Here is a 72,089-nt window from a genome sequence, read left to right as displayed (position 1 = left end):
TAACAGTATTTATAGCAAACCTTAATTCCAATAAGTCATCATAACAAATATATATACACATGCCCAGGTGCTATTTAGTTTACCAAAACTTAATGACTGCATACAGTAAAAGCTTTGGAAAACGAAGCCCACGATAGGCAGCCAATAAATTCTATTTATCTGTAACATTTAGGATACTTCATCTCCCTTTATAGGATCTGATAAGATAAAGTCCAGCTTTGCCCACATCACTCCTCTGCTCAAATAATTTCAATATTTCCCCACAGCACACAAGATAAAGCAATAAATGCCCAGCTGGCCCACAATTCAAGAACTTCTACTGTCTGCAATATAACTAATATTCCAACCCTATCTTTCAAGATTTATTTACATGAATCCTCTGCTCCAATTCACTGGTCCCTCCACATTATTCACATGTTTCTGCCTTTTCACCTTCGATCAAATCATTCCCTTTATCAAATTGTTCCTCTTCTCCTATTTCCACATCCTCCAATATTCATACCTAAATATACCGCAGTGCCCTTCACTGGAATTTGTCATCCAGTGTGAGTGTATGTGTATGTGTGTTTTGGAAAATGTTCAATTGAATTTAAGAGCACCGTTTACCAAAATTCAAATTCAAGTCAACGTAAAAAAAACAATACAGACTCACACAAGAGATGACAAATGCATGAAGCCATGAAGGCAATTAGAGCATATATTTTACTCACAAGCACTTATTACATAGTTTAGTACTCAGTATTTGAATTAATAACACGAAAAAAATTCATTGACTTCCAGACAGTCTAAAATTTGTAACTCGTAATTTCGATACATAGATGGGGCTCTCCCTCACCACGGACGGACATCAAAAACGAATCAAAGTACTTTTTTTTTCTTACTGAACTCAGGATTACTTTCAAAATCCTTCTCCACACAGCACTGCAAGCAGCCGTTATTCATCATTAGAATGGGATAGGAGATAATTATTTGGTATCTATTGACACTAAATTGGTCTTTAGAATACAGCAATTAGTGTTTTCATTTAATATTTAATGTTAATTTAACATTTGCCCGCCAACTGGACTATAATTCCTGTGACGACAGGGACAAAACGTGTCTCCCCAGCCTATGCAGGGCCCTACACAAACTAGATGATAAATAAATATTTGTTTAAAATGATGAAATCCATGCAGAAGCAGAAAGCTGTAGTTCCAGGGTATTCTGATTCATTTCTACAATGCAACCCCACCAATGAGTGTGCTCAGGGGAGGATACAAAATTACAATCCCGTTACTGAATGTCTGGCCTCTATAGAGCATGCTCAGGAGAAATTCCTGACACAAATTTCCTGAGGATCACAGTCAGATACAACCCCACTCGAAATGGTGGTGAGCTCTCCTGCTGCCCCTCCTTCTTCACCTCTGAGTTATTCAGCAATTTAAGATTCTTTCCATTTGCCAAATACAACAGAGAAAAGACGTTCCAGCATTCTTTGTGTGAAAGGCTCACACACACACTGCAGTCTTGCAAATGATGATGTGATCTGCTTTTCTTTTAACGCCGTATAAAAATAAGCGTCCATCAAATGAAGCTATAACTAAATATTAATAAAATCAGCGAGGTGAGGGAGAGTGATATGAACTTTTACTGCCTTTTACTCACAAAAGTCAGAGGTAGGATTGAGTCTGAATGATACAAACCCAGTTATATTATCACCAAACAAAACACTATCATTTCGCTTTGCAGCTAGGACTTCCCCATTTTTCCAGGAGCCACAAGACAACAGCAGCTGCGCTGTGATTGAAGCACTCTCTTCCATGTGGACTGAAAATGGCATAACTCTTTTCAAAAAGAAAAATCCTTCTTTTTAATCATCTTTCCAGTCTGCTTCTAAAAAAAAAAAAATACCTGGAGGAAAGGGGCTGACTTACAAAGTGTGGAACAGCCCCTTTCGCCCATATCCTTTCCTTCATAAAAATAATGAGTTTGAGAGCAGTTAAAGTAGCAAGATGAATCCAGCCAAGATCCTTCCAGAAAACTCTCATTCATCATGGTTGGCTTCTTTGTCATATCTCCGTGTAGCTAGATAATTCCCTTCTCATTTGATTCAGAGAGCTTTATACATACTACCTCATTAATTTCACAAAGTTGTGTGAGCTGGATGAAGGTACAGAGACCTATACAAGACCTGGGAACAGGTTGCCAAGGGTCAAGTGATGCACCAAACACCCAGGTACCGCTTACACAACTGAGTTCATAAACCAGGAATTCTGTTTCTTTTTCTCTGTTAATGAGTCTGTGGGTCCTCATAACAATGTGATGTAGACAGTCAAAATTAGGAAGAAAATGGACTAATTATCTAGGAATGATCTTAGTATGTGTACCATCCCTCTGGATAATTAATTCCAGCAAAAATAATTTGAATTAAAATTAAACAGTTACTCTGGATGAGCTCTGTACCAAAAAAAGTGAGATTATCCAAACTGGCTGTTTACCTACATAAATTTACCAGGTAACTGCTCAGTCCTCAGGCTTACTTCTGTTGGATGAACATAGACTTTCAAGGTGTACTTTCATTTGTAATTAATTTCTACACTTGATAAAGACTCTTTGCTTCAAAAATCGGACCCACAGAATGTGAGCAGGAATAATATGTCTCTTCTGAGTCAGACTGGTTAAGACATGGGTACGTCTTTCTGCATCTGCCTGCTAAAGAGAGAGGACTTTGAGGAAGATTGCCCCCCACATAAGGAACCCTGGGGGTGGATTAGAATTTGTGGTTTATCTCTAATAGCAGTTAGCATCCCCTTAGTTTCTACGTGATCCTGCAGCCCGACCCCAGCTGCCTCCTTCTCCTGGAATGTTTCAAGTGTTTACTCAGTTCTGGGTTTGGTACTTGCTGTTAAAAGTCTAGAATTCTCTGTCTTCCCTGTTCTTATCATTTCTCACTGCGGATCACCTGTCAGATTATGCTCCACTTCTTCTGAAAGCCGCCCTTCCCCAAAGCCAAATCTGTCTAGGTTTCAGAACACCTTGTGCCGACCTCATTTCAGCACGTACTACGCACATTGTTACAACTGCCTGTTTATCTCTCTATCCCGCTAGACCTACCTTCTCCAAAACCGGGCCTGTGACTTGTGACACACGGAATGGCACAGAGTAAGCATTATCTTGGACTCAATGAATAATTATACTGCTTGTATTCAGTTAGTTCTCAATTATTTATTGATCCCGTATATGCCAGTCCCTGATGGTTTTGCATTTTCCCCTTTTCTCCATAACACAGACACCTCCACCTTTTGATAAAATTCTTCTGTAAACCTACCTTCTCCTATTTTTTTAAAGAGGGAAAATTTCCTGCCTTTACTCTAGTAATCCTTCATATATAAGGAGTTTAATATATCATTTAAACTGTGTTAGTATTTTTGTTAGGATCATTAGTGGTTTTTGTTAATGCATTCATTACGCGCTTTCAAAGTTTCATTGTTTCACGAAACTATAAAAGTTTCAAGTGGTCTACCCCAAGCCAATGCTCTTCTTCTGTAAATGTTACAGGACACGAGAGTTTTCAAAACCTATATGTTATGTTATAGAAGGAACTCCTCTACCTCCTTAAGCAATCTTCCTCCTCCTTCTGAAACTGCATCTATGGAGTTTCTTCTGGAAATTAACAGATGCCTCTTCTCACCATACCCCAAACCTTGGGCACGTCATCTAGTTCCATCTGTGTACAGAAAACCTGTCCAAATCTACTTGTCTAACTGTGAGCTTGGCCTCTCCACCCAACTTGGCGAGAGTTTTCTGTATAAGGCATTTCAAACTGCATGTCCTGTCATGAATGGAAATGAAATGTGGAGAAGACAATTCAGCTTATCATCTTGCAGTGACAGAGCTCTGAGCCTGGTTTCTTTGTCACATTGGGTAATGTCACTATATCAGCAGCCAGCCACGCAGGAAATCTTGGAGTAATTGTCAACTCATCACTGTCCTTTGTTCCATACATCCATTTACTTCAACTCTGGCTGTAATTACACTTATACTTTCCAAGCATGGTCCTTCTTCTTGATGTTTTCACTTCATCCCCTTCTTAAAATGTTTCCTATTAAAATGCTCTCATCATCAGACTTTGTCTCCAGTTACAGTGTAACACAGAAAATTAAATGAGTTCTGGGCCAGGCAAACCGGCATCAAAACTTCACTTTGTGGGAGGGACCTGTGGCAGATTATCCAACCTGTCTGAACCACCATGTGTTCATGTGCAAAATGAGAATAATCATGCTTATTGTGCACAATTGTTATGAGATTTGAATAACTACATATAAAATGCATGTCAAAAATTCTGAATAAACAGATTAACAACAAATTATTAGACAAGTATTTACCCCCAGATTTAAGGGATTAATAGTATGTTTAAAAATATTTTACAAGCTGTTAAGAAATAAATTGAAAGTTTAGGAGAAAAATAGACAAAAGATATGAATTGATACCTAACAAACTAAACATGAGACTAAAATTAGGGAAAGACTTTAATTATACTAGTAACCAGACAAATGCCAGTGGAAATATCTATGAGTTATTATTTTATCGTAAAATTAGTGGATAATTCAATAATAAAACCTAATACTGGATGAAGATGTATTAGACAGAGACACTAACTGTAGGTGGTTTAATTGGTAGACACCATCTTGAAATCAGTTTTGCAAATTTATCAGATCCTTTGCTTTCTTAGAATTTTGACTTAGTAAATACCTTTCCAGAAAGCTCATACCATTGGCATTCTCAGAATTCTCCTTTCCTAGGAGCAAACATATATCTTATAAAATATAGGATAATCTTGTCCCCCAAGAAATTATGATATATGAGATCACATAGCTAAAGTAATTCCTTAGCTAGAGCCCTTTGGAAATGAGAGCGTTTTAAATAGACACTTAGCATACCTTGGTCCCACTTTCTGTGATAGGTTTACTATACACAAATCAATTAGAATCTAACTGTGAGATATTCATGCATTTATATGCATGAAACAAATTCACTTTGTTTAGCAGATAATCAAGAGGATACTGTACAAATATGTACTTTAAGCTAGGTAACCAGATGTCTAGCAAAAGGAAAAAAAATGTCCCTTATGTCTGTACTCATACCTTTTTGCTGCAATATTCTCAAATTTTTAACATCTAGAGTATTTACTGTTCTTTTGCTTTTAAAAAAAATGTTCTTGTTCAGTAATTTTTAAAATTTAAGGTAATTATTTTTGAACCTATCTCTTTCCCTGAGGTAGCCCCATCCCAACAAGTCTTTGAGTCCACCACCAATGTAATCCATCGAATGTCCTCATTTTTACTACTCGTGACCCTGTCCTATTCTCTTTTCCCTTAACTATCTGAGACTCCAGGTTACATCACTAGAATCACTACATCACTTAAACAGAGCTCCCTTGCCCCTTTTGTCTCCTCACAGTCTTTCTTCAGTCTCTCTTGCTAAGTCTAACTCTGTTTTCCTTCACCTCCATTTCCAGTAGATGGACACATTTTATCAGTTTTAACTTTTAACATCTCTGGATATTATTATTGCTTTAATCAGTCTCTTGCCTCTTCCCCTGCTTCTTTGTTCTTCTTCATGTCTCCAGTCTTATTCGCCTTCAAATGAGTTTCACTGTCACCAAAGTGCTCTGTTTAAAGACAAACCTTATTTTTCCACTTGTTTAGGATACAAACATCTGTGGCTCCCCATGACCTATGGAATGAAGTCCAAATACTTCAATGTGGTATATTCGACCCTCTAGGTCTTCAGGCTTGACTGGACTTACATGCTCCTTCTCCCTATAAGTTCTGGCTTATGTGAGTTTGAAGTGGTCTACACACACAGTAACGTTCCAGGCTTTCTTGCTTCACCAGTTCTGGCCTTTCACCGAAGATGGCCTTTCTGCCCCAGTCCTAGCCCAATCCTTTCATCAAACCGTTGATAACTGGTCCGTCATTCCAAGCATGACCCCAAGAAGCCCTCTCTGATACCCTCTTCTGAGCTGGAACAAGGCACTTTCTCTGGTGTGACTCCTCTGTACCTTATGTCTGCTGCTATCACGTGTCCTATAACCCATTTCATTTACTGGTTTACATGATTGACTCCTTTTCTATACTTAAGGGCAACGAGTATATCTAGTTTCTCGTGGTGCACTCCAGGTCTGTATCAGTCAGTTCAGAAGGCAGATGCCACACTCAGAGTTTGTAATTTGAGGAGTGTTCAGTAATGAGACTTATTTCAAGGAGTGTGGCAGAAACTGGGGAGACCAATAATGGATGTCAGAACTTGAAAGTTAACACAGTGGAAAGCCTTACTGAAGGAGAAGAGGACGGAGTAATTACAGAACCCAGAGAGGGTAGTTAATATGGAGAGAGCTTCCGGTGACCCAAAAGCTATGGCCTTTTCTACAGGGAGCCCATCAGCCTGAAGCAAACCCCACAGGGAGAGAACCAAGGCCATAAACCCTCCCACTTCAATGTCCTCCTTCCCTGCTAGTGTCTCCCGTACTCTGCACACAACACACAAGCCAGAGGGAAATGAACCCCACTGATGTAATCCATCTGGTTAGCTTTTGGGGGTGGCAGGTGGGGACAGAGCCCACTGGAAAAATGAACGGAAATATATAGTGCAAGGTCTAAAGGGGCTGACAGATCCTCATTGCTTAAAAGGTGTATATTGAGTGAAAATTCATCAACTGATTTTTCATGTGCCTTTGCAACGTGTACAACCTGGACAGTAAAGAGTTAAACACGAATGCTCTGAAATAGCATTTCTGCCAGCTTTATACAGGATTATGTTGTGCAGCCACTTAGCTGCTTCAGCAGAGAAATGCTTTAAAGGGAAAGAACAGGAAGCATTGGAGAGAAAGGGTTTGTCAGATTTCCTGGGGGAGGAACGTATTCCTGGTGGTGTTACCCAGAAGGTGGTCCTTTCTGACAAAATGGTGATGTTTATGGAGGATAGATGCGAAAAAATGAGGAAGGCCTGCATACCACCACAAATAAACTAGTAGGCAGACAGGACTGATGTCTAAATGAGAACACCAACAGCACAGGACACAGAGAAGTGAGTGGAGAGAAGCAGCAGCAGAGTGGCTAGAAAGGGAGGGGAAAATGGAGAAATAAAGTGAGATAATAAGGATTTACTGCCAGGAAAGCAAGCAGTAGTATCAGCAGGAAAATGAGAAATCTGCGGAAGGAATCTGTAAATCTCCCACGAAATCCAGAACCACTGTGGGAGCCTGGGAATAGCACGTCTGCCCGCTTGGAAAGATTGTCCAAGAAATGACAGCCTGCTCAGCCAGCAGGACCTGCAAGGCCAATGTAGGCTCTGAAGGAAGACAAGGAAATAAGACCAAAAGATGAGAATATCTGGACCCAGGCCATCCAGATAGAAATGAATGCACTCCCATCAGTTATTTAGAGATATCTTTCATTAACTGCACATGCACATATTAATTCTTTGCTAAACTGATGGTCATTTTTACACTCTGTGTCTATAAGGAACCAGTTGCAAATGAATCATTATAGTTGATTACGGTTCTAATGATTTGTTATCAAAATATCCTAACCAGGTATTGTTTTTGAAAGAAATGCATGACTTCATCGATGACAGTAAGGAAAAATTGTATGAGGTAATGTGACACAGCGCTTAAGAATGTGGGCTTCACATCGGGCGTATCTTTATGTCAATTCTTGCTTCTTCAGTAAAATGAGGATAATGTTAGTCCCTCCCTCAGAGGTTTCTTACGAGGATTAGAAGAACTGAGACACTTTTAATTATATAGAGTTAACACATGTTAACACAATGCCTGACACACATTACGTGTTCAAATCCTAAACTATTATTACCTCCAATGGAGGCTACTTTTCTACTTGATTTGCAAGAGGCTGAAAGGAAACTTACAAAAACTGTTGTATTTTAAAGATTGCAAAATATTGCACAAATTTAGATATAATCATTATTACATATAATTATTTATGATATATTTATATAGGGGAATTGATCTAAAAAGTAATTTGAAAGTAGTAATTTGTAGCACATCAAAATGCCACAGCTATATTGTATTGTTGGATCATCATATTGTGTCATGCAGTTGTCCCTTGGTATCCACAGGGTGTTTGGTTCCAGGACCTGCTGCAGATACCAAAATCCAAGGATGCTCAAGTCCCATAGTCCTTCCTCCTTTTCCACAGTTCATCATCCAGAGATCCAACCAATCACAGACCGTGTACTACTGTAGTATTTATTGAGAAAACCCATAAATAAGTACACCTGCGAAGTTCAAACTTGTGTTGTTCAAGGGTCAACTGTTTATGTTACAGTGATAGAGAAATGCAAAATATTATTTTGTGAATTAACTGTATGTTAGTCACTAACTACAATGGCATAAAGTGTCCCAGTTTTTTAAATTATGTTTTTATTGAGTTACATGTTTTTAACAAATAAAATAGGGCAGAACACACTATATTTGTATCATCTAAGTCCTAATTTCAAGAGTTATTTCACTTTACAAATAAAGCTAACTACTTGTGTTTTAACACATGGTGGGTGCTTAATCTTGAAATGTTCTGACCAAATAGGTAAGACTTGTTTTGATTAAAATCATGGTAAAAGTCAGGAATGAAACACATAGAAATATAATCTTAATGATTAATCACTTTTAGGTAAATGAAAGTCTTTGTAAGTATAACCGATGTATCTAGCTAAAAAATGAACAGGTTTTAAATACGAATTAATAAGTTTGAGCCAAGAAAAACATTGAAACACACTCTACATTCCCACACCACACTTCCCAACTACTTCTTCCAACAAATGAAAATTACAGGTAAGCCAAATGCATTCCTGCTTAAAGTAATATTTATCATGTGGAATTTCTTTGCCATAATTTTTAAACTATGATTTTTTTGAGTCAAAACATTGGAATTTTTTCTGTTCATTTCTCTTTTCTCTTATTGTAGAAAAATGTTCAAAAAATAGCTTTTCATCAGAAGACAGCAAAGAAATGGGTTGCTTATGGCGTGCTTACTGGAAGTCATGGAGGCCGCAGGGTGCTCAGAAGAGCGTGCCTCCTGGTGTTTCCCTAGTCCAGGCAACAACACAAACTGGTAAAACATGAAGAGACCTGCGGTCAGATACTTGAGCTATTTTAATCTAGAACTGACTGTCTCAATTCTGTCTCTCGAAGGCCTGTAAAACTGAATTCAAAGCCTTTCTTCTGTCATAACATCCCTGAATAAAGTGACATGGTGCACTCACCCCCACTAACGGTGATTCACTAAAGCAGTGACAGTACTTCTGAAATTGGGGTGTGGGAGAGAAGCCAAGTGGACGTGATTTTCAAAGACCCTCAAGTGATTCTACTGAGCTTCCTAAGGGAGTGGACCCTTCTTCCCACTGTCTCCCTACTGACAATCTCTGGGTGGAAGACAAGGACCTCAATGCTAAATGGGAATTTCCATTCCGAAAGTTGTAAAAAAAAGAAAAAGATATTTAACCTTCATAAGCTAAAATTTATTGAGTATTTTTTAGACGCTTTTGAAGATTTTAAATATATTGCTTCATTTGAAGTTCATAACAACATTAAGAGGTGTGATTTCCAACCTTACAGCTGGAGTGTCTAAGCACAGAGAGGGAAAAACACTTAACTAAGATTGCAGGGCAAGTTAATAAGTGATGGACCCAAGATTTCCACCTAGGCTAGGCTGTCTGGCTCCAGAGTCCACACTCCAAATCATAATCCTATGTTGCACAGAAAATGTATCTTTTGCTAAAATACAAACAAATCTGAAAAATTTTTACATAAAGTACGTAATTTTGTTGCTTTGCACCACCATGTTCCTGCTTGCACTGCCGAGTCTGTCTCGCTGCTTTTTCTTTCTTTGCCTGACTGGACTTGTTCATCCTCTGTGACTCAGCCTGGTCATAGCTGCCTTCAAGACTTGTTGGGAAAAACTAAAGTTATCTGCTCTGTGCTACCAAGTAAACCCATGCATAATTCCATCAGTTCTTTTTTTTATTATTATTATTAATTCCATGTCCAGTAAAGTTCTCATGGCTACCACATGTCAGGTTCTGTGCTAGGTATATGTGTCATTTAAATGGCTTATTTTAAGAATTTCTATCCTTGATGCTCAGCCTTAGTCAATTTTGCATCTCCCGAGTCTGATAAAATGGCTGGCACATCGTGTGCTTAATATTTTTTAACCGAAATAAAGATGAGTAAGTTGTATCTAGTTACAGAAATATTAATGACTCACAGCAACACCCAAGCCTGTTCAGAAAAACCAAGAAAAGGTACATAAAGATTCATGTAGAGCTGGAAACCTGTAAATGCTATACAGTAATATAGCCAGCTTCTTTTAATTTGCATAATTATGTTCAACAATTTTAAGTACTTCTATATGTCAGGCCCTATGTTGGGTCCTGAAGAGAACAGAGATATAAAAAATGAATAGGGCTTATTCCCAGCTCACAAGGGGCATGGAGTCTAGAGAGGAAAGTAGAGTGTGTACCAGGCCATTGAAAATGCCTACGGTAATGACGGCATTAATACAGTTGGAAGGAGATGCTCTTTAGACTGGGGCGACTGAACGGTGCTTCCAGGAGGGGGGCATCCAAACTGCAACTCAAAGACGCACCTTTTTAACTGGTAGCAAAAAGGAATTTCAGGAACAAAGAAGAGCCTGAACAGAAACATTGCAGAGGAATAATATTTTGAGATATTAACTAAGATTTGCCTCTTGTAATGTATTTCCTTTTACTCTTTGCCCTGTATTCTTCCCCTCATCTTAGGGGAAAGATAGGATATCACAATATAGAAAGGAAAACCTTTTGATTTTCAAAAACTAAAGCTCTTAAATCTCCAAAGGCAAGGCTTTTGCAGTGAAAGAAACCAAGTCCTGAACCATTCAAGGGATAAAGTTTATGCCGTAAACAAGGAATAAAGAACCAGACCTCCCCACTCAGACTACATAAAGATTCCACAGACTGAGGAAAATGGAAGATAACCCAGGAGGAAGCCAGAGCTTAGACGTTGTCAGATTCCTGAAAAGGACCCTGTACTCTGCCCTACCTTAACTTTGGAAGGTATAATTAAACCCTTAGAATTGAGATACCCAAAACAGGATGGGACAGATTCGAACCCCAAAATAAGAACAATAGGAACCAGCCTTGAGCAAGCACTTAGTAGGGCCAGGCATGAAGGATTCTTACCAAATTTCGAGTCACAACCAGATTCTGAGGGATTGACCACTACAGTATCCCCACTGTATAGACGGAACAGCCAGGTCACAGAGAGGTTAAATAACTTACCCAGAGGCATGCCATTAGAAATGGTAGAGTTGGTATTTGAATCCCAGTAGATGGATTCCAAGTAGTGCCCATAAACATTTCATGTTGTCTAAGGAAGGCATACTGTGCTACCGAAGATTTAGTTTCTAACACCACCTAGACTTAGGGATCAACAAGAAAACAAGTTCAGTTGTAGAAAAAGAAAGTTACGTTCTTTTGCATGGCTGAACTGTGGACGTCATCACCATGGTAATGATAGCTTTTACCTGAATGATCCTGTTTAATTCTCCCAGTGGCTCTATGAGTGCAACTATTATTATCAATTTAAATATGAAAAAGTGGGAAATCATATATATTAACTTGGCCAAGGTGCCATAGTTAGGAGGTGGCCCAGTAGTACTTGAACTCAGGCAACCTGACTCCCAAATCCATGTTCCCACCTTCTAGGCCAGCCTTTCTTAACAAATGGCAACTGTGGTGTCCATGCAAATGCACTGCTTACATGTACCACGGGGAACGTGACTGACTGATGCCCCAACATGACTACTGTTCCTTTAGGTCCACCTGTGCATTCGTTCTAATGCTACACTTTTTACCAGTTGCTCCATCCACTGACTGAACATGCCAAGGCCACTTATGGGACTCCTTCAATGGGGATTTTGGCTCAAGGACTCCTGCTGGCCTAACCAGATCTCCACGGGAACTATGCAGCAGTTCGAGCCTCTACCTGATTCCCCTTCCTTGCCTCTCTCCTGCCACAGCTGTCAAACCTGTATCATGCTCTGAATCTTGCCCTCAGCTTCTGCTGCTTCTTCCCCCAGTCAGTCTTTTGCACGTTGAACCCACTTTGGGCATCTGCTTCTCTGTGAACCCACAACTCATGCACGTGGTCCTAAGAGTGGTCTGAGAAAACAAGCGGGCAGATGGGGATTTGGTTATGTCTCACTGACCACCCATTCCAGGTGGGAGGGGGGTGACAGTAAACCCCCAGCACAAGGCCCAATTGCTAAAGATTTCACTGTGGGTGATGATTTGCCAATCAGGTATAATCATTCAGACATTTTAAATAGGGTGGAGTTGGCTGGTTACTGCTAAACTGTATTGATATTGACCCCCTACAGGACTGAGACACCGAGGGCCACTGTAAGTGGTTAATAAATATCAGAGTGAGAGGGACTCTGTGTAGCCCTCCAAAGAGCCCTCGTCCCCTAGAGCGGGCGAGCAGCACCGCTGAGCAGCCCAGCCAAAGACCTGAGAAATCAGAGGCCTCAGAATGCTCAGAGGAGGGAGACCTGTCACTCTACACTTAAGGCCCTGTTTGGGAAAACCTGGGATCTTGAAATATCGGATGGGGACATGTGGACAGATGCCCCCGAGGCAGTTGGCTCTGCACGAAGCCTGCAGAACTGGCAGAGGTGGCCTACAGCTTCATGCCATGTTAGAAGATGCTGCAGAGGCCACTACTCCGATTGGTACAGGTGTCCCCTAAAGGGCCTATTGCATCTCCTCTCCTGGCTTTCAGGATCATCACTAAAGTTAAATCTCAGGATTACCCAGCTGGGTGTTGCTGGGCTTGACAAGGAAGAACGAAGACTATATTTGAATGTTCTTGTAAGAATTAGCTAGTTCGTATTCAATAAGAGCCTGGAAAGTAACCCTGATAAGCATTTAGAAATTAGTTAATCCAGAGGGCCAGGAGGTAAGAATGGATAAGGAAGAATTCACTGACTTGGAGGGAAAGGCACTTTCTCCAGATTTCACATCCTGACAGAGGCCCTCAGGGAGTGGGCAGATACGCTGCTCACGTGCATCAGCCTAAGCAGATCTTTCTTGAAACTGTGCTACAGGCCAGCAATCATCCTACCCAACTTCAGTCCTGCACTCTCTTTACACAGGAGTCACGCAACCTTTGCATTTTAAAGGGTCTCCCTGTCTTCTCCTGATCCTTCCTATAATCAATTTCTTGCACCTCAAATCCTGCCTTATTGTCTGCTTCTAGATGAACCTATACTAATGCAGAAAGTAAACAAAGCAAGCCAGCCAGAGGTTCTATAGGAGCAAAACTAGGGAATGAGGCTGAAAATTAAGGTCTGGAGCTGATTATGTACCTAAAAGCCAGGCAGAGAAATCATGTCTTTACCCCTCAGTGAGGTATTTTGGTGAGAAAACTGGTGATTTACAGCAAGTATTCAACATAAACAAAGGTTGTCATGAGTATAATAACTGGAGAGTCAGGATGAGGGAAAAAAGGGATTAGGAATCAAACATCTGAAAGTCATTTAAATTTTTAAAAAACTTGAGGTGATGCACATACCATTTGTGTGGATATGTGATAGAGTTATAGTAAAATGATTGACTAACTAACGGCAAATAATAGGAGGTCAGTAAGTCCAATTTGCATTTTGCCTTGGAGCAGTTCCAGAAACCCCAAGGCCCAGTGGGAGGCTCTTTCATTCACCCTTAGCAATGCTGGGGTGAAGTAAGAGATGGGACAAGCATCCATTTAAGAAAGTGTTACCTGATTATATATGAAAAGTGAATACATTTACAAACGAATTATTTCATTTCCAAATGAATCGTCACCCTTGTTGATTTCTGATGAAAAATCATTAAGTAATAATTATGAAGGAATTGTTTGTCACTGGATGAAAGAGTGATTCCAGTGAAGGCAGGGTAGGAGGAAGACCTCAAAAGAGTAGGCTTCTTTCAAAGTTGCTACTTTTTTTAAGTTCTTATTTTTTCCAGTACTTTCCATTTTTTGAAATGTGTTCTTGCATAGAAAACAGAAAATAATGCACAGGGATATCGATCATTCCTTTAAAAACACAAAGTGAACTAAAATTAATGTCAGTCTGATACTGACATCATATGTAAAATGAGGCTTATTAAACTGTATGTTTGGTGTCCACTTTAACTGTAGACTTGTTTTAGTGGAAGCCTTTGACAAATTCAATATTTTATGTAACCACAAAAGTTTGTGAGCTATTTGTGACATTGATGCTAAGTAGCTACCTTTTCAGGAGTGAACAGAGCACTGGGTCCCCTTAGTTGACTTCCTTACCCTAAAGGAGAGAGCTGCAAATAAGTAATTGGATAATCACATGCAAAATATTGTAGAAAAATAAAAGTAGCGGGAACTATATTTGAATTACTCAATATCAAACTACATAAGAATGCTTTATGTCAGCTATCAGTTAGGCTTTTACACATGTGAATTCATCAATGTTACCAATGTCGTAAACACAAATGTCTTGCTTCTAGGATGAGTACCATGTCTTTTTAAAAAATCAGTGTTAATATGCATGGGTGTATATTCTCCTAATGTCTCAGGAATGATAAATAATTTAAAAATTCATAAATATGGATATAGATTCATTATTAAGTCTAACCATTTATTTTAAACAAGATATTCCCATAAGATTAAAAACATTGATTGTCATAAATTAAAGTTCCTATAAGCATATTTAAACGTCACACTTCTTAGATTTCACAGCAGTGTCCCTGGATCAGAATTTTCATGTTGATATCTGTAATAGAGATCTATTTTAATCCGAAAAAATTGTCTCTTACTATTCAAAAATAAAGAGAATCCTAATTCAGGATTTTTCAAATTTTTTTCTGTCTCAGAATTGCCTATTTTAGGTGTTTTATTTTTATACATAGATAATTTAATCTGGTTTGGCTTGGCATGGATCCTGTACTCATCCCTGAATCACTGGGCCGTACATTTATTAATCAAAATGGGCGTGTGTGCCTGCCCTGCTCAACACTAGGGGTGTGAAGTCAGTCCACCTGCACCACAGGGACCGACAGGCGAGGAGGATCTCTCTCTTGTCGGCAACAAATAGAGCGTGGGTTTTAACCCTCAGGATACTGCCTTGTTTCTCTAACAGCATCACAGTCCCCGGGTACTTACTTCTTCCTTCTCCAGCTAAGTGAGTTCAGTTCGGGCAATGATGGGCGTTTCCACTTCCCTGCGCAGCGGACAGTTACCGCGTTGCCCACACGACATCTACGCCCCCTTATTGTGCTTTCTGACTCCACTTTTCCTCATACAAGGATCCTCCTCTCCTCTCCGTAGCATTGAGAGCGGTGTAATTTCTAGCTCTGTATTCCCAAGTGGAAACTGGAAGTCCTGTATACGGGGCTCAGGCTTTCCATTTCAATAGGGAACAAATATATTAAGCGGTCACTACCGCCCATGGTTCAGCTTAAATTGTGCCCACTTTGTCTTCGTAGCAATGTTGTTATAATCATTTAAGTATTTTATTACAGATAGTTTGTTTGATAAAATAAAAGCATCAAATGGGAAATACGACTTTGCTTTTCCTAAGAATAACAAATAAGAATTTTCTCATGAGCAGAAAGTAACTGAGTCCAAGATGAAAAAGGTTAAGTGTGCTGAAACTAGTAAGCCTTTGGCTTCAGTCATACTCATTGGGCCGAATCCAGAGAAATGTAGGTTCAACGATGAGGCAGCGAACACAACTGAAGAATCTGTGTGAAATGCACGTTAAAGTTGGTGGTCAAAGTCTTGTTTGTATTTCAAGATTTTGTGATTGTGTCTTAGTTCTCTGAAACAAATTCCTCTCATGTAAAATCCTATGGCTAATCTACTACACAATCAACCTTTGTACACATTTCTATAGAGTAATGGGGTAACTATAAGGAATGGAATTTTGCTGGTAAGTCTATCAAACTCACTGTAAATTATCTTCTTTATCCCAGAAGCACTGATGTGCTCCTGGAGATCCAATCAGAGACATAATGGTATTGTGTGCACCTGTGTGTTGTGTGTGTGTTTACGCATATACAGGACTAATTAATAGAAATGGATCCTTCAAGTTAACCAAATAGAGTTATCATACAATTATACAGAAATTAATTATCCTATTAGAATTCCAGTGAAGATGTTTCTCTGCCTTCTCCCTCCTGCTGCTTCCTTGCCCATTAACCCTTTAATAAAACATAACGTGGTAGATATTTATCATCATTTCCTTGTCCTCCATTCTTCCCTCCTCTCTCCCTCCCTTCCTTCCGTCCTTTATCCCTCCATTTCTCTTTCTTATGCTCTCTCTTTCTTTCCTATCACCCTCTTCAGTCCTTCCTTGCTTCTTTTCCTTCCTTTCATTTTTCTTCCTGCCCAGTATCAATTTTCTTTTTGCTTCTGTCATACCCCAGGTCTCCCCGGAGCCTACTCTTCTTTCATTCTCAGTAAATGTGGGAGGGAGAGGCTTATGTTCCCCCAGATCTTAAGGAAAGGCTAAGATTAAAGAAAATTTTGCATATTGTATTTGCATGAGATAAATGAAAACTTCCCTCTTTACAGTGACAAGCTAAGTGTTGGGCACATCATCACATTTAGGCCAACTGGATCCACCAAGAACTAATTCTGGGAGTTTTGCTGAACTTGTCAGGAAAGAACATTTTTCCCTGTACAAGAATTCCTAGCAATGGAAAATAAATGTTTAAAGGTGCTTGTGGCCACAACATGAACAAATAAGGCCGCAGAATAAAGCCAACTGAGAGTACTACAGAGGCAGAGAGAAACATAAAATAGTGTTAGCCTTGCTTTCGTCTTTCCTCAGGACTCAGTTATCTGAAATAACAAATTCGTTTTGTTGTTTAAGCCATTGTGAAGAGTTACACCTGTTACCTTCTTTAAGGTGTGAATGACTAACTGAAAGTAAAAAATTTTGAACAGACCGATTTTCATCAAAACCAATTCTTCATTTACTCTTCCAGAAAACAAGAAGGCTAATTCTGCTGAATTTAATCATCTGATTTGTGGTTCCAGCTTAGCAACTCAAGAAAAGCCTGAGGAAGTTGGGAATACAGTTATGAAGATATGAGTACATTAGATTTTTTTTTTCAATGTTATTTATTTTTTCATCCTTTCCCTCTACAACTTTGCAGTAAATTGTAATTTGACTGTGAACATAAAGTAAGGAGTGACACACTTGACTTCCTTTTAAATGCTTTAGGGCTTCTAGTGAAATGCCATTTTCAAACTATAACCCATCATTTAAAAACCTATTTACTCACTAGTCTCTGTATAAAGCAGTAAGTAGCCTATTAAATTAAGCTCACCTAGAAGTCATTTTTTACTTACTTCTCGTTTTAAAAGTAAGTAGATGAGACAGTCACTTGCAATACAAGTATCAAAATGATCAAAAAGGGCTATTCAGAGTTACTCCAATGGCAGTGAATAGCCTCACCGTGTTAAAGTTCACAAAGTAAGACATGTCAACTTTGTGTCGTGAACAAAATGCAAATTTATTGTCCAATTACAATTGATATTTTAGAGTTTACTATTGGTGGCAGCTGTAGGGACAATTAAAGAATTCTAATTAAAGCTACTTGAAGCAAACACAGTCTATGCCAGATTCCTCCATTTAATGCAGTTTCTATCTTTTAAAGACGGAAAAGGATCAACACTCATTTTTAATCTGAATCAGGAACAGGTTTATTTACCTATTACATGCTACTTCCACTAATGGCAGAAGGAATGCATACATAGATTATGTAATGGGGGATATAAATGTACAACATTGGCAGCGTGTGTGATGATTACCGACAAGAATTAATCAGCATTCCTCATGCCATACACAATGCAGTTAGAATAGAAACAGCAAATCTGTTCAAGTAATGCAAACAAGCTGCATGAAAGGCTAAACAAGTAAAAGTGTATCATCAGCCATGACTCAAATTACATCTTTAAACTGTGTGCCAGCTTCCTTTAAATTAGCCATCTAAGAACTCGGTCTCTGACAGACGTTATAAACTGGAAAGTACTATATCTTCTCAGGGTTGCAATTTTGCTATGGTGGGGAATGCATTTAATAATCCAGAGTGTAAATTACCCCTTACTTGTTGCAACAGAGTGCAGTGGACTCTTACGTGGGGTTTCTTTTCAGTGATGAATCTATTGATGAACCCCAGTTCTATGGCCATCCATGGGGAAAAGTTCCCAAAAAATGTGTATATGATAGTTTTATTGCAAAATTCTTTTCAACTCTTTTTTTTTTTTTCATTCTCATACATTGCATAAGATTCTCAATGTTGTCTACCAACTGTGAAATCAAGTATTTCAGCTTTTGTTGTAGTCATTGCTTGCTTGTTTTCTTATTCTGGGTATATTGAGGGTCCTCTAGACTTTAATGAGCTGAAATAATTACCATTCAGTTCTTTCAGATTTGGAACCGCTCGTAGGTTAGTCCTCAGAATTCTGGTGGTAAGTATTCAATGGGGAATGTGTGGTATGTAGAGGTTTCTGCCAAATGGTAGGTTTGAAGCTGAAACTGTGGTCTAAAGAAATTCTGGTACAAAATCCTTTCTCTTGCATACAAATATAAAGCAACGCTTCTCTCAGTTAATAATGCATTTTGGTTATTAATGAAAATGGGCATAACTAACTCTGTAAAGAATCAAGGATAAGGAACAAAAACAATAAATATTAAGAAATTTACCCTCTCGTATTTTTATAGTCTCGAGCCAACTTCTTCCTTGTGAAGTTGTCCTTGTGAAGGACAGTTTAGGCAAATCTGAAAACCTTATTATTCCTTTCTCATGCCTGGGAGTCAACCAAACTTAATCTCAATTCTTAACTTGTAGTTTTGACATCTATCCACATTCTGATCAAACATTTTGGTTCCCGGAGATGTTAAATAAGAGAGAATGATTTTATCTCCTTTGATGGAATTGCCAACGAAGAATACAAAAACAGACAGATAAATTATATTATACCAAATACAGAATTATGCTTAACTTTTTTAGTGCACTAATTCTGGTTTGCATCAAACTTTGAACTTAATGTGTTTAAATTTGTGTTAGGAGAAAAGATTGTCACATGCAATTATTGCATTGGAATATATGTGTATAAATGTGAACTTTTGCATGCAGTGGAGAGGGTCAGTCACTTGTGGATGAAGGGTAAAGATTGGAGTATCTAAAGGTCAAAAGAACCTGGGTCACAGAAGAGAGGGGAAAAATGGTAGAATTCACCTGTAGAATTTCTGCATGGGTTTCAATTTTCTCTCTACCTTGCCAGTATGAGAGATGGGTGCTAATCAAATAATAATTTCACCTCTGCTAGATGAAAGTACAACTGTTGTAGGTGATCCCAGATCTCAGTCCTTGCCCTTGCCCTCCTTTATCTATCTACACTCACTCCTTTGATAATCTCATCCAGGCTCATTATTTTAAACACCATCTATACCTCCAGCCTATAAATCTACCTTAAACTCCAAGCCCACATATTCAACTGCATGCTTGACATCTTTACTTGATGGTCTGAGAAGCAGCTCAAACTTAGTACCTCTAAACCCAAAATTCAGTCTTCCCTTTCTCAGTTAAGGGAAGGGCAACTTCACTTTTCCAGTTATTCACATCAAAAACGCTGGAGTCATTATTAATTCTTCTCTTTCTTACATACCTAAAGCCCGACCTGTCCACAAATTCTATTTCCTTTATTTCCAACTATATGGTTAATTCAGCCCCTTTTTTACAACGTGCACTGAACTCTGATTCCACCATCTCCTCTCACTTGGATTATGTCAATGGTCTCTCCCCAGATTGGTATCCCTTCCTCCAATCTTGACCTTCAGTCATCTATTCTCAACATGGTAGCCAAAGTCACCTTTTTATAATATAAGCTGGATCATGTCTCCCTCTAATCAAACCCTCCACATATTTCCTTTCTCACTCTGAATAAAGTCAGAGTCCCAAATATGGCACTACACAACCTTGTCCCTCTTTCTTCTCTAGCCACACTGCCCACTATCCTCTCTTACCCATTGCATTGCAGACACATTGGGTTCCTTGCTGGTCCTTGAAAACTCCAGATCCATTCTTGTCACAAGGTCTTTGTACTTGCTATTCCCTTTGTCATATAGGCTCTTCCCAAGATCTCCACAGGACCTACTTACTTACTTACTTAATTGCTTGCTTCCTTCAGGCCATACCTCAAACATACCTTCTCTGTTAGCCTTACCCAATTACCCATTTAAAATTCCAACTCTCTTCCTCATCCTGTCACCCCACTTGGCATTTCTAATCTCATTTTCCCTCCTTAATTAGACCCACAATATATATTATCAAGTGACATTTCTATTTACTTACTTCTCTATTTGTTTGTGATCTTTTTCTTTCCACCAGAATGTGAACTCCATGAGAGCAGGGATTTTTGTCTTATTTGCTTACAAATAAATTCTGGATGAGTGAAGTGCACAGGGTAAATGTGTAATATCTATTTATTGAATGAGTTAATTCATTGATAATTGCTATGCAGAGGTACAAGTTACTTTGAGAGCCTGTAATAGGTGAATTTGACATAATCTTAAAAGTTGGGTAGAAGTTCCCTTAAAAAATGAAGCATCATCTAGGTTCTAAAGAACAAAGAGGCATTACCCAGGAAAACAGAGAAGGAAAGAAGATTCTAGGTATTAAGAACAAAATGAACAAAATGTCCTGAGGTGAGAGGCAAAACGCAGCTAGCAAGTGGAAGGATTGGAAGAAAGTCTGAGTGGCTGGAGCACAGAGAAAGGGATGACATGATACATGATGAGACTGTAGGGCTGGACAACAAGATCCTCGCAGACCACATGTAGGATTTTATTCTAAGAGCAATGGGACATCACTGACAATACGCATGGGGTCACATGAACTCGTGTGTGTGTGTGTGTGTGTGTGTGTGTGTGCGCGCGCGCGTGCATGCGTGCGTGTGTTTTAGAAGAACTGCTCCAGCTGCAGCACCGAGAATGTCTCAAGACAGAGAAGAATGAATGGAAGGAGAATACGGTGGCAGCTACTACAGTAGCCCCCATGAGAAACGACAGCAGCTTGGACGTGGGTTGGGGCATGTCTCAGGTCTTCTGAACCTGCCTCTTTCCCTTATCCCCCTTTCCAGTCGCTTCGGTTCACTACTTTACCCTCAGGTGTTACATCTCAGGAGTGCGCTTTCTCCTCTCAGCTGGGGGGAATTTGAAATCAAAGAGCTTTACTTAGCCCTCTCCCACACTCCCTCCATGACGCCTGCTCCATTCTCCACAAACATTTCCTGCTGTTTTTATTTATTTGTGTATTTATTTCAACCACTTGGTTGAGCTCCATGGGGATGGTAAATGTGTCAGGAACAATGTTTTATTCATCTTGATACCCCCAGTAGCTGGCACATTGAAGATACACAAAAATACATGTTGAATAAATGAGAAATTAAATCAATTGCTGGTTTGCCAACACAAAACATTATTTACAATGTTCTTCTTGCTGCTGCTCTGTAGACACTGTGAATTTGGGTGGGAGGATAAAGGCCTTTTCCATATGATCAAAGTATATAAGCTACAGATGAAGTCACCTATTAGTATTTGGATGTGCCCTTGAAACTCAGATACACATACATGTCACTAGACAGCTCAATAAGATATAAATGCACCTAAAATGCTCAAATTATATGAAGATAAATAATGCACTTGGGGAGCAAACTGTATGCATGATTTTCAAGAGTCCCTTAAATGACTGCAGGTAAGACACAGGAAACTGAAGTGTTAACTCTTTAAACAGCCCCTAGAAGCCCAAAAGATTCCATGTAGCTTCCCCAAATTCTCAGCTTCCCAGAGAATAGGCTAAGTATTATAAGATGCTGAGTCATCAAATTCAGTTGCAACTGTACCGTGGTGGCAGGATCTTTTCCACCAAAGATCTTTAATAACCTACACTGACCCTTAGCTATTGGGGGCATGAGATCAACTGTCGACTAAAAACAATACACACATACACACGCAGATTCATCTATATCTCTCCACCCATACACACGTTAATGCAATATTAATACACTTATAAATACCTATAAACATAAAAATTTTGAAGAAAATTACATGGCAATTGATGGAAAGGTGAGAAAAGTTCTTGAAGGCTATAATAAATGAGAATTTTCAGCTACATATGTTCTATGATGGTATCAAAGGTTAAATAGTATCATTTAAATGTTCTCTTCCCACCTCCTTTCCAACTGTGCAGTTTTCCTGAAGCCATATAATTTTAAATAGATCACTTTTCAGAAAAGTCATAAGCAGAAGGTCGTAATTCAAACCAGGCAACCAGATTCTCCTAACATCTAACTATTAAAGAAGTCAAGTAACTCAGTCCTGTATTAAAAATGCTTTACATGTAGTTTACACATGATTAGACCTAGCTTTTAAAAGTGCTGTTCTTGGAAAGAGATCTGTATACGGCTTCCAATTTGTGAAGTTACAACACCTGTTAAAAGGAATGATTTTTGTCGTAAGTAATATATTGTAAACAAAGCACAGACTTAGACTAAAAAGATAGTTTGGTTGACATTTCATTTTATATAAATACATTGAAAATAAGAAATATTGACTTAAAAATTAGCCAAAAAAATCTGGATTGCAAGGGACACAAAGATTGATCCTAAGCCAAGATATGTAGAATAAAAGATTAGAAGCAAAATTTCCAAATAAGCATAATGTTCCTATAGAACTCTAACACTCATGTAGTGTATTCAAATAAAACCCTAAACTTGTTTTCACTGTATTTCCTTCAAATAACATTTTTTCTCTATTAAAAAAAAAGACAAAACAAAGAGTGGAAATAAAATGGGGGATGGCTTCTGCATAAATCATGTGAACTAAAACAACTATTACCAATAAACACACTTGAAAAAAAACATGATTTTTCAAAAACCATATGAAATTATTATCTGGTTCAATGTCTAAATTGTTATCTGGTTCAATGTCTAAAATTCACTTCTCTTCCCTTTTTGATTAATTCAAACTATTTTGATGAATTATCTTCTTATCATCATTTATAAACCTCCAAGGATCTGCATCCTTGAAGACATCAAGGAAGCAAAATATCTGTGAAAATTCAGTTTTATATTTTTGCCATATTGTTGCTTACACCAAAATATAATAAACATAGCAACTCACCTGCAAAACTGCTGCATATCCAGGAACTCTTTAATACAAGTTACCTAATTCTTCTTTCTCACCCTATGTAATCCAACTCTCTTGCCATGGCCAAGATACTTTACATGAGTGATATTATGCTAACAGAACACATCCTAGAATTTGTAAAATTTACAAAAACTCTTCTAATGTACTTTTTCTGTGGACATGAACTCTTTCAAATCATTTAAAGTTCCACGCTTGCAACCACATTCATGATTTCCACGATATAATACTGTGTTCTACATTTCCTGTAGTTTATGAAGCATCCAAAAAATTGGACCTTTGCTCTGAGAAGCAGTGAAACAAGAGTTAAGCATATTCACCACCAAGTCATAAGCAGCATGGGTGAACCACATATTCCACAATAAAAAGGTAATCTCAGAGTATTGCTGGGTGTGGCTGGAGACAGAATTCCTGTGTTGCACATTTCTTCATGGCCCTGAATGCTTTCAAGCATTATCACCAGGACTTTTTATTTATGGCACAAGGAATTCATGGGCTGCTCTCTCCTGGCACACTTACGACAGAGAAGGAAGGGAAAAACTTTGGATGCATTCCTTTCTTTCTTTATTTCAGGGACCTTTTAAAGCTTTCAACAAAAATATCTCCTTTGGAAATGTAAAAAGAATCGTGTTTGTCTCTTTTCCTTTTCTAAAAATATAAGAAAGACAAAACATCTGAGGAAAAACAAGATGAGCAAAACTGGAATATTTTATGGAAGATTTATATCCAGTACTCATTCTGCTGACATAAGGGTGAGTGGAGAATGAAAAACGATGTTTTATCACAAACAAAATGAGATTTTTAGGATCATATGCTGATTACTTCAAATCCCACAAATAGAAATTTGTTCATGGAAAAATAGAGATATTTTGAATACTAAAGTCCTTTATTCAACAACACAGAAATTTCACAAAAACAACTTTACTGGGCAAATTGAATGTGTTTTTTTTTTTAAGGTTTTTTTTTTTTTTTTTTTACAGTTTTGTACATGCCCCATAAGTAATTTTCTTTAATAAATACACTGTTTTCCAAAACTGCTTTTTTAATAATTGCACAAGCATACATACACCTTACACAAATATCTATTAGAAAATTTAATAGATAACTGCACAGTTCAGAATAGGAGAACACTGTGAAAGGAGTACATTTTGTGGCCCATGTTCCTGAAATATCTCTAACTTCCTTGCAATTGTGAAAATGGAATCCTGCCTAACATAGTAGCTGTCTTTTATTCACTAGGAATACAGATCTCAGTGTGAAACTGCCAAATTTAATAAAAACAAAATCTGAAACATTTAGCTGTTACATGAGAACCAACTGTTTGATATCACTGTGAATCTAGCCATGATCAAAGACCCACTAGGGCTTTTTGCTGAACATATTTGACCCTGAATAGTGTGTGCATTGAACTGCTTTCCTCTTTTTATTATGTGATTACAGATACTATCAGCTTAAAGACTTTCTGTGCTTTAGTATTAATTGTACGACCTTCATGCCAGGGGTTCTAAATGAAAGGAAGGGAATATTCCTTTCTTTTAGTGATTGCTTAATATGAATTCATAGGAAGCCTCCCATCTCTTGCTCCTGATAAACGTGTTCAGAAGAAGAAAGTTGGATGTTAGGAATTAAGCAGCCAGGAGACACTTTTATATGTTCTTACACCGGTGGAAGACTATTACTGCTTTCTCTCCCAAGGATGGACAGATTTCTAATTTGGAAATAAATGTCTACTTGTGCATAGACAGGCAGACTCCATCAGAAAGCCACTCCGGTCTGAAGGCCTGGAAAGAGCCAGCTCTGCACTATGACGTTAGGGTGATGTCAGGGTGCTGAGGGACAGCTGGCAAAGAACAGATTCACTGCACTATGTGCCAGCACCCTAAGTACTTTCCAAGCTCTCCCCAAATCCTGACAGAATATGGTATCTCCTCATGCACACCTAGAGAAGGCAAGACTCCTGTGTGTGTAGACCCCTCTTACAAAGTTGTTTATTTGTCTTATCTGACATGTAATTTTTAAGTTGTACAGGTGGTCCACATGGTCTATATTTGGATTGCTCTATTTTGAATTTTCCTGATACTGACTATGAAACATACAGTGAGGAATTTTTTAAAGTTACATTTCATTGGTATTTTAGGATCCTGAAAAGTGTAAATCTTGAAGTCATCCTACCAGGGCTAGAATGATACGCTCTACAAGTTCTCAGTATATGGACTTACAGGAAAGAGAAGTTGGGGGGGAGGCCGGAAGAGCAGTATCTTTCTCGAACATCACCAACGAGAACTTTATGTGCACCCTACATTACATAAATAGAATTTTACCAAAAACATAAAAAATGGGCAGTGTGAAAGAACCATACCAAGAATAAAGACACGTAAGAAAATTAAAGAGAAGCTGCACTTTCCCATTTCAATCATCAACAGATTTTCTTTCATGGAAAAAAAATTGAATTGACATGTAAAACATCACATTTTACAATATACAGATTCATCGATTCTTTAAGAAAACAAACAAAAACACATCAAGACATGCAATACTAGCATGTATTTTAGACTCTCAGTCCATTGCTATGAGATCTTTATACGTCACCGTATGCCTAATGCAGCCCGAATAAAAGTTTGTTTCAATTCTGTAATAACAATCATCATTTTCCAAAAAGCAAGGCAAGCTTACCATTCAAGTGTAAAGTAAGTTTTCACTTACTTGTAAATAATTAGCAAGTTGGTTAAAGAAATTAAGTAAAATAAGAAAAAATGGAACAAGAAAGAACTCATATAGCTCTCATTGGTCCCACAGCAGAAATAGAAATTCTAACTAGAAACCCTCAAAGGAATATACATCAAGTAGAAAGCTACCTCAAAATTAATATACAGCACGTTTTAATGTGTGATCACATAATTCTCTCCTCTAAACATGGATAAGTGTAATACATTATGAAATTTCCTCAAAAAGGCTATTTGACAGTAACTGTAGACCGTGCATTCAACCTCTAGGCAAGTTAAGTCACAACTGTTTCCCACGTTGGCATTTGTGAGTATCTTTTCCACCCCTCCCGCCAGCACTCGAATGCAGTGCTCGCTCCTTCTGCGATGAACAAAATCTCCTGTCATATTATTTTCCATTCAAAACTACAACTAGCCTTTTAAAAGTATTCATCTGCTAGTCTTCCTAAAACTTTACAGTCCTTCTTATCACCCTTTCTCTCCTCAAGTTATTTTTCTTCCAATGATCCATTTTGCTAACACTTTTCAGCAGGCTAACGGATGTCTCAGGCTAAAAGAGCTGGCTAGCGGATCAAGAACAAAAAGTTACAGTCACATGGCAACTTCGATACTCTCTGTGTTTTTGCTCAACTCTGTTTTATTCCTGAAGCTGAAAATCTCCTTTATACATCTGGCCAAAAGAAAAAAACAAAGAAAGAAAGAAAGAAAATTCTTAGGTGTCGTGTCATCACAAATATTTGTCCTAATGGCACAGCCTGAAGAACCCTGACTGCCAGGGGAAAACCAAACACCACATGAAAAGGTAGCACAGGTCCCATGAAGCATTAGCTCCTTTTGTCTGGGAGCTGTGTGCGTTTATGGAATCCGCAGACTGTGGCCCTGCCCGCCTTCTCAGGAATGAAAGCGTCCAGTGACAAGTATGGGAATCAGAGCAATGGAACATTCCACCGAGGGCCTAGAGGAAAGCCACTGTTCCAACTGGGAGGCTCTGAGGAAGGAAAATAAAAAAAGAGATTTAAAAGCCTCACTTTCATGAATGCCTTGAATTCTTTTTGACTTAAAAATGTACCTAGCCTCGTCTCAATGCTGGAGGCCTTTAGGTATTCAAAGTTGAAAACCAAACTACCCATTTAATATCATACATGGAATTAAAAGGCATTTGGAGACATTTTAGTAAGTTTTTACTTTTTTCTTCCAAAACACAAAAAAGCAAAAAATAAACAAACAAGAAATACATATAACCCATGATGGGCTGGGAAAAAAAAAATCAGTCATGAATTTCTCTCCTAAGATATGATACTTTATTCTGTATCCTAGAAAACACTGCTTAAAAGAAAAAAAAATTATACAACTGTTCTGCATGTTCCAACTACTCCGAGTACTCCGCCTTAACAGTGCAACCCAAGACAAGTCAACTACACTAAGGATTTGGGAGGTACACCCTTCTGTACAGCTCGTTTGTAAGCAATGCAAGTGCATAACCACTACTCTAATATAGTGCTCAAAAGATTAATTGAAACTTTCATAACATCTTCCCCTCTTTGCACAATACAACTGAAGGTAACCGCTGGATGCATCCTCATCTTTTAGTCTTGTAAAACTCGGCGTCAAGTCTCTACGGAAAGATGCGTGGCGACACGTGCCACTGCTGTTGCTGCTTCTAGAAACAACTGTCAAAAAAATATTTAAAGCTAAAATTTATTGCTCCAGATTTAACTCGCAGAACCATAGTGTTGTGTACAAACTGTTAATCTCCATAGATGCTCAGACGTGATTGTCTCCTTGTGTCTAAACACACAAAATACAAGCTGCTATCTGTACAGTTTACAGTACTGAAACACATATATTTGAAAATGAAGTATAGATATGTACTTTGCAAAGATACATGATTTTACAGCAGGGGTTTACCCAAACTTATTTTTTTACAGCCACCTTCAAAATAGACAACAACTTCACTAGGATAGCTAAATTACATCAAAGAAAGAATCAGTGTATTGAAAGTAAATAGACTGGCCGATTCCCCGAGCTCCCGGATTATTTTTATATGTCTTTTTTCTTTTCTTTTCTTTTCTTTTCCTTTATTATTATTTTTTTTGAAGAAACCCCTATACATAAAATGAAAATAATATCTGGATATTTTCTTCAGTGGTGGACTAAGCAGTTTCTTAAAACAAGACATTAGTTTGCCCTTCACTTCCAAATGCCTTGAAAATAAGAGATACTACTGCCTTAAAAGAACCATCGGAAAGCTTCAGCGCTGGGAACAGGTGTTCTCTATAAAAAAAGAGCAAGAAAATAAGTTAAGCTTTCTTTCTATGCCAATATAAAATTAGATTTTTCTCCTTTACATTTCAGCAATATTTTTAGTCCCAAAAGACACAACAAAATGACTTGTATATTTCAACATTTAATAAAAATCAAACGTTTAATCTTAGAACATCACAAAAATTAGAGTATTAAATTTCATGCTCATTTACTAAATATAATGATTAAAACACATTTGTCTAAAAAAAATATAGGAAATACAGCCTAGAATGTGGATGGCAATCAGAAGAAAGGGGAAGGTTCAAACTATTAACCAACAGTAGGAAGACCAGCCAGTAAGTGCACTTAAAACCTCTATCTGTGTATGTTCATGTATAACTGAAAAAGTGTGCTCTACACTGGGAATTTGACACAACATTGTAAAATGACTATAACTCAAAAAAAGTTAAAAAAAAAAAACCTCTATCTGCTACAGACATATGCAGCCTCTCTAAGCCTGATGTTTAGAATTCAGTGAAATAATTTCTTTATTCTGGAGAATTTCTCTTTATGACAGGACAACAACAAATATTACATCAATACTACCTCTATCATTTAGCAACTCCTAATGCTAAACGTTCCTACATATAACCTAATGAGAACTATACTGACAAAACATACCGATATTTTAAAATAAGTCTGCATTTTCAACAAATTAATGTCATATACATGAGACAAACTTGTAAGTAACCAATGATACTCAATGGAGCATATTGTGCCTTTTGCACAATAAAACTACTACAGTTTTCGAAAGGAGTAATAAGCTAGCACTAAATGTATGAGCGAACCTTTTAACCAAAAGCTTAAAGTTACTATGGGATTTTTGGGTTAGATAAACAGTAGTTAAGCTATGGAATTTCCTTTATATATTAACATTACAGTAATTCATCATGCCATACTCTTCTTTATAAAACAGAATCACATGCATGTATATTGAAGATACGTAAGAAACAACAAGCTAAGAGTAAATTTTTCCTCAGGCAAGTGGAGAAGTAGGTTTTCTTCCTTAGGCCTGTCCAACAAGCCTGTGTAGACTATAAGATTGCTACTAGACATTCATAAGTATGTAAATTGGTGTGTTGAATATCACCAAAATATTGAGTAGGTATAGACACACACACATACACACACACACACACACACACATTCGCCTTGTAAACACATCTTAAGACAGTGCTAACAACACTTGAATTTTCAGAAAAGCCATAAAAAATTCTACTACAAACACTCGTTAATAATTGAGGTTAGCTTTTATTTACTTTCTCAAATATGACTTATTTGGTAGCCACCGCCCTGCTACAGTAATGTCATCTAAAAATAAAGGTGTATTAATTGATTAAGATGTTTAAATGAATTTTAACTGAAATTTAAATGAATAAAATAACCATTTTGGCTCTCTGCACTAAAAAGAAGTTTTTAAAAACTGTCCTCATAGTCAACATAATACGTTTCAAAATGAATGCGTTGAGAACAAACTAATGTTATCGAATTCAAGTTTGCATATATGTATAAAAAAATTTAACTCATGAAGTATTTTCTAAAAACACAAAAAGGTCCACTATTCCCATAAAAATAGTACTTATTGATATTTGACTCCTTACTCCTCCTGGTTTAATCTGTCTTCTCTCCAGTTCACTATGCATTCCTGGATCCCCAACATTTGATTGGGTTGGTGTGAAAAACTACTTTACCACTTTTAAAATTAACTTTTAAATGATAAATGAAATTATATATGCTCATTACACTTATTTAATCATTAATAAAGGTACTATAGGAAGTAATAAAGGACACACCATATTCATTCATCCTAATATTCATACATTATACACACACATACATATATAAGCAGTAAATGAAAACTTAGAAGTTTACACCAGATGCTAACTTGCTGCCTGATGCCAACTAAGAATAAATTTTATATAAGTATGCATACTTATATAAATGTAGTCATTTTTAACAAGATCTGTTAGATCCAAGCATATCCATGCATTACAGAATCACATATGAAAAATAAACATGTGCATATATATTCATATATACTCACATTTATGTGTACAGTATATGACATGTGTACAGAGATGCCAACTTACTCTCAGATGCCAACTGGAAACAAGACTGTAAGTATATACTCATATATCCTGTATCTTGATAAACATATATGTTTATGAAGATAAACAGAAAAAATATATGGAGCACATTTTTTCAAATGAGACGCATTCCTTATGTCTCAATTTCATTTTCAGATCTCTTTTCTAACTCTTTGCTCTTCTGGTGCCCCTCTCCACCACTCAATTTTTTTATCTGCAATCTTTAGAAAAAGTAAACTTTATAAAATGCCACCTGCGACCAAAGATCATTGTAAGGAAAAAGATAATCACTTCTTTATGCTTGTGAGAACTAAAAAATAATTAGATCATGCAAATATAAGAAAAGCTAAGAGCTAGTTTTCTGGACTATCACAACCTGTCACAAAACAGCACTCTGATGTGTACATATCAGTTTGCATACGTTGAGTCGAGTACGGATCTCCATAAATAAGGATGCAGATAATCCACTGCTGCAGGGGAACAGGGGAAGGGAGAAGATAAGCAGCGATTCACCTTTTAAAAAATATTTCTCTTTTACATTAAGATCTTTGGGATTGAATCCTAAAAATGATTTGTTGGAAAATCCCCAAAAATGTGCGAGAAAATTTAGGAAAACCACTGTGCGTTAACTGGAACAAACTAGCAAGGCATTCACGAGAAACTCAAAGTGAGGTTTCTCTAAGTTTTAGTTCAGGGTTAAAAAAGCAACAAAATGCTCCAGTGTCCCAGAGGCCACACAGAACGGAAGGGGCATATCCAACCTCTGGCCCAATTTCCACTGGGTTCACTGGAAAGTTACTTTAGGCCTAGACTGAGTTCTTTTCAGCCAAGATGAAGGTAGCAACACTGTTTTCCTATGTAAAATACTGGGTAAAATCAGGGGTCTTGATTAAGTCTGTCCTACTTTGGGGACACATCTTCTCTAATTCGGTTAAGTAATGAGGTCATCTTTGTAAGAGGACTTCTATTTTCAACGGTTTGGGGGTGCTCAGCACCCCAATATTGGGGGTTAAACACCCTGACCAGCTACCTTCTTTATAGATTCATGAGTCACAGCTGGGGAATCACACTCTTGATGAGATTACAATGACTTTTGGGATCTCAGTGATGCTTGCAGAAATCGTTATCCTGAATGACAGGGAAGCCAGATTCCCCAGGAAGAGAAGGCAGACGGGGGTAAATACTAGAAGGGAGTTGATCAGCATTGTTTAAGGCAGCCTTCACTGCTCAGACAGGTGCAAACGCTGGCAAACAGCAGCCTTGCTCCCAGGAGGCCCGGGCAGGAACCTGCAGCCCCAGCTCTCCTTCCGGTCCTGCTGTAAAGCATGGCGTTCCAGGGAATTCATCCCTACAGGAGCCAGACCCAGAACAACCTTCAAGTTTAAAGGAATGCCTTCTGTTTTCCTCCGAAATAACTTTAAAAAGCAAATTATTGCATAAAATAATTATATAATCCAAGCCTAAGTATATTTCACAATTACCTTTTTAAAAAAATGAATACAAAAATTATCCATATGTCTCTGGCAGAAATCTATTTCAGTCTGATTTTCATTAAATCAGCAATGAAGAAATAATTAAATGACCTAAAACTAGTAAGAATCCCCAAAGCTGCTACCTTAAGAATTTGAGCGTAACTTTCTCTTTAGGGACTTGCTAAGCAGTCACGTGAACTGTGGTAGCTCACGCACACAGCTACATACTCTTGTTTAAGATATGTCAAGTCTAGTAAACCTCACCTCCTCAAAGCTAGACTGCATATCTAGACTTCGATACATATGAAGATATATAGGATTAGCCATTCATGTGTAGCTAAAATGTTGCATATGATAAATCGTTCTAGTAAAATGTTGCAGTATTCAAGACTTCAAACAAAACTAATCATTTTGAATAAAGCTAGACATGAGTTTTCAAAGAGCAAATATGACAACTTGATGTTGAAATTTACTTCAGAATGCATAAAAGTTATAAACTGAGATAATACTTATGACATTAGCAAATTCTGTAACTTAAGTTAATTATAGCTTTCCAATATTTATTCATGTAGTTTCTAACCCAAAAATCTCAGTGGTTCACCTAGGCCTTCAGAATTCTGCTGTGAAACAGGATGGCTCTGATACAGTACATCCCAAGTGGAGGTCAGTATTTTGGAGCACCATTATCCTTACACTCATCAAAAAATAATGTCCTGTTTCCCCGTGTACTATTAATTACAGAAACAAATATAACCCAATCATTTTCTGATTCCCATATAATGATGGGAAGTGTGCTTTTTCCAACCAAAAGCAAAGCAATATCGAACTGTAGGTAGACAATGCAGCCTCTTATAAACTCTTTTGAATTTTGTTCTCACTATAAGAAGCCCCACTACAAGTTTCTGAGCATCTAAGTCCTTGAAACTGGAACCTCTCACTGTATTCGATTTACCTTTTTGCACCAGAACTTGAAAACCTTAATGATGAATCTCTGAAATTCTGTAATAGGAAGCACATGAATAAATGCAACAACAAAATAGTAGGGCTCATTGTTTGCCTTTAGCTATTTCGTTCTCTTTTGTTTTGGCTTCCTATGAAACGTTCAAACTTTGGAATATTGTGGATGAACAAAAGGAAAAGGTTCCTGGTGATGAAAAAAAATAATTATTTTTCAGATTTGACTCACAAAGAACACTAAAATATCAAGCTAAATAGGTTCTTAATTCTTGTACTGACAAAATTTCAAAAATTGTATCAAATATACTGTATATTACTGTGAATGTGAATACAAACAGATTCACATTATTACAAATCTTTGGATGACTAGTAATTATGGTCTAAAATGATACCTAGCAAATGTTAGAGACTCCCCAAAATGCTTTAGCAAAAGTATTTCTCTATATCCTATTTATAAATAATATATTTAAAAAATCATAATCTAATAACTAGAGTAGAATTATCAGCAAGCCCAAGTACAGTATAGGTCAATAAGTTTGAGAGAACAATTAACTTATGATAAATGATAAGCTCATAGTCCAATAATTTACTATTACAATAACAAACTTTATACTTTAATAATAATACCTCAATTAAAAATATATGAATTAAAATAAGTATACAGTGCTTCCACTTTTTAAAGCACACTTAACTTACTTTCTCTTTCTGTCCTGTTGTCATACATACGTATTATAGATGGGATAGATTAATTTGTCTCATAATTCAGATTCATTCATCATGTAACTGTGTAAGTCTCTGGTACACTCATATCTTATTTGGCCATGATCCAGATATAAACTAAAAACGTTATCAATTACCTCTAACTAGAATATTAGACCCTTTTTTAAAAGGGAGAAAGCACCAAATAAGTAACTGGATAACTTTTATGATGCAATTATTTGGAGGTCTTAAATATGATTAGAAGGAGCATTCTACTTTTTCAGTTTCCAAACTGACATCTGTGGCCAGGACTTTGCCGATTAATGCTGGGACTAGCGATGGCTTTTCATTAGTGTTGATTCTCCGTGGATGGTTGCTCCCGCTACTCCTTTGGCCTTGCAAACTCAGGGCTCTTCCCCTTCCTCCCCATCCTAAGAGAACACCACCACCCTCCCCATCACCACTGCGAAGGAAAACCCAGCTAACTTTTGTAAATGGAAAGATAAGATCATATATTACATTGTAAAGGTGCTAAGTGAAGTCAATATGGTGGTAGAGCCAGTTAGGACAACAAAGGGGGGTGGATGTAGGAGGAAGGAGTGGGTTGGCAGGAAGGAAGGTAAGAGTTTGACACCAAGATTCAGACTGGCCCAGAAATGGCCAAAATAGGCACTCACTGTTGGCCCTAGCATCTAATCTAACTACTTTATTTAGGCAAGTGTCTTGACAAACTCTGTAACTAAAGGTAAAGATATCTTTCCAGTATTTATTCATGTAGTTTCTAACCCAGTGCTATATAGGCTTGTATTTCAATTACTTTTGGTAAAAACACTTCAAACTACATCCTTCCAACAAAAAAGTAAATTTGTTCTATTATACATGGGTAGCTTAGAGATTAAAATGTTCTTTGACATATAAAAATAAACTATATAGGAATGATACCAAGGTGAGCAGAAAGAGGAAAAATTTTCAACAATCCACAAATTTAAAAAGTATTTTTAAACACTTATTTTATATAGTATTTTAGCAGATGTATAACAGGGAGTGTGAAAGGAAATTAAAAGTAAAATTGAGATTAAAAATGCAAAAATTAGGTTTATAAAATCAATACTGTCAAGAAGGATTAAAATATTTAGAGTTCATTTTATCTATATATGTTCATCTGTCTAAATTTTTATGAAAATACATACAAGCATATATGGTTATATGATAAGTGAATCTGAATATATACATGCATACGTGAATTCATATATACATATATATATGGCAGAGACATAAGCTAAATAATTCTGTTTCCCCTCAAATTCACTCCACTAATCCCTGTTGACTGCAACAATACCTTTAGGTGAGACCTTTGCTAATTAGCTATTGAAAAACCATCAGCATTCCTTTCATGAACAAGTTGTTGGGCAATTTTTAAATTTTTGATTATTTTTTAAAGCAGATCTGTCTCCTTCTATTATTGAAGAGAAGAAGAAATATGCAAAATGTGAAGAAATGAGAGGTCACTTAAAAAAACATTTAGAGGTGACTTTTTAAAAACTATCAAAGCTATGATTTGGACAGCTTCTATCTCATATTCAAATAAAATACAGTAGCTACAACTCATCTGTATAAGAAAGTCAAGTTATGGTGCTTTTCTTTGATTATTATAGATCTGAGAACTTGAGAAACATCCATTTTTTTCTCTATTATGTAAAAAGTGAAAATAAGTTTAATTGATATATTCTCTTGGACTAAGTTCTGCAGCATTTTGAATGTAGTCATTGAACTTCAGTTGCTTCAGAATCTCCTATGACAAAAATGTAACCACTGAGACAGACCCAGCTTAGAAACCAAAGCATGTTTTATGCCCATGAATTACTTAAAGGAATTTAGAGAAAATTCCAAACATTTCACGGTCATGAGATGTTATCGTCAAAATAATGTACTTGGTTTAAACTATACTTCTGAGAATCACGTGTTGCTTTTGATGTTTCTTTCAAAAAATGTTTTTAATAACTGCAATGGCCATTACATCAAATCTTTAAATTCACAATCACTCTTTTTGGTCTCTAACCTTAATTTTCTTTTTAAATAATAAAGTTCAAATGTATACAGACAACAGCTACAATTTAATCCAGTTACTACATGTTACTTAGCTTTTTAGAAATGTCTTTTAATCTCCCTCATTAAGAGGACATACACTCGTAAGCTGTCTCCACTACCATGGTGGCAGAACAGCTGGTTGGTGCTAGACCAAGTCCTCAGGATGCAAATGTCTCCTCGGAAAATGTCTATGTACTCTTTTTCTATATATATCATATGCTCTACCTTCATGCAAACACAGTCACAATCACACAGTTAACTAACTAGCAGAGAAAATTAGTAAGCCTAACTTTTTTCAGGCATGAGATTTATAGGATGCAGTGAGTAATACTTTTTATCATTTTTCTGGAGTCTTTAATATGCACAATTCTGCATTTTGCAGGAAGTTCTCTGTATAACCACTTAAATATCACACTGATATTTTTGAACAATTAGTTGCTTAGAGATGGTGGATGGTCTCTACCTCTCTAGACATCATCATCAATTTTGAGATTAGTTTTCCCATCTTGGCATTTCTATGTTTCTAAATGCAGACCTGAGCAAATTACCCTTAAAGAGAAATTAGGAGAAAAAAAATTAGTTCGTTTGCATGAAACTATTTTTCCCCCATGGTAAATGAAAAGAAACAATGCTGAGTGGTTCTGGTGAATCTAAACCCAGACCCATGGCATCTTTAAAAAAAAAAAAGATTTGAGGTGGAGAGGGGATAGTTCAGTGGTAGAGCACTTGCTCAGCATGCATGAAGTCCTGGGTTCAATTCCCAGTACCCCCTCTAAAATAAATGAATAGATAAATAAAAACCTAATTACCTTCCCCCACAAATTTTTTTAAAAAAGAAAAAAATTCTTTAAAAAATTTTTGAGGCATTAACCATTTTTTACTAATTTCTTATTTAAAACCTTAAGCATGACAGTCCCTTCTGCCAACATGCTCCTTTCTTATTTCCCTTTAATCTTTAACACTACAGTCTGCCCACCCGCCTTCCCTCCCTCCCTTCTTCTCTTCCTTCAAGTCTTTCTTTCAATATAGCCCTTTCTCCTGTTCAGGTCATAGAAGAGTTTCCAGTACTCTGAATAACAACTATACTGTAGATTCTCAGTATGTTCAAATTTCAAGGCAAGTATTCCTTTTTCTTTTCTTATTCCTTGAAAAGTTCTGGAATACCAAAAGAACCGTTAATACTACACTACATAACCACATGAGGTGGCCAAGTGGAGGTCACAGAGAGCAGTCCGTATTTCTTATCTAAATTTGGGATGAATGAAGGGATCCCAAGGCTTTTAAATAGGTGTGAGATTGCTTCCAGAGTTTTCTAAAATTACCATTATATCATTTTAAATGTGTCCATTTTTTGGACTGAGAATTAAGAATGTAAGTAGGTAACTAACTATCTTGGATGAGGGACTAAGATGTAGAGCTAGGGAGTTAATATGGATATTTTAAAAAGGCAGTGAGAAAAAAAGAAATGTTTGAGCTCCTTAAGCCAGGATATGTGTGTGTGTGTGTGTGTGTGTGTGTGTGTGTGTGTGTGTATGTGTGTATCCACAGCATTTACGACAAATCTTTGAAAATAAGAGTTCCTCCCTAAAGATCTGCTAAACTGAATTGAATTTTTCAAGGGCTTGCCATGTGCTTAGTATATACCATAAACTCATGAATATACCCCATAGGTATAGACCTGCCTAGGAGAAGTAAAGACACACTATTTACAGAAACACTGACATTTTACTCTTTATCTTATTAACATTGTTCCACTTACAAATATAATTTCCTTCCTCATTACAGATTTGTTCAATAGTGTTGTTGCTGTCACTAAACTAGTGTTTTTCAAACTTTTTTTGACTGCAACCAACAGTTAGAAGTACATTTTACATAGCAGCCTAGTACATGCATACACATACATTTATGTATACATACACAACTGAAACAATATGTACTCTTACTACATGTGATGCATTCATATATTTTCTGTTCCACTCTATTCGATTCTACTTTCTAAAAATCCCGACGGCATTGTAAACTGACTATAACTCAATAAAAAAATAAAAATAAAAATCCTGATGGTAAGCCAACACTCATGGACCACTAGTGTGTTATCATCTGCAGTTTGAAAAACATAGCTTCAGGACATACAAATAACACACACATGTAAAGAGAATCACATAAGGAAAATCCAAAACCAGTCCACTTCGTAACTCATTTAACTCCATAGACAGCAGCCTCATATAGAAGATCCAGTATGTATATCCTTTGGAATCTCAAAAGCCCAGTGTTCTACTTCGTTTTTCATGAATGAAAATTAGGCACACCAAGCATTTAGCATTTGCCAGAAGATTCCACATCTCATTTCCAGTACAAATGAAAATGTTATCTCTTTTCCTTATTCTCAACTCCGTTAAAACCATCACTGATCTCATTTAACCTATAAATAAGAACATTTCCCATAGAGAAGCCTTTCCTCAGCTCAGTTATTTTTCTATCACTGATCCACCATTGCTCATAATCATCATTTCCACACAATTAAATTCATCTAATCTATTCTTCCCCAAATTTATTTCACCTCTTTTCACTCTGTAAAGTTTTAGAGAAAATATATCTTCTCCTGAGTTTGCCAGATTTGCTGACAGACACAGGAATGCCCGCGACTCTTCCTGATCTATACACATTTACCCCATTCTCTTCTCGTCCTACTTGATCTCTGTCCTTTTAATACTATCAATCATTCAGGGTGTGTTTTTTTTTTTTTAAGTCCTTGAGCAAGAAACAGCTCTTTCAGCACAGTTTTCTCCACAGTTGGACACTTTCCTTCCCTTCCTCCAGAATGCTCTCTGAAATATGAATTTAGATGAAGATGAGACCCAAATGAGATCCCATTTTCCACCCTTCTTGAAGGTATTCTTTTAGTTACACTTTGGAATAATTCTACCAAATGTTTCAAAGGCAAAAGTAAATATAATACCATCAGCTATAGCACAATCTGTTTTTTCTTGTCTCTAATTCAGCGGACACTTCACTGAACTTGAGACTCAGCCTTGACTCCCAAACCAAACGTATTGAGTCAAGTCATGAAAATATTCTCTCTCCCCTGGATAGTTTCCATTCTCTGCAAAACTTCTGTAATTGATGAAGCGAAGCAGACATCCATACTCTGCCTTAACAAAGCTCCTTCTAGACGCTGCATAGCATCCTGGCTTGAATACCCCTTTCTCCTTTGTTTCTAATGTTTTCTTGGTTAGGATTCCAAATCTTTCAGGGCTATCATTATTTTCTCCCAGAAACCCACCAGCCTCTTCTCTTATTGCTCACTTTCTTTATTCATAAAAACTCTCTTTTTATTACAAGGAAAAAAGAAAAGAAAGCTCTGCATAGTCACTTTGGTTTTTTGTCTCAAAATGTATATCTACCTGTTTTATTTCCTACACTCATACACACTCCCCTATTTTCCAAAATGAAAGTAATGCTACAATTTTCCAATATTTGTTACATATGTTCTCCAACCAGAATTCATGATAAGTATTTAATCATTTCTTATAGTGATTTTCCCAAACTCAGTAATGCACATTTAGTATAACTCCTTGTGTCTGTCCAAATAAAAGAAACATAAGCCAAACAAAGGTACTGAGTTAGTAAAGTGAAACACACACACACACACACACACACACACACAACCTATTAAAGGATACAAAAATTAACAGTAGTGGTGTGCCTCTGGTGAGGAAGGAGGAAGAGCACTAAATTATCAGCACACTGACCAACGTCACTAGGTCATCCGGGCAGTTTTCCCAGGAATTTGACAACACAGGTACAAGAACAAGGGAAACTTGTTTATCAGGTTTATCTCTTCCCAAGTGAAATCAAGCCAGATCTTTGGCGACCTGGATAATTAAAACAAATATTCAGAAAACTCAAGCCACAAAATAGTCTACTTGGGCTTTAGTTTCTCAAAACTATAAGTAACCTGTTGGTGTATTGAATTATCTGTAAATATAATTGTTTTCTTCTCTACTCTTTATTAATGACTAAATTAGGACCAAGATATCATACAGCATCTTTCAGTACACAAAAACATTACCCTATATACAATATTAAAAAGCTGTAATGTAGGTAGATACTACTATGTCCCTTTCACAGTTGAGGAAGTCAAGTTCAGAGAAGTTATGCTGATGTCCCTAACATTGTTCAACCAGTAAGTTACTTGAACTAGTGGCTCCTCCCACAACCCATCACTTAAATGTGGCCACGTGGCCCAAATATAATTTTTAATTATAAAAGAAACAAAAAGGCCAGAAACTAGTACTCTGCTTTCTAAATATAATTTATATATGGTTTTATATCAGCCAAAGAAATACATCTTCAGTATTAGTTCTTTGAAAATCAGTTATTTGCTTTGCCAATTTCTCTTCAACAAGAAATGCAATGTGAAATAGGTAGGTCAAATATTAAAAAAATAGAAAAATGATTAAATGGATACCCATTACTACATATAAAACAGATAAACAACAAGGACCTACTGTATAACTATATTCAGTCTTTTGTAATAACATATGATGGAAAAGAATCTGAAAAGTAAAAGTATGTATGTATGTATACGTATAACTGAATTGCTGTGCTGTACTCCTGAAACTAACACTATAAATCAACTACATGTCAATAAACAATAAAAATAATTGAAATTAAAAAAAAGAAAAACAGAAAAAATTTAACAGGCTCACTCTCTTACCTGGCTATGGATACTTATGCTCTTAAAATAAATGAAGAGAAAGCCCCGAAGTTTCACAGAGGAAAAAATATTTCTCATAATGTTTTAGAGTAGAAGTTAACAAGCCTGCTGGGATCCTTTTAGCCCCTGCAGAGCTAAGTCTTCAACATTATTAAATGGTTGTCGCATCTGAAGTATGGTGCAACATAACTCAATAAACAACAGAAAACATATGATGCTGAATGGAGGCAGGCTTTTCAATTACCCTGCAGAATAATTCAATTTCAGGACAGGTGTTTGCATATGATGGAACCAGACATGACTGAAGGATAAAGCCACCCGTGTGCCCTTCCCCCCAATATTTTAAAACTCCGAAGGATAACAGCTGAATGCTAGATGAAAGAAGTATGCTAAGAATCAGCAGAAAGCACTGCAGCGCAAGTAAAGGAATCAAGTTATGCATGCACAAAATCCTCAAAATTTGCACTGGTCAAACCAAAAAAACTATTTTCTTAAAAACAAGTTTTCGTAAAATATGGTATTTTTCTAGTGTGCTCTACACCCCCAGCCAAGATCATCTGACATTCTAATCAGTGCCTGAGAAAAACCACACTTATAGAAAGGAAAGATTTTATCATTATTTGGGGTTCATTTTTGTTCTTTAAAAACTAATCTAAAAATAAGAGGAAAACTAAAAGAGAAGTAGTCCCTTCTCCCACTTGCATATTTACATAGCTCTTTCAATAAATCCTGAATCTAACCTATTAATTTACTCAGATATTTTATATGATGAACAAATTTATTTTTTAATATTTTGCATAATATGAATAAAAATAAATGTAAGACACTGAAGCATATCCACTCTTGTGAAACTTATTGGATGGCCGGACATTTTGCTACACTTTTTCAAAGCAGGTTTGGTAAAAGCAAACTACATATTCAGGCAATCTGACCAACTGAGATTGAACTTAAGTAAGAGCACTAACTACCTCAGAAGAGTTTTTTAAAACATACCTCAACCTATTCCTGGGGTACATGTCAACAGTTTTTTTGTTTAATGTTTGTATCCAGAAGGAATATTCTACCAGTGTTCCTAGGGTCACCATGATACAGATCTTCAATCTCCAAACTTGTACACGAGAGCAAATATGGATGAAATGCCCATCTTTTTTTCATACATCTTTCAATTTTCAGTCTGACTATTTTATTAAATTGCCCTGTATTTGTCAATCTGTAAACTCGAACTGAGCAAAAATCTTAACTATTCACCCAAGAAAACAGTTGACTAAGACTAACCAAAATATGTAGCAATGCTTCAGTAATCAATTCAGTATAAAGTTTAAAAATCAAGTACCTTTTATTTCCTTCATCACTAGATACACTTTCCATTCTCATTTAAAAATATCCAAATATTTTTATGTGATTAAAGTCTAAAGTTTGTTATTTTGCTCTGTTCTTATTGGCTTTCTGATTATTTGTATTTTGTTTGATGATGGTTGAATTTCAAACAGATACTCTTATAGGATAATTTACAAATACTTTTAATTGCTCTTACTTTACTATTCCTAATAGCCATCCAAAAGATTGCTTAGAATTTACATGTTTGGATGGGAAGGCGCATTATTTTCTTTTTTTTTTTTTTTAATTTATTTTTTGGGGGGAGGTAATTAGGTTTATTTATTTATTTATTCTTAGAGGAGGTACTGGGGATTGAACCCAGGACCTCATGCACGCTAAGGATGCGCTCTACCGCTTGAGCTATACCCTCCCCCGGGCATTATTTTCATTTAGGAATTATTTTAAAATGTGTGGTTCTTTTAAAAGCAACTTTGACTATCTTGTATTAAATCTAGTGATGGAAAGAGAATCTCACTGGACCTGTATTACACTTTGATGCCTTGGCTACAAATCTATTTTGTGACTTTAGTCAAAGCTGAACTTTTCTGAGCATTTTACTTATCATTTAGGAAATTCATGATCTTTTCTCTATGTTATTTCTTTATTACATTCCAGTGTTAATATACTATCTTTTTTTTTGAACTTACTGAAAAGTTTTCTCTTTCCTTTTGACAGTTACATATTTGCATCTTCAGATTAAAACAAAATTTATATTTTTATACTGGCATGTTTTTGATTCTTGAAACTGAAAATGGAAATCTCATTGTCGAATTCTGATATAACATAACACCTTGGTAGATGTTTCAATTTAAGATATGAAACATTTGTATTTTACCTATAATTTTTTTTATCACTCAACTTCAAAAACTTATGCCATGTTTTAATTATTGACTCCTTTCATTATTTAACTATACAGATTCTGAGTGTGAGTGACACACCTTATTTTATATATGGTCTACAAATGAATTCCTTAGGGAAGCAGGTGCCACCTTCCCACACAAATTGCTGAGAACGCTTTGTCCAGAACTTTACAATCACCATTTGCGTGGCTGAGACACTTGGAACTTAACTTCATGAGTATGAAACGTGTTCCTCCTCCCTTAAAACATTCTCCTAAATCAAGGTATCAAGTGTGCGGCAACATTTGAATGTTTTCCACCAGCCCCCTTAGAAGCTCAACTTAACTCGCAGAAAATTATTTTGGACCTGTACCTTCCGAAGATAAATTTTAAAAAGCAAGAAAAGAAAAGAAAGAGAAGCAGATTATCCTTCCTGACTTTCCAGTTTCTCAGCCTCTTCACCTAATGTGCCTCTTTCAAGTCCCTCCTCCAGCTCCTGGCAAGCCTGGGAGGTGGTGGTGTGCACCGTGCAGCAGAACCAGAGGGTGGGGGCGGGGAACTCTCCCGAGGCGCTGCTTACTAATGTAATTCCATAAATCAGCTAATGGGAGAGAAACCAGATCTGTGTGGTCTCTAATGCTGTCCCACAGAGATCAATCATGTCACCTGAACAATGTTCAGGGACTAAGAGGCTGGGGTTGCCCACGGGACTATTTTATCCCTTGAGTCATATCAGGTTGAGATATTTTAAAAAGTTAGATCTTAGTATCAGAAATGTAACTGCTGTGAATATAAAAACTAAAAGATTACCTTGGTATGAGACAACAGTCCACTATATAACTTATTATAATATATAATCACTTTTCTTAAAATACTGGGAACTTAGTATTGATCATTTAGGATACAAATTTTTAAGATAAGTTTTGTCCTACAGGGACATACAGCATTTGTAACTGCTTTGAATAATTACTGATAATGTTTAATATAGTAATTAATAAATGAATAGTGTGTTACATGCAAATATATGGTGTATAATATCATAGAAAACTAAATTTGTTTTATGTGCACTGTTACCATATGGAATATTATAAAGGGGTAACTTTATAAACATATTCCTAAAGAATTAAGATGCTCTTAACATGAGACTAAGCAGGAAAATGTGGAAATAAGTAAAGTAGTTTTAAAAGGAATGCCAGAGGGGAGACTTTAAAAAAAAAATGTGGGCAAGAATCCCAACACATCCAAGTGAGTCTGTCTTAATTTCTGTTTACTCACCCTGAAAATCTGATTATGCCTCCAGTCTTTGGCATGAGAATAAGCCAAAGGGAAGAAGGGCACATGGGGTCTGAAGTGATAAATAAGAACACTAGTAATGACTATAATCCAGATATTAATTGGTGTCCATGATTTAAAGCCAACAAATATTAGCTACTAAACTCACACCTGAAATCCACAGGTAATGTCCATAATGAACCCACAAATCACTATCCTCAACTAGGGAGTCTATCCAACATCTACAGCACCGCCACAGATGATGATAAGTTACAGAAACCAAATTAGAGAGGGAAGCGGGTCAGCAGGGGGACGTTTCACCCTCCCGCAACCACTGTTCCAGCTTTGGTTCAGTCATGTAAACCCTGTCACTCTGACACACGTCCAGCTGGTTTCCTACAACCATAACTGTGTGGTTACACATGTGCTTAAGGCAATCATGTTGCCTTTGCCTTTTAAAAATGACCTAGATAGAATCTTAGCCAATTAAAAAAGAAAAAAAAAAAACTTTCTTTCTTTCTGCCAAATTGCATTCCACTAATAACCTTAGCCTTGAACCAAGCACAATTCTCTGTGAGGAAGGGGTGTATAGTTAGGGGGACATCTTCAGAAAGCTCTACAAAGAGGAAATGTGTTTCCCCTCCCATCCATAGCCCACTTTCTGAAGATCAGCAGAACTTTTTACACGTGATTTTTAAAAAAGAAGAAAAGGTAACACCATGGGATTTCTGTGATTAAAAAGCCTAAGGAATTTAAACATCACAAAAGGTTTGTGGGAAAACTATTAAGAGGAAGAAAGAAGGAAACTTATGAAACTTGTTTAGACTATACATCAGCATAGAAACTTAGGCAGAAAATCTACTGGTACTCACATTAAACTCTTTCAGAGAGGTTGCTTACTGAATAAGTCAGAATTATTGAATGGTCCTATCCACTACATATTCTAAACTGGGACGCAGGTAATGCATGGGTCTAAAGATAAGGGTTACTTAGCAACACCAAATCGATAATTCTAGACACTACAATTCAAGAGGGAAAAAAAAAAAGCCATGTAGTCCTTATCAACTGGGCATTAACAGGAGGTTTTAGTATGAACTGAAATTTAATTTCCGATGGGCCTTAGAGGCATACAAAAGTCACATAAATTAATCCAGAAAAGATCATTCAAAAACAAAAACTAATTTTTGTCACCTAAGAAAATACATGGACCTACGTCTGTATAATTGCTATTATCTTTACTTAAGCAGAGTTGCCAAAGGAAATGTAATAAACCACCTCTGAGTAAAGTCAAACTTTCAACAGAGACGGGTTCTCTTATAAAGAGGAATAAATGCAATATTTTGATGGAACTGATCACAATCGGTAATGATATCAATATAATACTGATTTGGGGGGAATCTCAAAGTGCTATTTGCTTTGATTTATATTAATAAAACTTTTTTTTAAATCCATACCTTATTTGTGTTCAAACCTACAACAAAGATCTCTAACTTTTCTCTTTTCTCCTTTTAAAGACCAGTCCTTCTTGGAGAAACTCCTTTAAGCCATACTCACAATTTTTTTAAAGAATGTGCAGGTGTCCCTCTGATGATAACTTGTAAGAACCAATCTCAGCCTACAATCCAGCCCATAGAATATTCCCAAATGCTACATCTGGCACCTATATAAGAATATCTAGCCATCTGCTCTGTAAATTTTATCAAGGGGCTGAATACGACTACCTGTCCATATTTCTTTACTAAATATACCACCAAAACCATTTACCTCTGACTTTCCATTCTTTTTACCTTTTTGTTTTGATCAGGTTATCATATAAAGTTCCCAGTAAACACAACAATCTTTGTATTTAACATAACAAAAAATCTAATTTGACAAGAACTCTAGTGATAATCTGTACATCATGTTTTAAGCACATATAAGAAAAAAACTATTACTAACCAAGTAGGGTATCAACCAAAACTGTGCTTGGTGTATAAAACAATTCTGTGATCACAAAATGGTCACTTTGTTAAATGCAGAACCCAAAACTTATATTTTGTGTAACTGAGTTTTAGGAATCATTCATTTTTGAACTATGTAAAACAATTCTTAAACACATTATTACCACCACCTGCCGCAAATGAATTAACTGTATCTGTTTAAGTCCTAGCTCCTTAAAAATTGCAAATGGTGTTCTGCTTTCTATACTATTTCTGCTTTCTGAAAAAAACACCAAATAGGCAGAAAATAAAATGGGAAACAGAAACATTTTGCCATGGCAAAGAGAAAAATGATTCTAGAAGAGGTTAGAAAATCCCCTTTTGAATGCATGTATTTCAGTTTCAGTGCTAGCTGTGCGTGTGTGTTAAGGGGAATGTAGCCGACTTGTGTGCCACAAACTGTGTCCTCACTGTTACTAGTAAGTCTCTCTTACCCAGTAAAAGTATACAGAATATGATGTGTCCAACCCTTCGGGCAGGGATGCTTTAAAAAATAATAACAAGGGGGAGGGGCATTTTAAACCACCAAGGGAAATTTCTGACCATATTGACTGTGAAACTTCTGATTTTTTTCAAACCCATTACATTAGTTTTTCCCCCAAGAGCTAAAAAGGAGGGGCGCCCTCCCCATCTGGAGGGCGGTTCCACGCGAAGTGCGGCTGGAGAGGGTGGTGGAGAGGCCATGCCCTCCGCAAACCACCTACAACTGTATCTTACAACCTGAAAGAAGCTTCAGGGAAGGGGTACTGCGTCTTGAAGCCAGACAAGAAACCCTGAAGGGGAGAGGAGAGGGGAGGGGGGAGGGAAGGGGTAAGACTGGGAAACAAGAAATCATCTCCTCTGACCTCTAGCGAAGTGCCAGGTTTTTTCTTTAGCTCTTCACATTTTCTAAATTTGCAGATCTGGTGTCCCGTTTTGCGGTTCCTGCAACTGCTGCAGACGCCACAGTTGATGAGCCTCTTGCAGGGCACGCAGACCCCACACCTTTTCCTCTTCTTCTTGGCCGGGTTGGCTCCGCCAGCTCCCCCTGAGGAGGACGAGGAGGAGGAGGAATGATTCTGCGGGCAGTCTGCCAGATTGGCAATTTGAAACGCACTGTCTGTGACGGCTGCTGAGGCTGCTGCGGGGGAGTGAAGGGCTGTCATGACGATGACCCCTGGAGGTAATGAGATGCCCCCTAAAGCCGGGATAGCGGAAAAAGTCCCCACGCGCTCGGGGAGATTCATTATCTCTGCTTCAGCAGCGCCGCATTTGAGCTTGTTCATGCATTCCCCCGCCAAAGGTCTGCAGTGTTCAGGGGATAAGGTGGAGAGGAAATTAGTATTTGCCATTTGCAACGACGGCTCTGGCGGGCAGCCAGCTTTCCCCAGCCTCTGGGAGTCGTTTCGGTGGTGCATGCTGGTCCTGCTGCCGCCGCCACCGCCGCCGCCGCCGCCGCCGCCGCCGCCACCACCACCACCGCCGCCGCCGCCACCGCCGGCGGGGAGGATCGCCGAGGAGGAGGCGGAGGAGGAGGCGGCGGCGGAGGAGGATTTCCTGCCGCCCCCACCGCCCCCGCCACCGCCCCCGCCGCCGCCGCTCCCGCCGCCGCCCCCGCCCCCGCCGCTGCCCCAGAGCATGGCGGTGGCGGCGGCGGCGGTGGCCGCGTTGTCGCAGTTCCAGGGGGACATGCCGATGCGCGCGGCGGCCGCGGCGGCGGCGGCGCTGCTGGGGAAGATGGGGGTGGTGATGCGCGCGATCTTGGCCGCCTGCGGGAAGGCGCCCCCGTTGGTCTTGTAGAAGGAGGTGGCAAAGGAGCGGTAGCGCTCCATCTCCGAGTTGTAATCCACAAGGCTGTTCAAGGCCCCCTCGGGCAGGTGGCTTTCCTTGGGCAAGCCCGGGGCCTCCGGGCTTGGCCCAGGCTCCACGCAGACATTGGTGTTCATGGTGCAGGGGGGGAAGAAGGGGTGCAGGGTGGAAGTGGGGACCGTCTGGTCCGACACCTGGGCGGGAAAGGGGGGAAGGTGGGGGGGAGGGAAGGGGGTGATGGTGGTGTTGGGGTGGGGGCCGAGGCGGGAGGGGAAAGTGGGTCCGGGTGGGGAGAGCAAGGTGAGGACTGCTTTATTCCTCTCTGGGGCGCATTTCCACAGACGGTGAATTCCCAGGCAGCGTCTTCCTTTGCATTATCCTCCAACTGTTACAACTAAAATAAAGAAAGTCATTCCAACGAGCTGCACGAGGAAGAAGATTAAAAATAAATAAACAGCCTCCCTCACTACCCCACCGTAGACACAGAAAGCTCCCACATTCCTCGTCAGGTCGTTTGCATAACAATCATCAAGACGTGACCCCCCCCCATTCCCATCCTTCCCCTCCGCTCCCAACCCCGCTCCCTCCCTCCCCACTGCACACCACAGCTCCTCCCCCCTATTCTTATAACCCTCCTGAGAAAATGTATTAATAGCCAGGATACCCAGGGAAAGAGGAAAGACGGGGGTGACAAATGCCGAGGGAAAAGGGCAATTGGAGTGCTAAAGACATGCAAATCAGGGGTGGGAGGGCGATACTACCTATAAGCAGAGGGCATTTAAACATTATGAAATGTGTGAACAAGCGCTGCCTGGGCATGCAAATGCTCTAAAGTAGAAAACAGCTATGGCCCTATGAGGAAAATGAACAGGAAATTAGCAAATGAAGTACTGAGAAAGTCTACAATACATCCGAGTATAAACTGTAAGCAAACACAATACAACTGAGAGCTAAGAGACTGCCCACATACAATCTGAACTAAAGAGGCAGGGAAAAAAGAACTACCAGCTGCCACAGTGTCCTTCTGTGTCTGCGGTCATTAGTTTGAATCCCAGCACAGCTGGCTCTGTTAGGGTCTTAATTCAATGGACCAAGGACAGGTCTCAATTGTACAAGCCATTTGGTGGTGGGGCTTGGAGGGGGTAAAAGGGTGGTGTTCTACTTGTTAAAAAGAAAGAAAGAAAAGAAAGATGGACTAGGTAAAAAAAAAAAAATTAAATAACACAATGTCACAGGTTTTAAACCAAGTGCCTGCAGCCTCTGTAAGAATATTCCCAATAATTCCTAATGGAGACTCAGGTCTCTTCCCAAGACAAGAGGAAAGCATGGACTTTTTGAGGATCTCTCACAGTCACTGATTTTTACATTGAGTAAAAGGGGGGGCATTTAAGGTGTTACCTGAAGAAATGGCCATTAAATGATTTTTTTTCTTTTGCTCTGTTTAAGAGGAAAGTTTAATGTTAACTGGATATCTGCATTCAGCTCCTTGCTTACAGGCCATTATTATGCTTAGGAAGAGGTATTTTAGTTGTTTATTACAGAGACAGAGGTACCTCACAGCCATTTAAGAAGTAAAGCAAAAACATAAAGTGCCTACTAACCTAAAGAAAAACAGTTTCTTTGTTTCCAGATTTTTTTTGGCCAGAATACCTTTTTGTGACCTCTTCTGAAGCCCACATGTTGGTCTAGAATGTGGAGTTCAGGGAATTCTAAATGGGGGCCCAGTAGTCAGTCTGGAATACTCAGTTCGAAATGGATATCAATTATAGCAATTATGCTTATAATTAGATTAATGAACCATCTATGCCCAAACTCCAAGTGCAAAAACTTCAAGACCTGATGATGAGGTGCCCTAAAAAGAGGGGTTTATGTAAACAAATCCCTATTAGGCAAAGTAAATCAAGATAAGGAACCTCACCCCAGGCAGGATTAGAAGCTAGCAGGCATCTTTCAATCACAGCAAGTCCCTAATCACTCAGGAACCACCTCTGTGGTTTCGCGTTAGGGAAAACTGCTCCCTTCAGAAGTCTGATGGCAATACAAAGGGTGCCCCCAAAATACTCCTGGCTAAACATTCTTGATGCTGGGAAGGGGGTGGGAGAAGACACAGAAGAATATGCATATAGCTTCAGTTTCTGTGAATCACATTGTAACTGCAAGACCATAATAACTGCTACTCAGTAAAAACTAGTTATGCCAACCATGCATCAGATATCATCACATTGAGTGGTGGGAAAAAATTTCAACATTTTAGTCTTTTGACCTTGTTCCAAATAGAGAAATAATTTAATGTCCCTTTTTCAGAGTATTAGAGTGGTGTCTCCAAACAGAAGCTTTCCTTATTACCATCACCTCCCCTTTCCTCCCTCAAGGTTTAATGCCCCCAGAAACTGTAGAAAATGATTGTGCCCAGTATCCAGGTCATTATTGTTTAATCAATGCATCTCTGGAGCATGAAAAAGCCACAGCTATTGTTTGGATTTTCTTTAAAAAACAAAATAAAACACACACAAATAACTATAGTCCTATTGCAAAGCTAAATTAGACATCCATACTTCATGATCCTGTTTCGCCTTTAAACAATGTGACTGTACATGCCTAATATTGTATGTCTGGTCTACCAGAGACATAGAGATCAAAGGTCATATTTAACATTCAGGAGGAGGGGCGGGTGCAGATTAATTAATAAATTAATACAGCGACGCCTTTTATTGCTGGAGTCCAGCATTAATAATCTACTTTTACAATCCCAACGGACAGCAAACATTTAAGAGCAAAAAAAGCCAGAGAAAGAGAAAGAACAATCACTTACCAGTCTCTTTTTATTTGGGGAGCCTTAGAATTTGCAGACGCTGCCAGTCTGCCTTTAATTAGTTGCACATCACCCCCTAACACAAAGAAACACAAATCCAGATGTGTCTTGGCAGCTCCCAATTACAACTTTAATACTTGTAAACAAACTGTTGGGGGGGAGGATAAATAAATATGCGGATGAAAAAAAAATACCTGTAAATGGCTTTTTTTTTTCTTGTTGCAGAGAGAAGGAGGAGGAGATGGTGTTAGTGGTGGGGGTGGAAGGAGGAGGAGGTGGGGGGGGGGAGGAAAGAGCCGAGTGTGAGTGTATGTGTGAGAGCGCGGGGCTGTTCTCGGTGGTCTCTCCTCTCCCAGCGCGTTGCTCTCCGTCCGTCTCCAGTCGCTGTGTGCGAGGGAGGGAGGGAGCCGGGGAGTCTCTCCTCTCTCTCTCTGCCCCCCCTCCTCTCCCTCTCCTCTCTCTCTCTCGTCTGTCTCTTCTCTCTCCTCTTCTCTCTCTCTCTCCTCTCTTTCTCTCTCTCTCTCCTCTCTTTCTCTCTCTCTCGTCTCTTCTCTCTCTCTCCCTCTCTCTCTCTCGCTCTCTCTCTCCCCTCTCTCCCTCTCTCTCTCCTCTCCCCCCCCCCACCTCTGTTTGTGTGTGTGCGTGTGTGGTTGCTGGGGGAGGGGAGCGGGAGAGAAAGGCGAGGGAGGAGGTGTGGAGGCTGGGGGCGGGGGCGGGGGGTGATTGGCGCCGAGGTGAGGAGGACGCAGGGACGTGGACACCTACTGATGATTGGCTGCAAATTACACGGGGAACAAGAGGCGCACGCGGGCCGGCGCTCCCCTTCACAAATCCTCTCCTCGCCCGAGGAGCCACGTTTCCCGGCTCGCCTGCCGATCGCCCTCCCTCCTCGCGCCCGGCTCTCCGGCTCAGCCGCCCAGCACCGAGGGCTGTTGATTATTTTCTTTTGCTCTTCGAGATAATTGTTTGGAAGGGATGGAAAGAGGGCGTTTCCGCCTCTCTCTCTCCTCTCTCTCTCTCTCTCTCTCTCTCTCTCTCTCTCTCTCTCTCTCTCTCTCTCTGCGTGTTGGGGGTGTGTGTGTGTGTGTGTGTGTGCGGGTGCGGGTGTGTGTGTAAATAAACTTGTCTGGGTTTTCTGGCTGGGTTGAGAAGAGCAGTACAAGAAACAGAGAAAAAGGTCGTGTTTGTTTGGAGAACACTCTTAGTTCGCACCCTACCGCATGACTTTCAAATAATATTCCTGATGTGCCTGGGAAGACTTTTTAAAACATCATTATCATTTAGATCTTTAAAGTAAGGGAAAACGGATCGGTGTTCTCGTTGTCCAGATCTTTCAAATATTATGATGCCAGAATGTAAAAAATTGGTGATGTGCAGCTTCACCGATCTCAAAATCAATCTCCCGTTTCTCTTCCCTCTTCCTCTCCCCCACTACTTCCCCAACCCCATGCTTTCACTATTCCATCTGCTAGTTCCAGTGATTAAATCTGATTTTTAACTTACTGCCCTATTTTTAATTCCAAACTTTACTTAAACAAAAACTATTTTTATAGCTACATTAATCTATGTACGACTTCTTGACACTTGGGGAAAATAGTTTAGTAATTGAAAGATAAATCTTTTTACCACAGGTCAGATATAAATAAAACTCATAAATGCAGCTATGAATTAACTTCTTCACTGCTGCCCTATAGAAATGAGATATTCCTAGTTACATGCTGTCCTATTATTGAAGTATGTTCTAGTGTAAATAAATGGTCATGAAATATATAAATAAGAATCTTTTGATAAATTTAAAAGAAAATATGGTCAATGATAAGCTACAGAAGGAGGAAAAATTCAGATTACTTACACTGGTCATAAAGCAAAGTAAAAGTTCTGTATTAAAATTATAGGAAAGTGCAATAGTATGGTTTCAGAGACGGAAGAAAAGTATAATAATGACTCTTTTATAACAACAAAATGCTGAAAAGACATTTTAAATCATTTTGTATTTGAATTTTCAAAAGACTGACCTTGACTATATCAAGATTCTGCCAACTCTGGAGGACTGAGTATTAATAAGATGTTAAGAACTGTGGTGTGCATAAATGGAGGTGCTGCTTCAAGACTAGGCAACTATTGAAATTGGAGGCAGATGGTTTGGGGACTCATTGATCAATATGCATGTTTTGTAATTTAAAGGAAATAGAATAAGTTCAGTTAAAAAATCAATCAAACCATTTAGTTAGCATTTATAGACAAAATAACGGCATGATTAATAATTGCTTAAGTTCATTGATAAGATATTTTTATACTCTTGTTAATGCTTTGTGGAAACAAGGGAATTTTCCATTTGGTTTTTTTTTTTTTTTTGAGCCGAACATCATAGGAAATCGGCAAAATATAGGCACTTCTGAATGAATGAAAACACATTGGAAAGATGAAAGATTCTTAAAACATTTTTCCAAAATATTTAAAATATCAGTCCAACATTAGGGTTCTTGCAGTTTGCAAATAAACAATTTTTTTAATCAAATAAAGACATCATGCTTTCTTATGCCAAACTTGCTTTCCTTTTCAGAATCCTTCAAGCTCACTTTCAAAATGAAACTTTAAACAAATGAGAGAAAATAAGCTAAAAATTCCAAAGAATTTTACCTTCTAGCCTATAAAGGAAAAACTCAGAATGTTTAGTCTTAACAATTAATAAGAGTGATTGTTAATGACCCACCTGTGTCAGACGCTGTACTAAATAATTTGCAGATGTTTTATTTTGTCCTTGAAATAACATGAGGTAGTTATTTTTATATCCAGTGGAAATAATAAGCCCATAGAAATTAGAAATTTCGATGAAAAGCTGGGGACATTGTGGTCCATAGAAATAACCCAAATGGGTCAAAAAGTTAGTATGTAACAGGGCTGAAATCTGTACCCATTCCTTTCTATGTCCAAAACCTTATGCTTATAACCTCTACCCTAGTGTCACTATTAATAATTAATTAATCAATAACCCTCTCTGCATACTAAAACCTTGGCCTTCATTATAGTCATGGGCCCCCCATTAACATGACACTAACTGAACATACAAAGTATATTATAGACAGTATACCTCATGGCTTTGATATAACATCCATTACATTTCTACTAGGGAATTGATTACATCCTTAAGCCAAATGTGACAAAGCAAAACATCTCTTTTCCGGTCTACCTCATATCCTTTATTTTTTTAACCGTACTAGTTTTGCCACTCGCATATCTGCCACAATTCAGACTATTCCATGTTCTAAGCTGTCTTCTCCTGGATGATGTGTCAAAGTTTTTAGAACAATCATCCAGAACACTGAGTCCTCTGTTAACTCTCCTTTGGAATTCATAGTTCGATAAAGTACTAAAATTTAAAGTTCATTCCCTTTGCAAAATGCCGGCTATAGCTTCTAATTCCCTGGAAGTGGTTTGGGCCTTTACTATGCTTTGTAAGTTTTGTGACCTGAAGTAGGGGTTCAGGTGCTTCACTGATACCTTCATGGGAAAAATTAAAAATTGCAATTTGAGTATCACTTGAAAAAGTATCTCCTACCCCACAGGAATTTTGTGTTATGCTGTGAAATATCTTTAAAGCACGGCTGCTTTCATCATGATCGTGATCAATATCATCATCATTCAGAATCTCTAAAAAGGAAGTTTATCTGTTGTAATGAATAGACTTCAAAATGTGTCAGCGCAAAAACCGTAGAAGCAGGTTTTTTGTGCATGTAACAATCCAGGGTGGGACTCTCAGATCAGAGGATGGCTCTCTTCTATGAGTGATTCATGGGCTCAGCTTCCTTTTATCTTGGGATTTTGCCATCCCCAAGGGGCTGCTCATCAACGACATCAAACGAGCGGAAGGTCACAGAGGGACCATGATCCTCTCTTAAAGACCTTGGTCTTGAAGTGACCCACAGCACCACAGCTCACTCTCAATTGTCAGGCACCAGTCACAGACAACAACTGGCTGCAAAGAAGCTGGGTATCAACTTCCTAGATGCGACTCTATTACAGTGGAGTGGAGAGACATTTTCGGTGGGCCACTGACAGCTTCTCACACAGAGCAGCACTAGAAGGAGACTAACCTGCTGGAGAGGTTAAGTTAGACCAAACCGCCCTGAACCGACGGTGAGTGTCCTCTTCCCTTGGGATCATTTTTGCTGATTACCGCACTTAGAGATTACCACTAAAAGCAGTCTTAATGACTTTGGGGAAAGTTTGGCAACTATGAACAAATTATGCTTTCTTAAATACCTGTAGGACAGCCAAGCTATGGTTAAAATAATCAAACAAGAATTCACTAAAGAATAAAGAAAGCAGAAGTAACACAAGCAGAGGAAATACCATAAATCTAAAATAAACTGATTTAGAGATAAATCTCAGGCATTAGCAGCTTCTCTGCTGGTGTTTTCACAACCTAGAGGTAAGTTTTCCTCCCTCTACCAATAAGGTGTTCCCTATTAGTCACAAAAACTGCTCACCATCCAGGTTGGGAAAGGAGTGTGGAGCAATCTCACCTAACATCCTAGAACCCACCTTCCCAATTCCTGTTCACAGTCTCTGAGCCCGTGCCTCTTCCGTAGTGATCCATGCTGAAAATAATGATACAGTAATCACACCCTTCTTAGGAGCAATGTGCCGATAAAACAAATAGGGAAAAATTCCTTTAAGTCTTCTTTGACTATAACTACCTGGGATTTTTATTTCTCTCTCTTCTTTACCAGAACTGGAGGTCCTTGACATCAGGGACTGTGTCTTGCTCAGCGTTGTGCCCCGCCTCATACAGAGCCTGTCTCACAGAGGGCACCTAACCTTCCATGCTCTGCGCATGGAAGGAAGTAGCAGACACAAAACGCAGAAGGACGTTCCCCATTGTTCACGGGATAAAAATGCAAAATTCATTAAACGGCATTCAAAGCTCTTCTCCAATTGGCCCCAGTTTTTGAATCTTGTCTTCCATTACATCTGGCAAGAACTCTCTATTTCTGGTAGTAGACTCACTTCTTCCAGAAAACGTTGATCACCTTACCATGACCATATCAAAAAACTCTTTAATTAGTAAAGAACCACAAGCTAAGATGAAAGTAGTATTATTATTGATCTAAAAGAGACTTTTTGCTTATAATGAGTTATTCTTTCATAATAAAATGACATTTTAAAATCCCTTAAGTGAACATTTTAAGGGAACTTTCAGATTTTCTTAGTGACTCAATAAAGTAGAATTTGATGAAATTAGTCATTAAAATTGATATTCTGCACACCTGTTATTTTCTTCCACTTTAAATTCAGTATTGATACATCATTATCACAATGTTGACCTTCATATTCGGAGCTGGTACTCTTAACCTACCAACAGCAGATCGTGTGCTTTGAGCTGTTTTCCAGCAATAATACACTTGTCTTAAGCTATCTACACTCTCTTGCCTTGTCTTTCTAATGACTATTAGGATGCATTTATGGGATGGCTGACCACTAGTAAGAATAAAACCGGTGACTATAGAGGATAATGAAAATAATGAGTCACAGGGTTGAACCCATCACCTTGGCCTCATTAGCACCATATTCAAATCAACCACGCCAATCAAGTACCCACATTCATTCACTTTTACATACAATTTGGACACTAGATGTATATGTATCAAATACTAGCCTGGGCATTAATTTTTAGAATTGTTCTTTGCAAGACCTTATTTGGTCTAGGCCATTTCTTATTTCTTCATGGTACTTCTTCTCATTATATAAATTCTCATTTCTATAAAATTACACCTTTAGTACTCCATGGCAGTATAATAGAATTGTCCCCAAATGCACAAAGCCATACAGATGAAATAACAATAGGCTAGAAATGAAAATCTCCAGAAGAACACTTCTTCCATAGGCTCCCTAACTTGGCTTGATTTGATAAGATCTGGGCTTCCTTGTATTTTACCATAAATATTTGGTATGTTTTGTTCATTGGACTATGAAAAAATCCAAGCAATAACATTCCAGATTTGTTCAAAGTATCATGAAGGAAATAATGGGTCAACTTTCGTAAAAAAACAAAAACAAAAACAACAACAACAACAAAAACCCCACCAAGTCATGGTGGGTAGCTTCCAGACACTCACAGATATAAACATACATTTGCAATTTGAGCCCCAAGTTGCTGTCTGAAGTCTCTCTTTCCTCTGCCTGGCAGATCAAGGCACCCTTCACTGGTCTTTCTCCCAGGAAAATTTGCCTTAGACATGCACGCTTCCTTCCTTATTAAGGTAGATAAGTAATGATAAAGTAATATGAAGTTTGGGAATCTTATGAGCTAACCAGAAAACACTTCTTAGAGCTCCGTCAACAAGCACTGACTGTCACAGCGGCCATGTTTCCCGGAGAGCCATCCAGGCTGAGACTGCATCAGTTCCTCTGCTTCCAGCCATCCTCCCCGTACACAAGTGTCAACTGAGCACTGGAAAGCAAGTGACAGAGTCTCCTCTCTCAATCCCTCTCCTTCTTCCCAGTCAAAACCTCAAACTCAGGTAACTAATGTTATCCTTAGCTCAAAGGCAGAGGTAGACCTTTGTTTTGAATGAACCTATTTGCAGAAACTGGACATCTTGTAAATAGGCATCTGAATCTTCAAATTACCAGACAGGACTAGCGTAATTATTCAGAACAAACAAGTAAAAAATCTCCAAGAATTTGAATAATGACATTATTTCTAAAATTCACTTTTTATAGACACAAAATTAGGCTTGTTAAAGTCATACTTCTTAAGCTCTGTGAAACAACTTTGAAATTAAATTTATTTTAAACTATTTTCTAGTAAATACTGTTAATTGAACTCATTTAAAAAAATTTGCTGGGTTAAATACAATGGAGAAATTTTTCATAAAATGTGATTTTTATTTTTTTTTCTCCTATATTTGAGATTTTGACTTCCATCATAACCTGGATGTCCCTACTTGCAAAAGCACAGATTTCTGATATTACTCTCAAGATTTCAAATAAAAACCAATTTTTTATGCTTGAATTTTAAAAAAATATAGGTCTCCATTGTTTAGTTTGTCTTCAACTAACCCTTCTCAATATAAAGGATTATTATCTTTCTTTGTTGGGAGGAAGAATTCAGGATAAGACCCCTGAGTTGTTAACGTTCAATCCAGGAAGGTTTGTTGTGTTTTTTTCCCCAGGGCTGACCTTTGTTATGCTGTAGTTATAGCAACAAGAAGAGTTCCTTCTGTCTGTCTGTTGTGCTCTCTTTCCAAACTAATGACAGTCTTTTCTAAGCTGTTGTATAGTATGAAGAAAGCGTTACGTGCATTGATTTCTTGATTTATTGATGCATTCAGCTAAACCAGCAATTTAAATGGAAATATTTTAAATAAATTCAATTAATTGAAATGGAATTTGCATATTGTAAAGGTTTAGCACTATGGATTGTTCCTTTAGATATTTTTCCATGTAGTCTTTTAAGTTTCCCTAATCAACTTGCAGTTTAACTTCTCAGTGATCAAGTTTATTTATCCTATCATTATATCTTCTTAATCTAAACATGGGGAGAGAGAGAGATTGAAAGAGAACTAGAACAGTCCTCTCCGGGGGATTAATACATTGTAAGAACATGTAGTTTGTCTGCCAAATGTGGCCACACAATCTCGCTATGACCTTGGGCATTCTAAGTTTCATTTTACTGATCTGGAATATCAGTTTAATTATAGTAATTACCTATCTCAAGGGTTTGTGAGGTTTAGTTAATGTTAGCAAAGTGTTGGAGCTATTTAGTAGAACAGTACTATAAAAGGCAAACTACCTGAAAATCACATCTCCCTCCTCCCTGCATAGTATTTAATGTTATACACTCCTTCTCTTTCGTCTTCAGCGTTAGCATCACATTTATTACTTTGCCCCCTGCCTGCTATATCTCTGTCTATGGTCTTTTCTACCTGAGACTTACCTTTGTCGACTGTAATAAATGCACAGCCTAAAAGTTGAGAGTTATGTTTTATTTGGCGGGAGGACTCGAGCTGGGATGACAGCCTCTCAGATCACTCTGAGGGACTGCTCTGAAGAGACAGGGGAGGAGCTAGGATATAAGGAGTTTTGCAACAAAGACCAGGTAGTTGGAACATTAAAATCTTACTTGTTAACTGAAGAAAACCAGACACCTGAAGTTAAGGAATTTAGCGCTTTTCTATGTATGGGAGGAAGCAAACATTTGGGCTCATTGAATTCACTCCTTTGACGAGCACCTAGCTATCTAGGGCCAGTATCCTGTCCTTTCTTATTCTGAGTCCCCTCAGGGTGCACCATTGTGAGTGGCTGCAGAGGCTGGGCTGCAGGCTTGTCTTCACTGGGGGCTGGTGGCAGCCACTGATGACTTGATGGCTCCAGCATTCTTTGTTTACTGATATGGTTCGCAGTATTTTTTGTTCACACCTTGGATGAAAAATGGCCTCTGCCCCACTTCTCTCAGTTACACCGTCACTAGGAGCTCAGACATTCCTGAACCCAACAGGATCAGGATAAACGTGGTATCTGAGTAAGCAGCGGTGGCTCCGCGCTTCCTTTAGGTAAGAATCACAAACCGCCTGTCCACAATTTACACTGGGGCCTCAAACACCTTTAGCTTGGGTCTGTGGTGTTGAATAAACTGAATTAGACTTCCAGTCTCTTTCAAAAATTGGGGGATCTGAAAACACTGTGTCTACATTCTCTCCCCAAAATAATAGCTGACTCTGAGATTAGAGACGAAGGCTCTAGTGAGCCCATTCTTAGCGCTCCCTAGCACCTAACACGTGTCCACCGAAACACTGGAATTTGCAACCCAGCGCCTCTGAGGACACTTGCTCCAGCTGCTCACTGCACCACAATGCCTGGCCGGAAGGACAAGCAGGAGCTGGACTCCAGCCCGGAGCTCTGCTTGCCATGCCATGTTCTGGTGGGCCTCATTTGCATAAAGGCATTCTGGGGACCGGAAATGGCCTGCTTGGTACCCCAGCTATCAGTCGATGAAATACAGCCGTGACTGTCACAGCCACCTTAATCAGTGTTAGAAAATCAGCATCCAATCTTTGAAATTATATCCTGCAAAATTACATCTAGACTAAGCTTAAAATCGTAGTCAGTTTTATCTCAGCCTCCTATTTTATGGACCCATTTTCACCTGAAACACACTCCAGTATGAACTACTTTACAAACAGAATGAAAATTTTAACTGTGTTAACTCACTGCAGCTGAAAGAGGAACTGTATTTAATTGAAAATTAGCAAAATGATTAAAACGGTAACACATATTGGATAGTCATCATAATGTCATATTTCTTTCTTTGGAGACAACTACTCTTTGAAAGAGGAGGCCACTGTTCACACCCTAGTCTCTTTCCCGTAACCGCTAACATTATATGATGGTACCATGGCTTGAAAGAACAGTGGTTTTTAACCTATTTGTAACTTAGCTCTTTCAAAATGCATGATGATTTGATGACATTTCCTTTTGAGTGTTTCTATTTTTAAAGCTATTCTATCCTTGTAATTTTGGCTACCTTGCATCAGTGAAGAAGAAACAATTCTGTTATCCAAGGGCAACACTAATTGATTTACACCTCTTCCCTTACCAAATTTCAAGCATCCAAAATTTGAACACTGTCCAATGAAAGCTAACCTCTAGCTATGTTGCTGACCACTAAGGTACTCCCCAAAGAAATCCAGCTATGTGGATCTTTTCTCTATACAAAACATAATATAACTTGGTTCTTTAACCATATAGAGAAGGGACATTGTCAGATTTCTACTGACTACAAGAAAGAGAGAATTCCTCCAACTGGCTTAGGTGAGAAGTTCGCAGGTTGGGCAGGCTCCAGGCATGGAGCCATCTGAGGCTCCGGCGTGTCACGGGCATCGCAGGCTCTTCCCACCTCTTGGCTCTGACATCCTCATCATTTTGGCTCTTCCCCGAGGCAGGCTTCCCTCACAGTTCCTGTTACAGCAGTTCCAGGCATCACATCCAGGCATAAAAAACATTCAAGTAAAGAAAAGGACTGTCTTTTTTCGTGTGTCTGTGTCTTTTAGAGTGAGAACACTTCCTAGAAGCACTGAGGCTGACTTCCACTAAGATCTCATTAGGCAAAATTAGGTCCCATGCCCACCCCCTAAACCAACCGCTCTCAAAGAGAATGAGATTGACTTGGTTTCATAAGTATCTGCTATCCCTGGAGCTAGAGATGAGATCATCCTGAAGCCACGCCAGTGTGGCGGATAGGAAATACCTGAGCATAATCTTGGTTCAATTAGGAAAGAGGAAGAAGGAGGTAGGGGATTAGATGGGTGTTGGTGAGGTGGGTATCAGTGTCTCCCGTTGCTTTATATAACTCCATCACCTCATTCCTGCTCTCTTAGAAAAGCTAACCAGTTCTAAATCTCATGAATCCTGCCAGATTATACATGATAAGAGGAAGTCAGCTTATGGATGCCAGCTCTTTATCACGAATGAAATAGTGAATTATAATTTCGGCCATGAATGTCTGTAGGCAGAGCTTTTTTTTTAGCAACATGGCTTTCTGGGCCAGGTTTTGATTTATCAACCTATCCTTCGAGATTCCATCAAGTTCTTCTTAAAAGTGTGTGTTATGCTACACAAATCAAGAAATATCTGAGCTGAAGATAAAAGAGATGGGGCTAAAAGCTCTGGATAAAAGCAAAGAGACTGAGGAAGTTAAAGTAAGTTAAATTAAGAGAAATCGTAAAAAATTTCCTGGTATGACACATCTATTTCTATAACTAAGTCCGTCATGAATAATTTCCTCTTATAACTTCTGCTGGCCCTCACAACTATTACTTTGCTATATTTGCAAGGTATCTGAAGCAAAGTAAATAGCCAGTCTTTAAAATTTCAAGTTGATCCCCAAACTGACTCAAATTTGCAAAAATCTGGCATAATTTAAAAGTAAATAAATAGAAGCAACACTTAGCAGAAGGTTCCTAACATAAACAAAGCTGTGCACGTTTTGTTTATTTATGGGATCCATGCAAAAGTGCCATATTCATTTAAAAATATTCAGCACAAGAGTGATTGATTTAAAAAATTGAATAGAATTAAGGAGGAGAAGCATTCCTTAAACCTAAAAGTTTGGTAAAAAAGAAGAATGACCATTTTATTGTAATATTATACTTGGGAAAACATTTTTCTCCTTTATGTATATTGAGATTTTCTTAAAGGTTGACTGTGAGTAAAGTAGCCACCATTTCTCGAAATTGTATTTGACTTGGGAGGTAGCAAACTCCACCTTTTATATAATACCTGTATGTTGTTCAAGGTTAAGTGCTGAAATATAAGTGTGTCATCTCCCGTATTAGTCTTTTTCACTCAGTGAATTTTGACAGCACTCCCAAGAGACAAAACAATTTAAAAATCCCTATCTCTGGAACTCACATCCTGCTGACTTCTCCTGACTCATGGATGGTCAGCTGATGGCCATCCACTCTTCCTTTCCAGCCTCGATTATTCTCTATCATGTTTTAACTAAATAAACATTTCTTAAATACCGGTTAGATACACGGCATAGGGTCAAGAACTGAGGGAATGAGATACTGCCCCAGAGAAACTGATCATCTAACAGAGACGACCCAGCCAAGGAGAAAGCACACACACACGTGCAGATTGCATGACAATTATCTCACTTTTTTTTAACAAGAAGAATTGAAATGAATAGTAAAGTGTAACAAAAAACAGACCCTGCGAATATCTATATTGGAAGTGTTAAGTAGAGTGTCGTGACAGCAAATAGGAAGGACTGGACAATTTGGAGGGTTGGGATGCTCCTTAGAAAGACCTCACAAAAGAATTCTTCTTTGAACTGGATTGACTATAAATGGAGAAGAGAAGAAAGAATATGTGGGGTAAAGGAAATAGTGTAAGCAAAAGCTGAAGAAACACAAGAATGTATCAGAACCCACAAACAGTGTGTTGGTAAATGTGGCTACAGTTCAGGGACCCTCTAAGAAGAGAAAAAGTGATGGAAAATGAGACCCAGGAAGAACAGAGTCAAATTGCATATAACCTTAACATTATGCTAAGGAAAAAAAAAAGACCTGCTTAGTAGTAAAAAGAGACCATTAAATATTTTGAGTACAGGATGTTTACTATCAGTTTTTGGTTTTTGGTTATGGGTTTTTGAAGAAAGTCCTTCTGATTTACATTGGAGTATGATTTGGAGGAAGGAGAGACATTCTGTCCCTTCAGGACATTTTAGATTCAGATCCTTGCTACAGAATAAAACAGGAAGGAGACCACGTAGAAAACTTTAGAAATGCCTACAGTTTATTTAAAGGACAGACGAGCTTCAGAAGACAAGAAAGAGTCATCAGGAAGGGAGATAGTGAAAGGAATTCCCAAAAGGAGGGATATCCCTAAATTGCTGAGTGGTCCACAGAAATAACGATGCTGAGAGGTCCAGAAAGGCTTGAAAGAAGCTGCCAGGGGCAATGCCAGGATTGTACTAGAGCAGTTTTATTCTCACCACTAATTGGTTCAGGAAGAGATGGCAGACTCCCACTACTATCACTGCTCTGAGTATACCCCACAACTGGCTTCTGCTCATTCATGTACCAAAACTAGGGATATTTTATGGGAACCTATTATTTACTTTATGTGGAAAAAACAGAAACTAGAGGTGCCTGCTGTGTATTTGAGCTTGCCCCACGTAGAAGCCAACACTTTTGGCAATAAGGGCTTTTTGCCATTAACAAAGACTTTATGGTTACAAGGATAACTATGCAGTTAGGCCACACCTTGATGAAGGTCTCTGCACCTCCATCAAGATGATGAAGAGAGGTCCACAGATTCTAACCTTGCCTACTTCCCAACACTCACCTCCTCATCAGGACTCATCAGGATCGTCAAGACTCATGCACTTTACCACTATTTTTGTCATTCAAAACCAGTAACCCTGGATTCCCAGGACGTAGTTTATTTTCCACATTCTTATTTCCATACAGCTCTCTACTTGTGCTTTCAGTAGCCAGCTAGCTCCCTGACTCCTAAAGCGGGTTGTCATTGGCAAAATCCCCCGTGTCTTCAACAACTTCTCTGAAAGTTCCCTTTATCTTCTTGCCCATGATGAAATGTGGTTCCTTTAGATGCACTGCATGCCCTGTATCTCAAATGGTGAAGATATGGAAGGTTCATCCTTGCTCTTTGTTGTCACTTACAGACTAGTCTATGCTCCCCAACACCTGTCTTTCCTGCTTTAACATTAATGTCACCACCCTATACCATCTACTTCTGTTCCTTGTTTCAATCATCTAAAGGACTTTGGAGTTCTCCTTAATCTTGGACAAATTTAGCATTAGCTCCTGGCTCACTCCACCATAACTCTTTCCTTGATTTGGAGTAATTTCAGTATTTAGGTATGTAATTATTCAAGTACTCTTGAGTCCTTGACCGTCTCCCTCCAATGGTAGTTTCTTCCACATTGACTCAGTCACCAAACTCTTTGTTCACACTCTAGACCCACTGTCTACTCATCACCTCATATCTTTCTAGATCACTTCCTCAAATCCTTAGCTCTCAAATATCTTTCAACTCTCCCTCCCACCAGACCTAAAATCCACTGATCCTATAACAGTTTCCCTCACCCATCATGACTTCGATTCCCTTTATACCCAGATTACTCAATTATTATAAACACTCCCTTTCAAACATTCTCCATTTCCCGTGATTGGTCAGTTTGAACACTCTTCCATAGGACTCAATTCATTTGGTTTTCTCTTGGCTAAACTTCATAAGCAAAACCCTTACTCTAGTTAAACACAGCCTGATACTTCCTTCATTCCTGTGCCTGAACTGCTGAATGTGGCTGAAAAAAAAATTTACAAATCTCTTTCTCTCTTTAGCTTTGTGGCGATTACTCAAGTGGGCATTTAATGATACAGAATAATTATATTACTTTGAGTGTCCCTCTTTCCTCTCTTTCTGTTTCATATATCAAACCTTTAAAACTTCTTCCTAGTTCTTTATTCCAGTTCTCTACATTCACTGAATTCATGGAAACCATGAGAATAAAAATTCTATAAGCTCCCATCATCACAACTACTCATCTAGAATCTGTATACAGACATTTTTTCTTTTCCTCCTATCAGAATAAACTCTAAATGTTCTTACTTAAAGTCAAACTGCACATTTCCTTTTTTAAAATCAATGTTTTCCTCCCTTCCTTCCTTCCTTCCTTCCTTTCTTTCTTGTTTTAATGGAGGTGCAGGGGATTGAACCCAGGACCTCATGCGTGCTAAGCATGTGCTCTACCACTGAGCTGTGCCCTCCCCCTGCCATATTTTCATTAGACTTTATCTGCTCTGGCCCCACTCAAGAACCTCATTCTTGCAATTCTACCCTCTCCTTCATCATCAAATTAGTCCTCTTAACTGTACCATTACCATCAGACTATCACTACACAAAGAGAGAGATAGAGAGATAGAGAAAGAGAGAGATAGAGAGATAGATAGATAGATAGATAGATAGATAGATAGATAGATAGATAGATAGATAGATAATAAATAAATATATTTAGCCCCATTTCCCCCAACCTAGAGTATAGTCGCTTCCTTTGACAGAAAAGTTTCCTGGTGGAATGGTATATATGAAATGTCACATTGTCCTTTTTATGTATTGAATTGACTCCAATCAGGCTCTCGTCAAGATTTTCAATGACTTGTACCTCGTTAAGTCCAGAGTTTTCAGTCTTCCTTTTATTTGACCCATCAGTAGCATTTGACATTTTCTTCACTTGGCTTTTAGGAAACCACGTTCCTGGTTTACCTCCTGCCTTGCTAACCTCTTAACAGTGAAGTGACCCATGGTTTAGACATTAGTCTTCTTTTTGTTGTCTGTCTACACTCACTCCCTTTTTGTTTTTATCCAATCTCATAGTTTTAAATTATATCTATATCCTAAAGTCTTCAATATGTAGATCTCCTATCCAGATTTTTATATCTGACAATTTGAAAATTCCACTGAAATTATTTAAAATTGAACACCTCTGTTCCTACTGCCACCAAAACTGAAACTCAGTTAATGTCAACTATATCACTCCAGTTACTCATATCAGAAATCTTGGTATCATTCTTGACTCTTCTTTCTCTCTCAGAACCCACAACTAATCATTAGCAAATCCTATTTGCCCTGCTGCCATAAGGTATCAAGAATCAGACAACTTCTTACCACCTAAGCTATTGACACTCTGGTTCATACCATCAGCATCTCTCGCCTAGAGACCCTCATGGTTGATCCTCTCCTTCCCTCCTTTTCTCATACAGTCTATTGTTAACACTACGATTCATCCCCTGTGGCCAGCAGAGAATGAAAAGTGAAGACTCGGTATTTAACTAAAGAAGAGTAGAGATCTTTAGAAAGCAGACCCCTCTACTCCAGGAGGTCTGCTATGGGAAAGTCAGGCCCCAGCCTGGGAAGGAGAAGAACTCTGAAACCTGGGATGTACATGTCTGGGTTGCCGAAGTTCCACACAGTAAATGTCCAGATATTCCTGAACCCACTGAGACTGTCAAAGTGATGCACTCCTTATTAATTAATCAGCTAGACTAACTTTGTTTGAAGTGTCTTCACTGCAAGACCAGATGTGCTCTTCTCAGGATATGCCTCCACTTCTCCCCCTTCCTCCCTCCTAGTCCCTAAGCCAATGACTATGGTTAAGTTACAAACTAGCTGATCTGGGGGAGTACTGAGTCTGCTAAATCAGCAACGAGATTGTAAGCTGAATGAAAAGCTAGCCAATGTGGAGTAGCTGGATCCAGGAGAGTACACATGGGATGGCTTTCTGAGGATGTCAGATAAAAGAGAGCTTTTTGATCCAGGTTACAGGATTTAAAACCCATGCAAAGTCCTGGAAGGGGGGCAAACAGGATGCTGGGATAGCTCCCAGAAGCTTAGAGAAAATGATGGACTCTACTCTGTGAGGCAGAAGTACAGGGACTGTACAGTACAGACGTAGAGGGATCAAAGGGCTCACAGAGGCAGGCATGCCCAAGCGGGTACACTCAGGTCAGAATACCTACCAGAACACTATGTTCTACGGAGAAAATTCCATTTACCAGAGGGATAAGGGATATGCTGGTGAGAAGACTGCGAGCATTACTGAGATGCTCAGTGGTGCCTGTCCTCTAGAGATTAGGGATGACAGTAGGAGATAACAGTTAATAACTGGGCTCACTGACAGCAATGAGACTCATAGGATCTCTAGTTAATAGAGGCAGGGTGGCAGGGCTGAACTGTCAGAAACCAGTTGGCGCAATTATTATAATGAACTGCAACATCAGCGTGGAGGCCAGGAGAGGACCTGCAGAGAGCTACAGAAGTGCAGCTAAGGGTAAGCTGTATGGGCAGCCAACAGAGGTTCTGCTCAAGCTGTAAAACAAAAAATAAAGGATGGATGATCAGGAGACTGAAATAGTTATCCTAAAAAGTTTCAATCTCTTACCCAATTCCAGACCTGAGTGAGTTTTCAGAGCTAGAAATGTTTACTTGAAGGAGAGACATACTTCAGAAGGAAGAAACCTGCAATACCATGGAAAGAGTACACAGTACCCACACAGTAATGATTATCTCAGTCCCTTCTAAGTAGACCTTGACATTTACTTGGGTAACTTTACACTGGAGTGAGAGAGAAAGTCCAAACCTTTCAAGATCTCTTGAGACAGGGTCCAAGTTGACATAGCTATATGGAGACCCAAAGCATCATTAGGGCCCTTCTGTTTGGGGTAGAAGTAGGGGGACTTAATCAATGGAGTAGTCCCAAGCATGGCTCACAGTGGGTTCACCGGCATCACTGGGTTTTTGGACTCACTTGGTCTCTGAATGCACAATTAAAACTGACATACTTAGCTTTTGAAAATTGCCGATATTGGCTGCTTGGCTTTTAGGTTAAGAACTATCAAAGTGAGAAATGCAAAGGCAAAGTCTCTGAAACTTGCCCTTCGGATATATCTGGATGTAGTATACTGAAACCAGGGGAGGGTAAGGAAATATTACTGCCTCTGTGAAAGACATAATGGATTCAGGACTAGTGACCCACCTTATACTTCCATTTAATTCACCAGTCGGGTCCCTACAAAACCCAGATGGGTCCTGAATTTTACAGTGGACTACTTACTGAAAACTCAGCCTAGAAATCCCAAGTCCAGTTGCTTTGCTAAATGTGGTATCTTTGCCAGAGCTAGTTAACAACTCCTTAGGTACATGGCACAGAGTAAGTGATGTGGCCAGAGTGTTCTTTTCTATCTCTTCAGGAAAGAGAGCAAGAAACCATTTGTATTCACTTCAGATTCACAGTCTCAGTTCAGCACTGTGTTAACTCTCCTGTCCTAAGTCAAGATATATAGTCTAAAGGTTCCTCAACTATAGCTTCTACTAGCCCAGTGGACATGGTCCCAGATAGAGAACACTTCCAACAGGAGTCCTGGTGAGCGTGCCTTCATCTTTAAGTTACGGCTGCCAATGGGTCACTTTGGGCTAATTGCGCCTATTTCCTTTCCCCATCTTCGCTGTTCTTCCCAAGAGCATTCTCCGAATTACAGAGTCTGACAGCCTGTTTCCCTGAGAATTGGCCTTCAACAACTTGAAATCTAGCATAGAATTTACTCATTTATTGTTCTTATTGCTTATTTTCTCTTTCTTCCCTAAAGAATGTGAGATCCATGAGGGCAGGAATTTTTGTTTGCTTCCTTTTCAAGTATAATCTATCATCCTAGAACAGGTCCTGGTTCATTGAAAGCACTCAAGAAATATTTGAATAAATGAGTGTTGTATCTGAAGGCTTAATTTATTAACTTTAACTTTTGGAGGTTATGACTGGTTTGGTAATTTTAATGCCTCTAAAATTATCTTGTTTTAGAGCACTTTGCTATATGAAATAAATGTCTTGAAATCTACCTAAAACCTTATTTTAAGTATATCTAGTGATTATATAATTTGCAATTAGTTTTTAAATGCCTTTATAATTTTTCAAATTACCTAAGTAATTTTTACTCAGATAGCATAGAGATGCACAATGGACAGGTAATGTTGCAATCCAGAGAGAAATACTGTCAGATGACCATTCTTTAATATTCTTTCTAAGGACTACATAAATATATTTTTAAGTTTACCTAAGTAAGATTTATCTTTGTTATTAATATTTCTATCTTTTTTTTTGTTTTGATTATTTGCACTACTCCCAGCCCAATTGCTCTCCCCATCACTAAGTTTTATATTCTACTTTTCTCCATGTATATATAATCATTTACAAATACGTTTGCACCTTGCAAGTTTGGGCACCATTTGCTTCAGGTATTGTAGAGGTACCACCCAGATCCCCCTTTAATGAAAGACTAGAAGCTAGGACTGCTGTCAGCTCTCATTTCCATCAGGGATTGCCTCAGCTGCAGAGAGCTGCCACACCCAAGATCACAGTATTTCCCAAGCAGCCCAGATCAAGTAAATACCTGATATAGGTCAGAGTATGACCTACTGGCCATTTTGGCCCAGTGCAGAGACATGCTGATGACCCACTTTGGTCCTAGACTACCCCCTGGGTCAGCCAAGATTCTCATCAGGTCTGTTTCACAGTTCAGTTTCACCCTCTGCCCCTATCTTGGCTTTCCCTCCCCTCCCTTCCACAGGTGTTGATTCTAAAACACTCCCTAATAAATATCATAGAGTCTAAACTCCATCTCAGATTCTGCTTCCTGGAGAATCCAACCTGAGTAACGGATCACATTATGTATTCATCTCTGCATCTTGCTTTTCTCCCTCACTATAATCATGGATTCTGTCCCAGACAAATGACATAGATCTAATGCTTTCTTTTGAATGACTGTGTAATTTTCCAGGGTTTTCATGTACCACAATTTGTTCAACTTTTCATACAAGGGAACATTCTAGTAGTTTCCAAATTTTATTTTTAACCACATGAAAAGTTCTGAAATAAATGTCCCTGTCACAGACCAATCAAACTCAAAACTACATGATTACTTGCAAAGTTCCTATTACTTTCTTTTCGCTCATCAACTCTCCTTTATTTCTTTAATCAAGTCTACAGTAGTCCAGTTACATCTTCATCTACTTTCTGAGAGTTCCAGTATTATCAACACAGGTCAATCATTTAAGGGATTTATGGCTGATATCTATAGAATCAAAATTCTTTATAATTTCTCAGTCATTCTTTTCTTAATTTTCTTAATTTTGTGAAAATCTGAAAACAGTACTATCAATATTCTCTAGCTGGGATAAATCACTCCCATAAAAGTAATAAGGCCACTTTTACTTTTGTCTTAATCTAACCCATGTGCACTGAAAAAAATATTAAAATCTATACATTTTTAATTAATTAATTTTTATTAGATTATAGTTGTTTACAATGTTATGTTAGTTTCAGGTGTATAGCAATATGATTCAGTTCTTATATATGTGTATATATATATATATTCTTTTTCAGATTTTTTTCTATTGTAGGTTATTATAAGATACTGAATATAGTTCTCTGTGCTATACAGTAGGTCCTTGTTGTTTATACATTTTATATATAGTAGTGTGTATCTATTGATCTCAAAATCCTATTTTATCCCTCCCCTTCTTCCCCTTTGGTAACCATAAGTTTCTTTCCTTTGTCCGTGAGTCTATTTCCATTTTGTAAATAAGTTCATTTGTTTCATTTTTTTTGGTTCCACATATAAGTGATATCATATGATATTTGTCTTTACTTCACTTAGTATGATAATCTCTAGGTCCATCCATGTTCCTGCAAATGGCATTATTTCATTCTTTTTTATGGCTGAGTAATATTCCACTGTATATAAACACCACATACTCTTTATCCATTCATCGGTTGATGAATATTTAGGTTGCTTTAATGTGTTGGCTATTGTAAGTTGTGCTGCTATGAACACTGGGATGCATGTATCCTTTTGAATTAGAACTTTTATCTTTTCCAGATAAATGCCCAGGAATAGGATTGCTGGGTCATATGGTAACTCTACTTTTAGGTTTTTAAGGAAATCTCTCTAAATCTTTACCCAAAGTTTGTGGCAGCAGAGAATGAATCCAAGATGGAGCCAGCACTCAAATCCCATTTGGATACTGTGTTTTGTGAAATATTACAGAGAAAAAATTCTATATTTTATGTAGTATAACAAAGTAACACTTAGAACGAGCCATTAGAAAGTCTAATGGTAAAACAAATATTCACTTAGCAAAATTTTATTAAATTTGTCAAACATCTTTATGTAATCTCTCATTTAGTGATTCACAACCTGGAATGTTACCTGTCACTCTATGAAGCATCTGAAAATAAGTGGGGCATTCAGATCATCACAGTGACTGAGATGTATTACTTTCATATTGTTGGCAGTGACCAAGGATGTAAATATCTTGTGTATATTCCTGGAAATCTAGCCTCATAAAGAACTGGTTTACATGAAATGTCATTGGTACTCCAACTGAGAAATACAGTATAGATGCAGATACGCTGCTAGACTAAACATAACCTCATGGTTTTACATGTTACTTAGTAGGACTCAGTCTATAACAAAGCAGTTACTTCTGCATCCATCACCTACAACTCTGGCTATGTAAGTATATTCTACAGTATTCAAGCTGGCATATTCAATATCAAGAACAGAAAGTCTAAACAATCCCTTGCTATGGGAAATCAGAAAAAAAAAAAAGCCTAGAGTTTGGGATTAGCATATACACACTACTATATATAAAATAGACAAACAAAAAGGACCTACTATATAGCACAGGGAACTATATTCCATATCTCTAATAACCTATAAGCAAAAAGAATCTAAAAAAGAATATATATATGTATATGTATAACAAAACACTTTGCTGTATACCTGAAACTAATACAAATTGTAAATCAACTATATTTCAATAAAATTTTTAAAAAGACTTGCTCCTTTCTAGGATATACTTCTGATCGGCTGAGAACTCCTGTTTTCAAGAAAATGCACACAACCAAGAAAACAAGCTGCTCAGACCCAGAGAACAAAGCTCACGTAGGCCACAGACAGACACGTGCATACAAACACACAGTTACCCGCACACAACTCGTTATGCAAATAAGACTGAGACAGGCTCTGTTTACTAAAAGAAAAATTCTCTGAGAAGTGGAGCTGGAATAAAAATGTAAATGATAATCCATAGGAATGATGTTGGGTATCCTCTAGATACAGACACTGAGGGCTAAGAGATGCATAGTCATTATCACGATGTAAATAGCAGGGCTAGTGAAAATTTCCCAACCCGGTAAGAACTTCTGCCAGCTAAAATTGTTTTTAGCTATTTGTAAAAGTGCTATTGTGCTGTATTGTTAGTGGGATGGAGGTTTAGACATTCACATCATCACGTGGAAGAAGTTATACCTGCCTGGACTAACAGCTGTAACATAATTTTTCTGACTAGCATTGGGTGGATTTGTGGAATATAAGAACAGAGGACAATTAGAATGCTCCCCTCCTCTTTTCAATGTGCATTTATGAAGAAGAATACAAGAGCCTTTCTTTACATCTGATTCAACAGTTCTCTTAAAGATCTTATTGCAAAGTGACTATTTAATTAGAAATTTTACTTAATATCAGAATAATTTTCATCTAGGAAAGATTTTAAGGCAAAATTCTTATTTTGAAATCCATATAAATAGATTAAAGTGCCTCCTTGATCCTAGGACTA

At 38.2% G+C, this 72,089-nt stretch overlaps 1 protein-coding gene across 2 annotated transcripts; it reads right to left on the bottom strand.

The window, feature by feature from the left end:
* Positions 1-24,132: 24,132 nt before the first annotated feature.
* Positions 24,133-51,366, bottom strand: CXXC4 (CXXC finger protein 4). Of its 2 annotated transcripts, XM_074342937.1 has the most exons (4): positions 50,579-51,366; positions 50,385-50,460; positions 46,630-47,966; positions 24,133-28,264 (listed from the first exon to the last, which is right to left on the bottom strand). In XM_074342937.1, the coding sequence occupies exons 3-4, from the start codon at positions 47,707-47,709 to the stop codon at positions 28,220-28,222; spliced, it is 1,125 nt and encodes a 374-aa protein (XP_074199038.1). In that variant the 5' UTR covers positions 47,710-47,966; positions 50,385-50,460; positions 50,579-51,366; the 3' UTR covers positions 24,133-28,219. The 2 variants fall into 2 exon arrangements, with proteins under 2 accessions (XP_074199038.1, XP_010951920.2); XM_010953618.3 differs by lacking the exon at positions 50,579-51,366 and having other exon boundaries at positions 50,385-50,562.
* Positions 51,367-72,089: the final 20,723 nt, after the last annotated feature.

Source organism: Camelus bactrianus, chromosome 2 (assembly GCF_048773025.1).
Source record: "Camelus bactrianus isolate YW-2024 breed Bactrian camel chromosome 2, ASM4877302v1, whole genome shotgun sequence".
Classification (NCBI taxonomy): domain Eukaryota; kingdom Metazoa; phylum Chordata; class Mammalia; order Artiodactyla; family Camelidae; genus Camelus; species Camelus bactrianus.
Note: the sequence above shows the minus strand (reverse complement) of the source record. Positions and strands in the feature narration are given on the sequence as shown.

Excerpts from the sequence above, each read along its gene's own strand:
- CXXC4 (XM_074342937.1), bottom strand. The coding sequence starts at position 47,709 with ATGAACACCAATGTCTGCGTGGAGCCTGGGCCAAGCCCGGAGGCCCCG. Across the intron at positions 28,265-46,629 it reads AACCTGGCACTTCGCTAGAG|AGAACACCTGTTCCCAGCGC; the intron begins GTCAGAGGAGAT and ends CTTTTTTTATAG.